Source organism: Xenopus tropicalis, chromosome 2, assembly GCF_000004195.4.
Source record: "Xenopus tropicalis strain Nigerian chromosome 2, UCB_Xtro_10.0, whole genome shotgun sequence".
Lineage (NCBI taxonomy): Eukaryota > Metazoa > Chordata > Amphibia > Anura > Pipidae > Xenopus > Xenopus tropicalis.
This window is the reverse complement of record NC_030678.2, coordinates 102223881-102295969: the sequence shown is the minus strand read 5'-3', so window position 1 is coordinate 102295969 and position 72089 is coordinate 102223881. Positions and strand designations below refer to the sequence as shown.

Sequence of the window (72089 nt, the reverse complement as noted above, 5' to 3'; positions counted from 1 at the left end):
TCTTGGAAGGGGGGGTCGGGCCGTACCATTTACTTGGAGGGGGGGTCGGACCATACCATTTTCTTGGAGGGGGGGGGTCAGGCCATACCATTTTCTTGAGGGGGGGTCGGGCTGTACCATTCTTTTTGGAAGTCGGGGTCGGGCCGTACCATTTTCTTGGAAGGGGGTGTCGGGCACTACCATTTACTTGGAGGGGGGGTCGGACCGTACCATTTTCTTGGAGGGGGGTGTCGGGCCATACCATTTTCTTGGAGGAGGGGGGTCGGGCCATACCATTTTCTTGAGGGGGGGTCAGGCTGTACCATTTTCTTCAGTGGGGGTGGGGTCGGGCCTTACCATTTTCTTGGAGGGGGGTGTCGGGCCATACCATTTTCTTGGAGGGGGGGTCAGGCCATACCATTTTCTTGAGGGGGGGTCAGGCCGTACCATTTTTTTTGGTTGTGGGGGTCGGGCCGTACCATTCTTTTTGGAAGTGGGGGTCGGGCCGTAACATTTTCTTGGAAGGGGGGGGTCGGGCCGTACCATTTACTTGGAGGGGGGGTCGGGCCATACCATTTTCTTGGAGGGGGGGGGTCAGGCCATACCATTTTCTTGGAGGGGGGTGTCGGGCCATACCATTTTCTTGGAGGGGGGGTCAGGCCATACCATTTTCTTGAGGGGGGGTCAGGCCGTACCAATTTTTTTGGTTGTGGGGGTCGGGCCGTACCATTCTTTTTGGAAGTGGGGGTCGGGCCGTACCATTTTCTTGGAAGGGGGGGTCGGGCCGTACCATTTACTTGGAGGGGGGGGTCGGGCCGTACCATTTTCTTGGAGAGGGGTGTCGGGCCGTACCATTTACTTGGAGGGGGGGTCAGGCCATACCATTTTCTTGAGGGGGGGTCAGGCCGTACCATTTTCTTCAGTGGGGGTGGGGTCGGGCCGTACCATTTTTTTGCAGGGGGGTGTCGGGCCATACAATTTTCTTGGAGGGGGGGTCAGGCCATACCATTTTCTTGAGGGGGGGTCAGGCCGTACCATTTTCTTGGGGGGAGGTCGGGCCGTACCATTTTCTTGGGGGGGGTCGGGCCGTACCATTTTTTTGGTTGTGGGGGTCGGGCCGTACCATTCTTTTTGGAAGTGGGGGTCGGCCGTACCATTTTCTTGGAAGGGGGGGTCGGGCCATAGCATTTACTTGGAGGGGGGGTCGGGCCGTACCATTTACTTGAAGGGGGGGGTCGGGCCGTACCATTTTCTTGGAGGAGGGTGTCGGGCCATACCATTTTCTTGGAGGGGGGGTCGGGCCATACCATTTTCTTGAGGGGGGGGTCAGGCCGTACCAATTTTTTTGGTTGTGGGGGTCGGGCCGTACCATTCTTTTTGGAAGTGGGTTTTGGGCTGTACCATTTTCTTGGAAGGGGGGGTCGGGCCGTACCATTCTTTTTGGAAGTGGGGGTCGGGCTGTACCATTTTCTTGGAAGGGGGGTCGGGCCGTACCATTTACTTGGAGGGGGAGTCGGGCCGTACCATTTACTTGGAGGGGGGTGTCGGGCCATACCATTTTCTTGGAGGGGGGGTCGGGTTATACCATTTTCTTGAGGGGGGGTCAGGCCGTACCATTTTCTTCAGTGGGGGTGGGGTCGGGCCGTACCATTTTCTTGGAGGGGGTGTCGGGCCGTACCATTTTCTTGGAGGGGGGGTCAGGCCATACCATTTTCTTGGGGGGGGTCGGGCCGTACCATTTTTTTGGTTGTGGGGGTCGGGCCGTACCATTCTTTTTGGAAGTGGGGGTCGGGCCGTACCATTTTCTTCGAGGGGGGGTCGGGCCGTACCATTTACTTGGAGGGGGGGGTCGGGCCGTACCATTTACTTGGAGGGGGTGTCGGGCCATACCATTTTCTTGGAGGGGGGGTCGGGCCATACCATTTTCTTGAGGGGGGGGTCAGGCCGTACCATTTTCTTCAGTGGGGGTGGGGTCGGGCCGTACCATTTTCTTGGAGGGGGGTGTCGGGCCATACCATTTTCTTGGAGGGGGGTCAGGCCATACCATTTTCTTGAGGGGGGGTCAGGCCGTACCATTTTTTTTGGTTGTGGGGGTCGGGCCGTACCATTCTTTTTGGAAGTGGGGGTCGGGATGTACCATTTTCTTGGAGGGGGGTGTCGGGCCATACCATTTTCTTGGAGGGGGGGGACAGGCCATACCATTTTCTTGGAGGGGGGGGACAGGCCATACCATTTTCTTGAGGGGGGGTCGGGCCGTACCATTCTTTTTGGAAGTGGGGATCGGGCCGTTCCATTTTCTTGGAAGGGGGTGTCGGGCACTACCATTTACTTGGAGGGGGGGGGTCGGGCCGTACCATTTTCTTGGAGGGGGGTGTCGGGCCATACCATTTTCTTGGAGGGGGGGGACAGGCCATACCATTTTCTTGGAGGGGGGGGACAGGCCATACCATTTTCTTGAGGGGGGGTCGGGCCGTACCATTTTCTTGGAGGGGGGTGTCGGGCCATACCATTTTCTTGGAGGGGGGGGTCGGGCCATACCATTTTCTTGAGGGGGGGTCAGGCCGTACCATTTTCTTCAGTGGGGGTGGGGTCGGGCCGTACCATTTTCTTGGAGGGGGGTGTCGGGCCATACCATTTTCTTGGAGGGGGGGTCAGGCCATACCATTTTTTTGAGGGGGGGTCAGGCCGTTCCATTTTTTTGGTTGTGGGGGTCGGGCCGTACCATTCTTTTTGGAAGTGGGGGTCGGGCCGTACCATTTTCTTGGAAGGGGGGGTCGGGCCGTACCATTTACTTGGAGGGGGGGTCGGGCTGTACCATTTTCTTGGAGGGGGGTGTCGGGCCATACCATTTTCTTGGAGGGGGGGGGTCGGGCCATACCATTTTCTTGAGGGGGGGTCAGGCCGTACCATTTTCTTGGAGGGGGATCGGGCCGTACCATTTTCTTGGAAGGGGGTGTCAGGCCATACCATTTTCTTGGAGGGGGGGTCGGGCCATACCATTTTCTTGAGGGGGGTCAGGCCATACCATTTTCTTCAGGGGGTTGGGGTCGGGCCGAACCATTTTCTTGGGGGGCTCAGGCCATACCATCTTCTTGGGGGGGTCGGGCCATACCAATTTCTTGGGGGGGTTGAGCCGTACCATTTTCTTGGCGGGGGTGTTGGGCCATACCATTTTCTTGGAGGGGGGTGTCGGGCCATACTATTTTCTTGGAGGGGGGGGTCAGGCCATACCATTTTCTTGAGGGGGGGTCAGGCCGTACCATTGTTTTGGAAGGGGTGGTCGGGCCGTACCATTTTTTGGAGGGGGGAGTCAGGCCGTACCATTTTCTTGGAGGGGGGTCGGGCTGTACCATTTTGTTGGAGAGGGGGTCGGGCTGTACCATTTTCTTTGGAAGGGGGGTCAGGCCATACCATTGTTTTGGAAGGGGGTGGTCGGGCCGTACCATTTTTTGGAGGGGGGAGTCAGGCCGTACCATTTTCTTGGAGGGGGGTTTGGCCGTACCATTTTCTTGGGGGAGGAGGGATTCGGGCCATACCATTTTCTTGGAGGGTGAGTCAGACCGTACCATTTTCTTGGAGGGGGTGTTCAGACCGTAACATTTTCTTGGAGGGGGGGTCGGGCTGTACCATTTTATTGGATGGGGGGTCAGACCATACCACTTTAAGGGGACAGGGGTAATAATGATATAGTTTCATGACCCCCTGTAACTAAAGATCGGTGAAATATGATTTGCTCTGTCCACTTTTCAAAACTAAATCTGCAGTCCCCTATTGACCTACTGTGAAAAGTTTGGGGACCCTGGTGTTAATACTGTGAGAATAGCAGCAGGTTGAATTCCCCCATTGAAAGTCAATAGGTAAAATCTGATTGGCTGTTGGTGGCTCCACCCACTTTTTCTAAGCTTGAACTGCAGTTACCTGGTGCCTAACCCTGCAAAGTTTGGGGACCCCGGTGTTATTATTGTGAGAATGGCAGCAGGTTGAATTTCCGCCAAGTCAGTAGGTAAAATCTGATTGGCTGTTCACAGCTCTGCCCACTTTTGGACATCCAACAATCATCATATTTTAATTCAGTCTGACCCCATGACTTTGTGATTCAAGTTTGGGGAATGTAGCCTCAAAACTGTAAGATTGGCAGAAGTTTCAATTTCCCCATAAAATTAAATGGGTGAAATTTGATTGGCTGTTGGACATTTGTCCAACAAATGTTGCTGTTGTACTCCTAAAACTGTAGGAGGAGTAGTGTTTAGAATATGGGGGCGCTAAGAATAATAAGAAGAACTAGAAAGGGAAAGGGTTGAAAAACGTGAAGTCACTGAATGAAATCTGATCTGTTGTTGGCTCCACCCATTTTTTCTAACATTGGACCACAGTTATATAGTAAAACCACTGTGCAAAGTTTGGAGACCCTGGTTTTAATAGTGTCTGCAGCAATTTAAATTTCCCCACTGAAAGTCTAGTGACATCTGATTGGTGGCTCTACCCACTTTTTCTAACCTGGAACTGCAGTTACCCAGTGACTCTGCAAAGTTTAGGGACCCTAGGATTAATATTTACAGAACGGCAGCAGTTAAAATTTAAACCAATAAAAGTCAATAGGTAAATTGTGATTGGTGGTTGGTGGGTGTGCCCACTTTTTTTAACCTTGAGTCGAAGTCATCCAGTGACAAAAAGTGGGCACCCTGGCATAAATAGTGTGAGAATTACAGCATTCTAAATTTAAAACAATAAAATTCAATGGCTGTTAGTGGCCCAACCCACTTTTCCTATTTTTGAAGTGCAGTCCCCCAGTGACCAACTGTGCAAAGTTTGCGGACTTAGGCATAAAAATTGTGAGACTGACAGCATTTTACACTTCACCATTGAAATTGAATAGGTGAAATGTTATTGGCTGTTGGTGTGTCCCCCCACTTTTTTCAAACTTTGAATGGCAAATACCCAGTGACTAACTCTGGAAAGTTTAACAACTCTGGAAAGTTTAAGTATCTGGAATTAATAATTAAATAATGGCATCAATTAAATATAAACCAATGAAATTTAATGGGTGGAAATGGGTTGGCTGTTGGTTGTTCTAACCCTGAATATGTAGTCAGCCAGTGACTGACTGTGCAAAGTTTGGGAACCCTGACATAAATAGTGTGAGAAAGGCAGCATTTTAAATTTAAACCAAAAAAATTCAATAGGTGAAGTCTGATTGGCTGTTGGTGGCTCCACCCACTTTTAAAACCTAAAAATGCAGTCCCCTAGTGGCCCTGGTGTTAATACTGTGAGAATGGCATCAGGTTGAGTTTCCCCATTGAAAACCAATAAAATCTGATTGGCTGCTAGTGGCTTCACCAACTATTTCAAACTCTGAACCGCAGTTACCTGGTGACTAGCTCTGCAACGTTTGGGGACCTTAGTATTAATATTTAAAGGATGGCAGCAGTTTAGGTGAAGGTATAGGTGAAATCTGATTGGCTGTTGTTGGCCCCGCTCACTTTTCTAAACTTTGAACATAGTCACCCAGTGACAAACTGTGCAAAGTTTGGGGACCCTGACATTAAACATGTGAGAATGTCAGCAGTTAAAATTTCCCCACTGAAAACAATGAAAGAAATGTGATTGGCTTTTGGCGTCCCCGCCCACTTTTTCTAACCTTGAGTACAAAGTCACCCAGTGACTGAATGTGCAAAGTTTGGGAACCCTGACACCTAACCAATAAAATTCCATAGGTGAAATCTGATTGGCTGTTGGTGTCTCCGCCCAATTTTTAAAACCTAAAACTGCAGTCCCCTAGTGACCAACTGTGAAAAGTTTGGGAGCCCTGGTGTTAATTCTGTGAGAATAGCAGCAGGTTGAATTTCCCCATTAAAAGTCAATAGGTAAACTCTGATTGACTGTTGGTGGCTCTGCCCACTTTTTTTTACCTGGTGCCTAACCCTGCAAAGTTTGGGGACCCCGGCGTTATTAATGTGAGGGTGGCAGCAGGTTGGATTTCCACCAAATCATTAGGTAAAATCTGATTGGCTGTTCACAGCTCCACCCACTTTTGGGCATCCAACAATCATCATATTTTCATTCAGGCTGACCCCATGACTGTGTGATTCAAGTTTGGGGAGTGTAGCCTTAAAGCTGTAAGTTTGGCAGCAGTTTCAATTTCCCCATTAAAGTCAAGGGGTAAAATTTGATTGGCTGTTGTTGGCCCCTCCCACTTTGGGGTCATCCAACAAATGTCGCTGTTTCATTCGGGGTGACCCTGTTATTATGTTATTCAAGTTTTGGGGCTGTAGCTTCAAAGCTGTAAGTGTGGCAGTAGTTTGAATATCTTCCCTGTCAAAGTCAATGGGAAAATTGGGGGGTTCGGAGCGGCGCCACAAAAAGACGGGGGGCGGGATCACTTAGAAAAGCACAAGCAACCTGCTCCACTATAGGGCGAAGAAGTGTGGAGAGTTTGGGTGTTGTACCCCTAAAACTGTGGGAGGAGTAGCGTTTAGAAAATGGGGGGCGCTAAGAATAAGAAGAAGAAGCAGAAGAAGCGGAAGAATAAGCCAAAGTCAAAGAACAGTATGTTGGGGTTTTCAACCCAACATAATAATTTTAAAAAACTACATAGTTTCTCTTTTTGCGTTAACTCTCTTTAGCAGCATTTTGAATAGTATATGAAAGGACCACCCAAATATTTTGGGACAGTGATCAGGATTATGGCAGCCATGCCCAGAGGAGTGATAGAGAATCAGGAATAGGTTTCAGCCAAGAAAATCTGAAAGCACACTAGAAGCAGGTTGGATGAGTAATGCTTCTTGCTTGTCAATACAAGCATTATAAAAGGCGTTACAGTTTAAAGCCATACAGTTTATGTAAGTAGGTGTCACTCCAAATGCACAGTTATTGGTAGGGCCTCTCCCAAAACCTTTAAAGGCTATTAGCACATGCAAGCAGAGGTATTCTAGTAGAGTTTAACTAATCTTATTAAAAGTCATGACAGAAATGCCTGGACAATTCATTAGAGATTGTTAAGAGAAGGAAGGTGCTAGGTTTGTCTACAATGCACTGTTTTCCATGCATCGATTTTCAATTGTTTTTCAACTTAAATATTAGCCGTGTGAATAGACATCCATTCTGTAAAATACTGATAGTGATGAGGGAATCTGTTCCTTTTCGCTTTGCCAAAATAATTGTGAGGGTGTGACTTTTTTGCCATTTTTGTTCTGTGAGAATTTTTCCATGTCTGGCAAAACTAAAAAACACTAAACACTGGATTTCTCCTGGAAGTTATTTGTTTACAGAGTTGATATAGGTAATGTCAGGGCTTGCATTGGGGTGAAAAAAATTCCAGCAATTCCAGCAATGGGTACTTGCTTTTCTGCTTTAACAAGGCAAAAATTGCCTGTCATTTGTTTGTGTGTCTACAGAATGTACTTGGAACGATCAGTCCCAATGCCAGTTCAATAGTTACAGAGAAGCAGGGAATTCAATATTTTAGATGTAGTATTTATTAATACATACTTTACAATATATTTAACCCAACACATTTTGACCCCTCTCAAAAATGTGAATACCTGCATTTGTCTGCCCCCATAACAAAGACTTTTTTTTAGAAGTTCAACACCAATTTTCTTATATGCAATACCTTTTAAAGTCTGGTGAATGGCCTTGGTATGGACAAAAAAATGTCTGTGTGTTAGAATAAAAACAGATATAAAGTAGCTTATATGAGCTCTTAGAAGCATGGAAATGGTCAAATTATGCAGACTATCCAAACAGGAAACTGCAGCTTTGAAACATAGCACAGCAAAATGAGAGTATGAGGGTATTGTGACCTGGCATAAAATCTGGAAAGTAAATGCCATGCTGATTAGGTATACTTTAAAGGGATTGGGACAAATTACATTTTAGATACTTTTAATGGTATTAAATGAAAAGCAGGCCTTTATCATAAGACACCTTCTTGCAATCATGTAAAAGTTGCATAGTAATTACTTAGCAGTTGTTTACATTGTTGTATTATATAAAATCTAAAACTAGGAATTCAAATTTAAATACCAATCTGTTATTAATTCATCATATTATAAAGATATTTTTAAATATACAAGTATAATATAGGTATTATGCACTGGCATTCCAATCAGATTGCAGCTGCCAATACTACTTAAATCTACAGTATAATCATTCCATCAGAACCCACTCCACTGGTCTCTTAACCATACCCCCCAACTGTCCCGCTTTCCGTGGGACTGTCCCGGTTTTAGTAGCACATCCCGCTGTCCTGGATAGTTCAATGAATGTCCCGCATTTACGGAAATGCGGGACATTCATTCAATTGTCCAGGACAGCGGGATGCGCTGTCTGGAGCCAGACGCTCCCGCTCCTTCTTCTTCTGCGGCTCCTTCTTCAGTGACGACAGTCCCTTTTATAAGGTTGCACCCCGTGCGTATTGACGTCACACGTACGCACGGGGCGCAACCTTATAGAAAGGGCCTGTTGCCGCCGCACAAGGAGCCGCAGAAGAAGAAGGAGCCAGAGAAGAAGGAGGCACTGTGTATGGGGGGCACTTTCTATGGGGGCATTGTGTATGGGGGGTACTTTCTATGGGGGCACTGTGTATGGGGGCTACTGTCTATGGGGTCAATTGGGGGCTACCGTCTATGGGGTCAATTGGGGGCACTTTCTATGGGGGGTACTGTCTATGGGGGCAATTGGGGGCACTGTGTATGGGGAGTACTGTCTATTTGGCCAATGGGGGCACTGTGTATGGGGGGGCAAAACTGGTACATAGTATAGTATAACTCACTTATAACTGACTGCCTTCTCTCTATATTTGTTTTTTATATGTAGGAGTTGCTATATTGTTTTCCTTAGGTAGTACAGTATAAGCGTATAGCACATTTTGCATCTGATCCCACCATTTCAACTATAGAAAAGGAGTATTTTTTGAAAAAAAAATGGGGTGTGGTAATTGGGGCGTGGTCACAAAAGTGGGCATGGTCAAAACATTTGCCTTTCAAATGTTGGGAGGTATGCTTAACATTTTTAAATAATCTTGATATATGATGTAGTAGCTGATGCACTGTTAGAGCTGCAGGGTGTAACCCTTTTATGCCCAACTCAAGCTTGTGTCTGCCCCCAGGCACAACACTGTTATACGTATGATCCTCTCTTAGCTGGGCCCATTTATAACATAAAGTTCTGCCCCTCCAATGTTTCTACTTAAATTGTCTCGCTCTGTGGTCTAGTATCTTTAGTGAGCTATTGCATTATTACATGTAGAGCTACAGTAGGTTAATGTAGGTTGGGATGTGTAACCCTTTTATGGCTTAATTCTTGTTTGTAGTTGAGCTTAGGCAGAACATATTTGTTACCCTCTCTCTTATCTGGGCCCTTGTGGTGATGATTTGAGGAAGGGGTGGAAAGAAATAAAGATGCCAGTGGTTCTTTACCATAAAATGATCCGTTCCTGCAGTAAAGGTATTTCAATGCTTTAAGTGTTATTACTGGTAAGGGGAAGTAGCTAGAACTGCGTTTTTCCATATGGTAAATGTTTTGTTATAGGTAATAAGTGTGTGGTTGGGGGCCTATTTTGTTTGAATATCCATAACTATTGATCTAGGTTGCCATCCTGGGCCATGTTGGCTTCATGGTCAACAAATTTTTGTTAACTGATGATGAATGCATACCAGGCTATATAATAAGTTTTTACATTTGGCATTCCCAGTTACCCCAAAGTCTGAGACAAAATTTTATTGCATGCCACTTTGTTGTTGCAGTCCACACTGCGGCCCAGTTAAAGTTTCAGGTGCTACAACAGGTTCCCAAACCCAGCAGATGTGGTGATAACATAAAAAAGCTATTAAAATGAAAAGCAGGTTAGATAAGAAGATTGGGTACTTCAATGCCTAAGGGATTGAATAAGGAATATGAATTAGGCCAGTTTATATAAGCATGGCTCTCATTGCTTTTATATAATGTTATTCTGTGCTTTTATCTTTATTCTCTGGTGGTCACTACAGAACTTATGAATGTATGTGGAGCAATAGAATCAAGTAGGCTCTTTTCATTATAAACTATTCATGTTGATGTATACTTAAAGGGATGTGCTATGATCATTGGTTGTACTATGTGATATGATTTTTCTATAAACATACAGTATGTACCAATAGAGGGCAATGTTACATACAGATATAAAAGGGAGTTGCGGGTGGTTCAAATTATACTTTGCCAGCTTGAGAAAGGACCTATATGGTCAGTTGCTGTAAATATTGTTGTAACTGTATGTGTAATAAAGGTGGTTTTCCTACTATGGAATGGGAGTCCTGCAATCCTTGTGACATTGAAGTGGAAGCTATGGTGAACATATCACGCTGTGTGCACCCCTTTGAAAATGTTTCAAGTAAACAGTGACTGCCAAGCCAAATGTAACATTCTCAACAGGATCAGAGCAAAAACATTTTAAAGTGTGTTACTAGCAACCATATGTGAGGGAACATATGCAGAGCAATAACTAAAATTGCTTTTGGCAGCAGAATCCCCTATGGTGCCTGTTTGAGAAATCAGAACAGCAGTTGTCTTTCTGGGGACACTTTACTGTCTTCCACTTATATTTTAGGACTTCTAATACACTTCTTCTAACTGTCCCGATTTTCGTGGGACAGTCCCAATTTTGACAGCTCAGCCTGCAGTCGCAGATTCTTTCTGAAAAGTTCCTCATTTGCCTTTGATCTCCTGCACTGGACCTGCACTGACTGCTAAAAAAGATACAAAGTTTCTCAAACTTAATTAAATAAGTAACTTTTGGCAGAGAGCCCAGAAAAGTTAACAAGCTACACCTGCACTTAGATACAATTGTAACTAATAAGCTAAACAGGTCTCTTGTGGGAACTGAGACTTGGAGCTTAAAGGAAAATTTTACCTTTTTAGCAAAACTGTAATAACACATAAAACAAGACCCCAAAACCCCCAGAAAATGTGTTCGAACTTTAAATTTCTTTAAATTTCTTTTTGTTCCTCTTTACATTTTTTGTTGGGAGGTATGCTAATATGATTATGGGTGGTGATGCACCAAATCCAGAATTTGGCCAAATATAATAACTTAGTCCGGGTTTGAAATCAGGCAAATCCTTGGTGTCTTGTGGGGCTGCATCCAAACCCATATAACTCAAGGCTTTGTTTATTGATTTATTTTATAATTTATTTTTAATTTTGCTTTAAACACACAATTTAGGATTTACATTTTGGTAATTTTCTGTATTTTGGCTATTTGTTTTTTCAAATCTTTAAATTGCTTTTGTGCATCCATAATGGGTCTTAAACTGATACTGACACAAAAAAACTAGTTTTCAAACTATTAATGTACATAAAAAGTTACCTATAGCTCATGTTGATCATTTTTCGCTGATAGCGCTGCTTTTGTAACTTATTGTTACTTGAAGTTCCTAAACCCGAGTGTTTTGCCAACCTGATTGTCGCTTCTCCTGTCAGTTAGAATTTCTAACACTAACGGACCCTTGCAGCACAAATATGGCAGCCTATGGCAACCCTCATAGGGGAAGTAAGGGGATCTGATAGGTAATATAAAAGCATCAAGAAGTACTTTAATGGCAATCATATAAAGTGCATTACTCATATAAAGCTCATCACTCAAGACTGGAGTTATGTAATTCCAGCAAGCAACCACGCCATTTTGAAATCTGATGCTAATTACATCTTTAACACAAAAGAAAGCCCTGGCCTGCCTCTCATCCACCAAATGAAGCAATACAGCTTAGTACTGACTGATCCAGCATCCATGATCCATAAGTATTTCTTTCTCTTTTTGAATTTTTATATGCAACTGATGCTGAAATGTATTTGGGCTTGATGGGGAAGACATACACTGTGCTTATATAGAGATAGTCTGTTTATAAAAATCTTTATCTTTTGCCCTTAATTGTTGTAACATATAGGATTTGTTTACTTGCAGGTACATTTACTTTTCTAATCCATACACCCTAGGAAGAACCAAGGATAATGAAGTGGGGAGGGCTATATAAATTAATGTTGGCGAGGAGGAGCCGACAGGTATGTAACACAGAATATTCTAAACTTACAAAAAGAAGCTGAAACGCGGTACCCATAATGCATAAATAAAAGATTTATATGCAGTTGATTTAATCTTTATTTTCTATTTAGAAACAAAATCAACATATCCACATACAAAGATAATTATATAATAAAACATGGATCAAAGCAAGAAAAAGCATTTTTTTTACTGTGAAAACTATAGCTTAAATATAAAACTGAGCTGCTGTTCCTGCAAAATGCAAACCCTGCTAGTCAGATCACAGGTTGATTCCACTTTAGAAGTGTTTTGTATGGACTCTGCATGCAACACATTCTTAATCCTATTTGCCTCATTTTTAATTAGTAGTATTATAATTCAGTTTTACTTTCCCCTGATTTAATGACTGCTAATTGGGCTTTTTCAAGTATATGTAAGTAAAATGGAAAGTATGGGTATGAAATATACTCAGTGATCAATATCCTACTCATGCCTAAAAGGAGTGATTAGGAGTTGCCTTACCAGATTCAGTCACTTGCAATTGGGCGTGTACCTATATATATAATTAAGACTACAGCTATGTCAGAAATGTATCGTTTGCCAAAGCGTCTGTGAAAATTTGCCCCGAAAAAAATTGTCACGCATCAAAAAAGTCATGTCAAATTGGGTGTGGTCACGTTAAAAAAAGACACGTCAAAAAAAGACTTGTGCAACAAAAGAAGATGTGCGTGAAAAAAAAATAAATGTGACAAAAAAGTTGCGCGATTTCGCCGTTTCGCAAATTTTCTGCCTAGAACTTTGTTTAAAGAGGTTTGCATGAGCAAAGAGAAATGTGTAATTACTTTCAACAATTCAAAGTATAAATAAACTGTCTGCAAATTTTGTAAACCAACCTGTACAGAATAGTCAATTTAGAGTAGTATATATTTTGTAGAGTTTTACATATCCTTTATTAAATGTGAGATCAAGTTAATAAGAATTACTTCTTTTAGATTTTTAAACTTAGTAAGATTCTTAGAAAAGCAGGTGGATTCTTAGAAAAGCATTTGCCAATACAGCTGCCCTGCAGAAGAATTTATATATATATATCAATCAATAGACAATTATCCTAGTGTAACCTGTTCTTTTCTTGGTAATTAATTTTTGCCAGTCTTCTGTGCAAAAGGTATGCAATCCCTCCTATCAATATGCAGAGAAATGCCAGGAATCCTACTGTAATACCCAAGCCAACATTAGTGTCCACAACTTCCTGGGGATTTATTTTGGAAGGGGCTGAAAAAATGAAAAAACATTTAAACATTCATCCCAGACATTAAGTAGTACATTATATTACAAAGTCTGGTAAAGGGTGCTATGTGCTATGTTACCTTTGTTCTGTCATGAGTTAATAAAAGACTTTAATAAAGAAGTGTGGTATCATATTTTATATCAAAAGAGCATAACCAAATTAAGCCAAATAACATACCATTGCCAGGGGTTCCAGTATTTGCTGCAGAGGTAAAGAAAAAAAATCAATTAATACAGATTTATTGTATATTGAAACACAGGTGCTAAATTGTACAAATGCAGTTGCTCATAGCAAACAGTCAGCAAGTCAGTCTTCTACAAGTGAGAGAATGGAAGCAAGGAGCTCATTGACTGTCATTGGCAACTGCACTGGTACAATTTAGCACCTAATGTAGTAAATCAATCCTCATGTATTTCATTGGTATTTGAAAATACACACCGATGGTGATTTATTTATTTATTTAGCCAGCTGCATGAAGAACAGGTATAATAAACAATTATGTAATAGGTTGGCATATGTTATAGCCCAGGTGCAAATTTGCCCAGTGTTGATAAATAAGCCCCATAATGTCTATATAACATATAAAACTTGATTCTTGTCAACTTAACAATATAAATAATGCCTTTTTTAAGAGTCATTTCAGTGTCCTCTCTAGATGAGGCTAGAGGCCATACCATTTCTCACAGTTCCTTTAACCCAACTGAGCATGTTCTTATCTTCCATTTTTATTTTAAAACTGCTACAATGGCATTGATTTATCTATTGTATGTACTAAGAAAAAGGCATATTTAGGAACATTTTCTGTAACCAAAATATTGATTGATAGAGATTTAGAGATGTTTGTTGATACAGGTCACTATTTTCCAGGCATTTAATTCAATTCAATTGCCCATTGTGTGTTTTATGTGTTGTTAAGATGATTGGATTTTTAATATCACTACAAAGTAGTAGTATTAGGATTTAAATTAATAATCACTATAATTATTGGCACCTAAGAGTTTAAAGCTAAATACTGTAGTATTAATGTTAGTACCCAATTCAAGACCTTGAAGTATACATACCAGAGTCAATGTTGGTATTAATTGCAGGTGAAGTAATAGTTGCTGGATCAGACACAGTTGTGGAAGAAGAACTCTCGGCTGCTCTTGCTTCTCTCCTTTTTCTTGAACAAATCTATGGGAGAAATCTTTAATCAGCATATATTGCACTTTACACACATAGGATCAGATTCAATTTGATGAGAAAAGCTTGTCTCCTCTAAGGCTGATGCTACACAAGGCTGATCTCGGCCTGCAGACAAACGGAGGTTGAGAATCAGCCCCTACTCTAGCACCAGCTTTCTTCTTTCTCTGCACCCGTAACCATTGTTACCAACGTAACCAACGCCATAATTAGAGTTTATTTAACTTTGTATTTTGTTTTTATTTTAATTTATGATTCTTACTGGCTTAATCCTTGGACAGTCTGCCACTGCACACAGTCGCACGATACAGTGCAAATACCATGTTGATATGGCCTGACCATTTTGTTCTAAGAATCTGAAAGTACGAAATGAAAACCGTGCGTATTGGGCAGCTCCATTTATAAATATTATTGTATAAGGGTCCTTTTTACATCTGTAAAAAAAAAGAACAAAAAACATCAATTATTGGCTGCATCCAAAAACAAATATAGTAATTAGAATAAGTAGTTCAAAGAATTTCTACATTGCAAATACTCTAAAATCTAAGGATGAAATATATTTAATTGTTTTTCACATACTCTTATCTGGTTAGCTGTTCATTATAAGAAATGGTTTGCTAATGTTTCTAAAAGGCCAATAAATGAAATATATCATGTCAGTCATTAAAACACAACAGATTGTTCTACAGGTCTTATGAGTCTGCTTGTAAGAGCCTGCATGGGACACTTTACTTAGCAGCTGGGAAAACCATTGTAAATCAGAATGCTTACCTCCCCTAGAATTATATTTATCTTCCTGTGTGGGAATTAAAATCAACTGTATTTTAGAGAGCTTATCTGTTATGTAAACATGTGGCTTTTTTGCCCTATTCTGTTTGGCTACCCCATGGCTACACAGTGGATAATTTAAATAGTAGTGTTTCTGAAGCAAATACTGTATGACATTTTTACCAGTGCAGAGTAACTGCACATTACATTTAAATGTATATTAAACATTTAATCCTTTAGGCTGCAAAGCTATTGCCAACACTATTCAATAGATAGATAGGTAGGAAGATATATACTGTATACTGTATATATATAATATATATATACACCAATTGAGAAAAAGTTTAACAGCACTTTTATTTTTAGTCAGTGGTGGCTTTTAAAAAAACTAAAAAGTAAACTCTTTACCAGGGTTTTCAAATGTTATATTTTTACTCTACCCATGTAAACTGCACTGGTGGTTTGCAGTCACTGGTTTATATGTGACTATTTCTGGTTGCACCATTAAACGGCTCACTTTTTTTATTTTCAATTGTTATGACTCTTGCTCATGTGTTAAATGTTAATCCTTCTCCCACCTTTCTAACTGTGCCACAAACGTGCTGAAGTAAGCATTTCATTAGAGATATGAGGGCATCTGTGGGTGAACTGGCTAGCTAGAAATGTGGCACTGATCACTGACCAGAGAAAGGGGAATGTGATGTTAGCCTAGCCATTCTGGATCCAAGTATTCAGGAAAGGATTTAGAGCTTCAGCCAGCATTAAGGAAGAAGGTATGAATGTGTGTTATGTTAGGAAACAAATAACTACTACATGGGTGATGGTTCACCTTATGTGTCATTTATAAATATGTATTGAATGTAGATGAAAATGTTTTACCTAATTTCAAATACTTTACAACTCACCCAATGAAAAGGTCATAATAGGTAGAATTTGATGGGTATGGAAATGTTGAAGCATAACATCGATCCAGCACTGTATAGAATCTGTGCAGAGAAAAGTTGATTTTTTTTATCAAAATGTTGAGCTTTGTTTACTAACAGCTGGTAAATTACAAGGTTTAAAAATTACCACAAATTTGGATTCATAAAAATGTCAAATAGTTAAGATCTGCCAAGTGCTGCATAGCTATTCACAACAATGAGCAGCGCATATGGGCATTTCCTTGCACACCCCTAGCTTTAGATTCATTTAGAATATGCAGCCAGAAGCAGCAGAGTCTCAAGGCTTTAGGTAGCCCTTCTTTTAAGTACAGGGCTACCCTTTCCCTGTCAGCTGCAACCTGCATCTTTTATCACTTCACATTACACATTAGCACTGTTCCTAAAATGGCCAACAGCTTTTCCTTATCATTTAACTCACAGTTCACAATATGTCTCTACCAGTGCTCCCTTACAACTCTCACTGCTGCCCTTTCCATAATGTATGCATTTCCAGTTACATATCTCTAATATCCACTTATACCTTTTTCTTGGTTACTTACTTTTCTGCCAACCCTCCCCTCTGCAGCACAGTACTATGCTGGCAAAAGTACATGGCCATCATGTCTTTGCAAATTTCATCTGTACATTCCCAGTTGCTCGATATCTTACCAGTAATAACTGCAACATGGATCACAGGCACTGACTCTTATACTGTGATCTCTCCGTTACGTATATCGCTAGTCCTGGTGACAGGCAACGAGAAGGCTGGGGATCATCCTAGGAGACAGTTCTTTTCCGCATGGACACTGCCTTCACCTAGTATTTACTGTATCTGCATTTTCAATATTTCTAACTTCAAAATCTCACCTTTTCCTCTATCTGATACCACCTTTTGTCTCCCCCAGATCATCCACACAAAGAGCCACTTGAGCTAAAAACATTTCATTGTTAAATTCACTGATCTCTAAAACGGCATCTGTCACAGTTTCAAAGCTACCATTCCTTATCACCCTCCTATACCCTATTAATTTATAATTCCTTAGTAATAAGCCAGATGGAGGTCTAACCTACCAATGTGGTCTAATATAATTGTGGGTGTACTCAGCTAATTAGACTGTTAAAATAATTCTCCATAGCAGAGACAACTACTTAGGGTGTCCCGTAGCTTATACTGATCAATAAAATATTTCATCATCGGTTTCTTTGTACTGTGCACAATTTTGCAGTAAAGTGTAGAGTAAAGTAGTAATTTAATGTGGTTAGCACACACAGCAGTATTCTAAATCTCATTTAGCAATGACTATTATTTTCAATTTCCTTCTGACTTAGGGCCTTTGCATATTTGTGAGTTAGTTCTACGTGAAATATGCCTGTCTAGAGCATACAGAAACAATACATAAGCAGTAATAAAACTAAATAATATACAGTATATATGCGGGGACTACAGAAATTATCTGAATATCTGCAAACAGCATTTCCACACCTTGTTGTGAATCCCTGAGCCAATGTTTCCCTTTATTCTTCATTTTCAAGCAATTAACACTTTTATGACCTTTTAGAGTGAATATTAGATAGTAGATAAATAATGTTCAATTATGTATTCTTACTTTGTTGTCAGGTTATTTGCTCTCACGTCCACATATACTGAACTATTCAATGGTAATCCAGTGCTTGGAACAACAAGTTCTGTTGTATAGGTTGCATCCTGTTATAGAAAATACAAGACATTAAAAACATAAAACATAACATTGTTTTGCATAATTTTAATGCATAGTGGTTAATATGTCATAGGCAAGGTGGGAAAGTAGTTTCTGTTTTTGCTACCAACACTTTCTGTTAATTACTATGGGATTTTCAAAAGCATATTTATCAAACATTAAACTCTATTTTACCCATTGTTAAATACACTTCTAAAAATCCAAAAGGAATGCATAGAAGGTGGAGAATATTTCCATGGTGAGCTCTAATCTCACATTTTGATAAATCTGCTGCAGTTTCTGCAGAAACTTTAACAATTACAGTATTGTTTAGGAAATGTAATTATTTTCTTTTGTAGAGTCCAAGTCATGAATATGTACAACTAAAACAAACCTGTAGCATCACATAGCTCAGTAGGTGTTCTGATAAATAACACACTATAATAAATAATAATTAATAAAAATAATTGTTATATTTAGTACTAAGGGCCCCCGGGATCATCACATCAGCCAAGTAATGAACAGAGTTCTGCCTTCTACTCCCACACTTCTTCCTGTTACAGTTAAAGCTGCATTATTTCCTGTCAGGTGATCTCTGAGGGAGCACACAGCCCATCACAAAATAGTGGCTCAAGGGAAAAAGGCAATATTTACTGATAATATGTATATATATATATATATATCAGAGTGGTTACATTCTTTAATAGGTAACTTAATGTGGTATAAAGTATCTGTTGGTTAAGTATTCATTCTGGGGTATAGTTTTTCTTTAAGAGATGAAGTATACACTTTTTTACACTACAAATGCATGTGATTCAGCTAGAGAGCGCTGAAATAACTCATGAAAGCGCTGAGGGACTGTGGAGCCAGCCGGGGCTCAATTCCCTCTAGCACATGGGGCGTTAACCTGCTTACCTATTGGGCGGCAAAAAAAAGAAAGACTCCTTACTCACCCCCTCCCCTTTTGCCTGTCAGCTCTCTTCACAGCAGCGTCTCACCCTGCAACATGGAGCGGCATCTCCCTCCCCCCCTCCCTGCTTAAGCGCATTTAGCTAGCGAACTATAGGCCTGTAATTTCGCTCAGTTTACATGTTTTATGTTTTTATTTCCAGGCTCTGTTTATTAAAAAAAAAAATCTAAAAGATTTATATATTCGTATATATATTTGGTCTGTCACAGCAAATGGCGGGTAGTCCTTGGCCATTTAATTTCTGGTGTTGTTTGATGGTTTCCACATGCCCACTGCGTGTGTTTGCAGTGGCCGGCATTCGTTATAAAACAGCTAAAAAAGTTTGTTGTGATGTTTGGTAAAGTTTGAAATACATGGCAAGGACTATTTCTGATTTTGGACTCTTTAATAAAGCTGTGGCCGAACTCCACCCACAAAACGTGTCAGTGTGTTTTTCTTGTGTTATATGGTTACATTGGGGGATAAGGTTGGAAGGGAGGGAATAAGTCTTCGCAGTCTGAGGCAAAATGAATAGGGGTGATTATGTATAGGGAGCCTTGTGTTTACCTCATAGTCAAGGTAGGCTGCTTTGTGCTGTAGCATTATTGGCAGGTGAACCTCCATATTAGATCATGGCACTAGTATTGAGAATTATATATGACACTTTGAGAAAAATTCTGCATCCATATTAGCACCTATAGTTTATTGTTTATTATGACCTATAGTCATAATTGTTTTCTTTTGTGTAGTAAAATGGGTCACTTCCCCACATGTTCCCCAGTAATATAAACATAATTGCTTACTGTATACAGCTTGAGAGAGAGTGTGCTCAAGAAACTACCATTATTTGCGTTGATTGCTATTGAATTTCCAATCCTGCAATTTGAAATAAATATAGTTAATAATGCCACTCCACTGTAACCATAAATATTTTATTCCATGGTTTACAAGAGATTAAATATCTTTTACTTGAATTTTATATAAATTGTCTCCCTTATAAAACATTTAGGTTTTCATTATGCTATATAAACACCTCAGTTAGGCGTATGTAGAGGTGTAGATTACATATACTTTGTAATGAACAGAATTTTGCATAATGTGGAAGTACTTACACATCAAGCCTGGTATTGTTCAGAAGATACTCCAGGGGATACTGGCAAGAGTATAAATACTTTAAAGCTGAGCTATAAGTGACAATGCCTGTAGTTGGATCTTTTGACTTAATTATGCCACTGATATTAACACTCTGTATGTTGGAGAAGTCCTGAAAAATCCCTTGCCCTTGACTACTGCTGATCTGTATGATGACAAAAGACACATGTTAGCACTCTGTACTATCTTTCATTATGTTTTTTACAGTTCTTATATCAAACCAATGTATTGTCTAAGAGAGTGGTCCCCAACCAGTGGCTCGGGAGCAACATGTTGCTCCCCAACCCTTAGGCTGTTGCTCCTAGTGGCCTCAAAGCAGGTGCTTATTTTTGAATTCCTGGCTTAGAGGCAAGCTTTGGTTGCATAAAACCCAGTGTAAAGCCAAACAAAGCCTTCTATAGGCTGCCAGTCCACATGGGAGCCAATCACAGCCCTTATCTGGCACTCTCTATGTGATATTTTCATGCTTGTGTTGCTCTAACTCTTTTTACATTTGAATGTGGCTCATGGGTAAAAAAGGTTGGGGATCCCTGGTCTAAGATATGCCTTTCCATATTTTTTAAGTTTATAATATAACTGCATATATCATTGAAACATTTTGTGCATATTTCTTTTTAAGAAATGGCTGTGTTTTATGTTTGCACAATTTGACATAATAATTTTAACCTATTAATTATAGCACTCTGAACCCAGACTTACCACAAATGAACTTCCACAAGTTGCACTGTCATTGACTGAGAAGAAGAATTTTAGAACTGGGACTCTGCCTGATGTGTCAATTATTCCCTGACATTGCAGGTTATTAAAGATATCGTTCATATATATTTGAGATTCATTAAAACCATCATAATATATTGGGCAGAGATAAATGTCCAGTTCAATGTTTTGTGGTCCACATGTTACAAAAATATCTGCAATGTCTGCAATAAAAAAAAGTAAAGTTTATTGTTAAGAGGTTTTGTAGATTGCACTAAAATTGACATCTCAGTAATGTTAAATCACAAAAACACACTGTTATGTGTGTACTGTAGGTCACTTGTTATGCTTGTTAAGCAACATACCAACATGATCTCATCTCACCCTATGTTTTGTTCATTGTTGTCCAGTGGATTTGTCCAAGTTACACTTTAGACGATAAGAGGATAATTACACAAGCAATTTAGGGGATTTTCTATGTGATGTAATAATAAATAATAAATCTGCCAAAGGTATTTTTCAAGTAAACAGAGGTGACTGAAAACATTACGTTCAAAATGAATACTTAACCAACCAGTAACTTGTATCAAGATACCTTACAGGTTGTAACCTAGCATATATATGTGCCTTTTATTGATTATCTTAAGTAACAATACTTACGCCCAGTCTTAAAGCATGCAATCAGATGTGTTCCTTAAAGTAGGTGCCCAGTAAATGCTACCTGCTGATTGCTTGTTTTGGTTATTAGAACTGATGCAAATATTGCAACTGTATGTCATTTTTGATGTATCATAGCACAAGCCTACAAATACCCTTATGTATTAATAGTTACATAGTTAGTTACATAGTTACATAGTTACATAGTTACATAGGGTTGAAAAAAGACCTGTGTCCATCAAGTTCAACCCATCCAAGTAAACCCAGCACACACAAACCCACACCTACCAATCTATACACTCACATACATAAACTATAAATACAACCACTAGTACTAACTGTAGATAATAAGACTTGCTTTACATTTATTACTCTGCTAATGCATTCTCTGCTCCTTAATGAGTGACAGTCAGCAGATAATGTTGTTTTTGTACCTTCTTTATTATGGTAGCTCCAGTATATATAAACAAAAAAAAAAAGTATACAATACAATACAAAACCGCCTGTTTTCCATTTAACTGTGCTCCATTTGGGAGATCTCTTACCTGGTTTTCTCCAAGTGTCATTGCACATTGATATATCAAGGCAGAGATGTCCATGAATAAATGTAAAGATCAAAGTATACAAGAAGTACTCCTTTATCCTTGACTCTGATCGAAAGGCCTTGAGTAAAGAAGGATAATCCCATTATTATTTTATTGTGTCCTACTTTTAGGTGTTAAAATGCTTCCTAAATAAAAATAACTATTGCAATACATGTATGAAATATCTATTCATTGTCTCAAAGAAGCAATCATGTTGAGCATGAAAGGTTTCAGATGATGTCAGTACCTGTCTTTTGCTTTTTTGTACTAAATAAAATGATATTTTGTATATGGCAGTCCTGGTATTTTGTACAAATAGGCCCCAAGTAGATCTTCATATAATTTTCTGCTGATTTAAAGCACATTCTCTGGGCTATGGTCATTTGCCTAAGCTTAGGGATCAACTCTATATAATATATTGTATAGGTATGTTATAGGAGTCACTATACAAGCTAATACATTCAGAAATACATTTTATTACATTTAAGGTGCAAGAAAAAATTTGTAAAAATACATTTTACATGTTTTTGCCTTTTTAAGGTCTTCTTCATGCAAGATAAAAACTGTAGACAATTCATATATTGTTTTGCTACAAATTTTGTTATATACAACTAACTGTCTGTTATAATTTTGCCTTCTGTATGATTTCAGATTAAGCACATGTTTTTTTCATTTGCTGGCTGCATAGAGGGTTGCGTAATCTCTGCTTTGGGTGGCAAAAGTGTCTGCAGACAAATGTACATTTATAAGTGTAGAAATACATGAAAGTTTTCAAGTGCTATATCTTGTCCTATCCAGAATTATTGATGCTTCTAGTTCTGCTAAAATAAAGATATACAAAGGGAACATAAATAATAGCTACGATTCGGTTCAGGATCTGGCCAAGATTTGATCCTTTTCAGCAGGATTCAGTCAAATCCACTTTCCTGGCCAAACCGAATCAAAATACTTAAAATCATGTGACTTTGTCATATTAACACAGAACACATACCTTCACATATATATATATATGCAAATTATTATTGAGATTGGTATTCCTTCAAATCTATGACGAAGGATTCAGAGTTTGGCCAGATCCCAAAATAGTGGATTAGGTGCACCCTAATAATAGCCCTAAAGGGAATTTTTCAAGGAAAATATTTTTTTTAACAATTTTAGTACATTGATTTTTGGTTTTAGTACTTATATGAACTGACTACATGACTGCACTACATGAAGTTTCTGTTGTGTGTATGACAAGCTATGAATTGTGATCACAATTTTAATAATTATTGTGTATGCCTTATGAATTTAGATAGGCCAGCCAGTTTTCAATAATCAAGGTTGGAAAATGGCAATCCTCAAAATAAATTGTTTTTGAAATTCTTTGCCAACTATCACAAGGTTGTAATTTGCTAAAATAGTAAAGGCCCCCACTCAATGGTGTTGGGACTGGTATTAGGAAAATCTTTAAAAAGACTATAGAAATGTCCAAGGGCTGTATAAAGAGAGTATCCGGCTGCTGTGAAATTGAATATAATAATTTGCTCAGAGAGATAAATATGCAGGTTAATGTCACAGATCCTGTGACACTTCAGTGACTGTGTTAGTGATACAGTATCCTCTGCCTCCAGGCCTCTGACTGTTTTAATCTTTCTTTTCATATGTGAATTACTTCAATTATAAGCAGCTTCTGGCTATCATTCTGGGTAAGGCTTCTGCCTTGCTCAGTGAATCAGCTTTCTGGGAGGGGTTCTATGTAAGTATTGCCCCTAATGCTTTGGCTGGAAAGAGATAAATACCTTGCTTGGCAAACTAAAAATATAGGAGTCAGTATCTATATTGGGGGATAACACTTCTAGGGGTGTTTATGGTAGGTTGCTTAACTAATTATCATTATAGCTAGCTTGGCATGTGCCTGGCCAAACCTGGGTGGACAAATTGCCTAATAATAACAGTAAAGTATTATTGTTGTTTTATAGGTAGCTAACTATTCTTCTTTGTCTTCTTTATCAAAAGGCTTGATAATAACATGATCCTGTTATCTCAGGATTTTGTTTGCAATGCTTCCAATGTGAACTGTAAGCATATATTGAGGTTCCACTTAAGATAAAATTACTACTTCCCCAGATTTAAGTGACCACTATCTTGCCTGGAAATCTCCGCAGAAGATTAAGACCATGTCATGATCATGAAAAAAAATTTTGGAATGATAAGTCGCGGCAACTAATCCGCGGGATGAAATTGTGCACTATTTGTTGCAGTGACATAATTGTGGTCTATGGGCGATAAGTCGCCGCAATTAGTAATTGTTTTTAAGTTATTTGCATATATTATTGTTATTAAAAGCAGTGTTTGTCTGTCTCTTTCTATTCTCTGGCTTAGTGGCTCTGGCATTTGAAACAATGTTAAAAAAGCCAGCATACTGACAGACCTGTCTTGCTGGAGGAGACTGGCTTTTGTAACATTATTTTAAAAGTCAGAACCAGGAGTTCAGCAAATGCTGCTTTCAATAGCAATTGCATTTACAAGTAACTTTTAAAGCACTAAAAATGTTTAATAAATTCATATTGAAAAGTTGCTTGGAATTATGTTTTTTTTTTGTATTAGGCAAAAAATATTTTTGGTGTATCTTAGTCATTTAATTTACTATAAAAATAAAAGTTAAATGGGCTAATTTAATTATTTCTGATTGTAAAAATATTTGTGTATTTATTTATGTTTCGTTAATGTATTGTTTTAATGCACAGCGTTGTTTTCATAGATAAACAAAGATATACTTCAAACATACATTTATTAACTACGCTGCTAAACCGCACCAGTTCAGTTTCCCATGACAATTTATCTGCAATAACAATTTCATTTTGTAACTTGTACCAGAGTGATTGGTTGCTATTGGTTACTATGCTTTTATAATTTAGAACAATTTTTTTGTCTTTTGAGGAGAATATGCAGTAGAAATTCAGTATTTCTCTTAGTGGCTTCTGGTGCCTTTTTTATTTAGTGTTTGCATCCACTATGGGTAATAAATTATCCTGGCTTTTGCATTGAAAACCCAGTGGGTAAGCATTAGTCTATAGGATAAACCCATGTAAATGGGACTTTTCTAAGAGCCTAAAGGAATTTGTTCCCAGAATCCTGTTATGACTTATTAAAAAAGTACTTATATTAAGTACAACTGCTTCTGTCTCCAGTGGTTCTTGGCCACTGGCCCTTTAGTAATTGATTGCAATATGGAGAGAGGAGAGTTTACATTAAAAACTTGAATATCTTGAAAACAGTCTGCACATTTACATTTAACAAAAAAGGTGGGGTATAATTAACCACTTTTACCACTCATGATACATATGTTGGCTAAGTAACCAGCAGGACCTGCACTAGAAATATATGAAACTACAGTAATATAAGCAATACATTTTGCTAAAGTGCTATCATTTTAACTTTCTAACATAAAAAAATGCCTCAATAAAAGATAACAGATACCAATCTATAGCTTCATTTAAATATCTATGTGCAGGGTAGTTACATGAACTTGTGAGTAAACCCACTCCATTTTAAGCAAATAATTCCACTATTTAACAATTAGATTATTTCTGTAATAATAAAACAGATGATAATTAAGTAACATAAATTCATATTGGTGGCAAAACAATCCTAGTGGATTTATTTTATGTATAACTGATTTTTGTAGATTTAAGGTATGGAAATATAAAAAAAAAACACAGGTCCCAAGCATACAACTTAATGAATACCAGAATTGTACTTTAATTAGTAATTAGTTCTCCCGGACCTCTCCCACCCAGTATTTAGCAAGAATGTCTAAGCTCAGCCATAATAGACTTACCATATCTGCTAGAAGGTTGATGTTGGATGTGCAAGTTCTTGTTCCAAAAGTAGCCAAATCATATTCTCAGTCTGATTATTTATATGTTTATGAATACATCAGGTGATGCGTAAGAACAAGGCATGATGGGATAGTCATCATTATTATTTGAAACCTGGTAACAAATGCCTATTGTAATGACCAGGTTCCCACCTAATGCAAATCATATTTTTGACATAAACAGAAATCTGAGAATTGCCTGCAAGGTTCAAAAAAATAGAAATTGACAAAAAGATGTTGTTTGAATGACGGTACATGAGGTTCTTAGTAACCTGAGAAACAGGGAGTTCCCTGAAGAATGAATACAATGCACAATTTATCTTATTAAAGCATAAAACAAACAGGATGACACAGATTTCATGTTTTCAGAAGGTTCAGAAAGTTCCATTATGAATCTAAGGTAATAACAACACAAACATGAAATTGTTTCAGAAAGAGCACACCGATTTCCTTTTTCTCTCATTCTTTCCTTTCTGTTTTTTAAATAATCATGTTACATAGAGGTCAATTTTAGTAAAGGCAATGTATATGGCACAAAGAGGCAAAAGTGTGATGATAATATCTGTGTCTAACCTACTTTTTTCTGTGTGGATTCAATAGAGGTTATGACTAACAAAAAAGGTGGGGTCCAGATAATATCTTACTGTGGTATTCAAATCATGTATAAAACAAGAAACTCACACTTACATCACAGCGCACAATGTTTTTAGGTGCACATTTTAAGGATGTACACGCTCCCCAATCCAGCAAGTAAAGACAGCACTCCATTAGATCGCTTTAAAATGTGTTTGTTTGTTATATTTTCAGGGGAGCATATCAGCTCATTGGCACAACTCATTAAATGCCTGTCTGTACCCCCCCCCCAACCGGGTTAATATGTTGTATACATCCTGGCTAGGAGAGAAGCTAAAGCAATTCAGGACCCTGGACCTTTTTTAACAAATGTAATTATTGGCAATAAATACGTTATTGGAGGGCCACAGTCTCCCTGGATCACCCAGTTTCATACCCAGTGATACATAAACTTTTGCAAAAAACACTTTTGCAAGATTAAAGGGAAAGTAAACCCTTTTTTCCTTTGCCAATCTGTTTTGTTCCTCCAATGGATCACCAACTCAAGACAAAATACAGATCAGTGCCACAGGCTATGGAAAAAAAATTAACACACTTTAGGGCTTTCTATGGTTCTGGACACACACAGAATTATGTTGTAAGACCCTGGTATTTGTACTGAGTGTTAACATTATTGTACTAGGTTCTGTTATTTGTTTTTTTTCCAAAATCATCCCTTAGATCTGATATTACCTTTACTCCTAAGTATTGTATACAGGCTTTGTCCAGGAAAACACAATGTATTTCTTTGACAATTCCGGCCCCCCTTTGGAATATTTCCTACAGACACCCATGATCTTAAGATATTTATCAGGGATTGAACTTTACAAGTACACACAGTTTCAATTTATGTCAATAAAATACAGTTGACTGTAACTCACCCTGACAGCATCCAATGTCCAAAGAGAACTAGAAAGCAAAGTGGCCATAATAACTGTACTTTTTTTTATAATACATTCATAATCAATTTAATCATAATGTAAATGTATACATTTTATACTCAAATTACATTTCTTAGAAAGCAATGATGTGTTCTTCGCACACAATAAGATCAGATATCATACTTCATTATTCTCAGGTGCCAAATCTCAGGTGCCAGTAGTAAATTACTTTATGTAGAAATCCCATAGGCACCCCACTGAAGATATGATACTAGAATTTGACCAAAAGCCTTTTATCAGAAGAGAAAAGATCATTTTGGGCTTCCATAATTTCATTAAGTACTTAATTTGTATTTAAAGTAATACTTTACATGTTGCTTTTAGTAGTAAGTACAATATTACTAAAAAAAACACTGAGATATCTCCACTTATGACACTCTAAGATAGTTATGTAATTAATGGTGCAAAGTTTGCATCAGGTCAAATCACCTATACAAACAAATCAGCAGGTAGCCCTTACTTTTTTTAAGCAAGCATGTTTAGCTATGGGTTACTGCTAATGATCCAGACATGGATCAAAATTCTGCATTTCGCCATTGGTGAATTTTTTCGAGAAACTGCTGCAAAAATTTGGTGAGTGAGGGAAAAAACGTGGTCAAAAAAAGTTGTGGACACGTCAAATAAGTCGCAGTTGCGTCAAAAAAGCTGCGCAGGTCAGCAAAGTTGCGCAGTTTCCACATTTCGTGAATAATTTGCCATTTCATAAATTTTTCAGCAGTTTCGCAAATTTTTTGGCGAAGCGAAACAGGACAGATTTGCTCTTCACTAGTTACTGCACCTGGGCAAACTTAGTGCCTTCTATAACATACTGAGGTAACAGCCTTCAAGTGAATTTTCTGGACCTTCTGGTCATCGGTCACACTTGTTGATGAAATGGTCTAATACACCATTGGACTAGATTATTACATAACTCCACAGTCCCATATGACTGATAGGTTTCAGTAGATTATTGTAAGAAATTTGAAGTCTCACAGGTTCCAAATTAAATGGATCAATTCAACAGTTTCTTCTATTTGTATTTCAAACACACTTAAAACGTGCTACTTCTAGTCTTATTAAAGAACAAACAAAAAACTAAGCATAAGTGCTTGATTTCAAGGTTAATGACAATATACATGTTGCTGTACTCCCTGTCATCCACAATTACATTTTATTCTGAATTTGAATGAACAGAGCTTATGCACACACATGCAAGCATTTAATTGGCTCCTGATAAAAATGTACCCTACTGTGTGTGAATGTGATAGGAAATATAATGTGTAAATAGCTGTGTAAATGTTATGGTACTGTAGAATAACAGATAATATATCTATTTATGTTGTCTTTTCCAAGTCATAAAACTGAAAAGTCATACCTGAAACTTGCAATACAAATGATACCTTTTTATTTTTCCATTCTAATAATGATAAATGTATAAAGCAGAGGCCAACAGCCTGTGCCACAGCATACATTTTTTTAACAGTTTATGCTGAGAATAAGGGACGGTGTAATTCTGTGCCATCTGCAACACAATATTCTTTTATACCTGTAGAGAGACAACCCCAAGTTTGACTCAACAGCTAGAAAAGGGACATAACTCTTGTAAAATATACTATAATGCCTGCTTTGGCCTCCTCCAGCTAATTAAATGTTACACGCTCAAAGGTGCAATTTGAAATAGATATTTAATACTACAACAACCGTGTTTCTGAAATAATGGCATTACTTAGCACTTACAATGAAAGGGCCTGAAGCAACAACAAATTAGAATGTGATATCAAGTAAACATTTCGGATTATCGATCAATATCATTTTACACAGACTAGACAAATGCAATCTTTAGCAAGTTGGAACATAATAAAAAACATTTTAATCTTAATTTAACTATTCTTAGCAATGCAAAAGTACTCTTTAAATTTGCATACTTGTTAGAAACACAGTATTTAACACATAACATTCAGTGTAGCATTTTATTTTCATATTTCAGTTTTCATATTTGCAGGATATTCATCGAACCAATTCAGTGCTCATGCAAAAAGAGGGAACCCAAAAAGATTGCTTGCCACGGCAGCCCAGTATTAAATTGTCCATGTTAGTACATTTACAAAACCTTTTTTAAAAAATTGACCCAAAAAAGTGCAAATCAAACCAATTAGTTGAAAACTGGGTTGCGGATGCCACATAAAACCAAACTGTTTTGCTTCTTTCTGTTCAGGAGAGTAAGGGCAATTATGAAGAAAGAAAAACTAGTTGCACCAAGGATTACTACTCCTGAGATGAGGGCGCTGGTGACAGAGTTGATCTGGAACTGCTGATTTCCTGGCTGAGCTGCAATAAAATACATATTTACTGTAAATATATGTCAAATTGTGACAGTATAGACACATTTTAATGTACTGAACTATCACAGAGCTTTACAAATTATGATCAAAAAATGTTTTCTTTGCCACATATCTGTGGCTGTAACTGATAGGGCACCTATCATAATCAAATTACTTATCAAAGTAACAATACCATTTGGGACAGAAAATCTTCCTAGCAAGTGCTATGCTGCCTTTCCAGGAGGAAGCACCCAGTCACTTGTTCATAATGAGCAAGACTTCTGGCTCGCTCATTATTGGCATTATTGGCATTACATGCATGTGCATACTCCCTGATAATTTGCATGCTTGGATGCCCAAACTGGGAGCTCCCTCCTGGTGGAAGCAGCATAGTGCTCAATAGAAGTATTTTCTGCCCCAAATAGTAATGTTTTCTTATTTTACTATTATAAATGCTCCTAAACAAAAACCTCCTTTATGGGAATCTAAGCCCAAAAATAAAATTAAGTTGTGCATGAAACATACTAAATCTCATACCAGCTTTATAAATACAACCTATTATGTATTATTTATGTGCCTGAGAATGGTGCAGTCAAAACTGTCATAATTAGTGATGGGCAAAATATTTCGGCAGGCATGGATTCGCTGCGAATTTGCGCGTTTCGCCATTGGCGGATTGTTTTGCGAAACAAATGAAAAAATTTGCCGCGGAAAAATTCATCGCGCGTCCAAAAATTGTCGCCAACGTCAAAAAAGAATAGTCGCGGGCGTCAAAAGAATAGCCGCGCGACGAAATAATAGCCGCGGGCGACAAAAGAATAGCCGTGCGACAAAATAATAGCCGCAGGCGACAAAATAATAGCCGCACGACAAAATAATAGCCGCGGGCGACGAAATAATAGCCGCGCAACAAAATAATAGCCACGGGCGACGAAACAATAGCCACGCGCGATGAAACAATAGCCGTGCGACAAAATAATAGCCGCGGGTGACGAAACAATAGCCGCGGGCGACGAAACAATAGCCGTGCGACAAAATAATAGCCGCGGCCGACAAAACAATAGCCGCACGACAAAATAATAGCCGCGGGCGACTAAACAATTGCCACGCGGCAAAATAATAGCCACGGGCGACAAATTTTTTTTGTCACACGACATTTTCGGCATTTCGCGGATCTTTTGAAAGATTCGCGAATTTTTCGGCAAAGCGAAACGGAACAGATTCGCTCATCACTAGTCATAATGATCTTCAAATGGAAAACATGTTTTTTACAAAACACATCAGTTAATAGCGCTTCTTCGGCAGAATCCTGCATTGAATCCAATTTTCAAAAGAGCAAACAGATTTTTTTATTTAATTTTAAAATATCACATATCCTTACTTTCCCAGATGCCCTCAGTTATGTGATTTGTTCTCTGATAAACTTCAGTCGCTCTTTACTGCTACATTGCTAATTGGAGGAATTTCACCCCCCTCCCTTTGCCCCCCCCCAGCAGCCAATCACCAGAACAATGGGAAGGTAGCAAGATAACAGCTCCCTGACACCTGTATGGCTAAAAAGGCTTCCATCTCAATGCTACCCTATATAGTGGTACATGTGAGAATAACACTCAATAGTAAAAATCCAAGTCTGGTTTAGCCAAGTCCCGACTCCTTCAGTTACAAAGAGTTGGAGAAATAGTTGCTTATCTCAAAGCAATTCTATTATGTAGTGCTGGCTTTTTCAGAAAGCTCAGACTCAGGCACAATGCACTGAGATGGCTGCCTACACACCAATATTATTGCAGGAAAAAAAATGCATTTACTGGTAGATAATGGTAGATCACCTATTTGCAATGTGAACAGTGTAATATAGTAATAAAACTATACCATAAAAATCATGACAGAATCCCTTTATGTTTTCCTTAAAACTGGCTACAGCTTGGTTCCAAACTACTTGTAAGTGTGAGCCATAGTCTTAAATACAGAATGAAAAAATACATAATTTAAGGATTTGCTTTTTCTTAATAAAATTATAAATGGCCCTATACAATACTGATCTTAAATGCATTCTATTTTCTCATATTTTCTCCTTTTTTAAATAATTCTATTTTCTTTTCAATGCCTAGGGTGCAGCAACATATTTTCATTGCATACAATTATGAAACAGAATTTATTAAAATTAGTTGTCAATCCACACAGGACAATGTCTTTATCTTTTTATGTTATGGATTCAGTCTTTGAAATAATTGCAAATATTAATGCAAACCTCACCTCCTTTTTAAAACTGACAAATGCATAGTATTTTCTGATGAGGCCAACAGTCTCATGGGCAACATTACAAATAGCATTATCAGAACCAAATATGTGTAATGCAAACAATTCTTCCTCTGCACAGTTAATATATTTTTGAAATATATAGTGACTCAACCACCAACAGAAAAAATATTGTAGGGCTCATTTATGTTCACAAGCGTAGTGGGCAATTTACACTTTGAGTCGGCAAAGAACAATTGAGCCAAAAGAATCACTTGCATGCTGAACACCAAAAATGACGCTAGCAAACATTGGAAATCACTCCAGACAGGCTTCAAAAATATCTGACAAAACAGCAGGCAACTAGCAGTTAAGCACACATGCAGTTGCATACATTTTGGCAAATTAGACACAATTTGGGTTGGCGCAGCGTGATTCTGTTAAGAAAATCGCCAGTTTGCGTTTGCAATGATGTTGGGGTGAAAATGGTACATTGCATGATTGTGCTCAAAACTGCACTTTGCTTACTTATTGCTAAAGTACATGCAAATCTAAAGGATTGCAAGTCAGACACATTTTGGAACCCATCCCCCAGTACTCTGAAATAAGTTAAATTGTAATTTTCTAATGTGGTATTATTGCTTTTCAATGCTAAACCACAGGCATATTTTGCTCATATTAACCATGTTGAAAATATTAAAATCTAAGGAACAATAAGTTCTGTCGTTTAAAGCAGAGCAGCTCCACACAATTTAATTAAAGTAAGCAGATTACTGCAAATGGAATTATCGTACAGCTACTGTACAATAATATATTAATAAAGACACAAAGAGGAAAAAACAAGAGAACATTAAGTAATGAGCCTAATGGTGAGGGGAATACTCTATGTTTATCTGCTGTATAAAGGCTGTTACCAACACACTCTATATCTCATGTCTTTACGTTTTTATATATATTCAACATAAATATTCAATGTTTTTAACCCTTTCATTTCTGTTTATCTTCAGTATATTATCTCAGCTGAAAAGGGGCCTTACAGCGTGGCTACAAAGGGGCCCTCCAAAGCAGAGACCATCAACAACGGATACATTTTTTCAAAATTAAACAAATAATTCACAAATTAATTATTTATTTCAGCATTACAAACCCTGTGGTTTAATGGAGAACCCCATATTCTAATGTTTCCGCAGGAGGCTTTGGCTTCTTGATCTTTGCTAAATGATGTTTTTTTTTTATTTTTAAAGATATACCATTTTTTTAATGGTAGCACCATTGCAGGGTACAATAAACATTCTATACTAAGGGACACATTCATTAAAGTACAAATCCGAATCATTAAATCCGATAATTTCTGATGATTGCAAGTCATGAAAATTCTGTTTGTTTGAATATGAAGATTTCGTACTTATGATCCGAAATTTTCGCATTGAAACGATCGTTTAGGATTGGAGGTCCGAAAGTCATCCGAAATTATCGTATCCAAACGATCATAAACGGCGGGAAAACCTTTCTGACTTTGAACCTTCACCTCTGCAGCTCCAACCTGGCCCAAAGAAAGTCACCATAACGAAGCTTGAATGAATCCGAAACTTTGTACTCGCTGCAACAAATACAATTTTGTGGTACAAATTGTCGCAAAGTACAAAAAATTTACGAAAATATCGTAAAAAATTAGCAAAAAGTGTAAACTTTAGAAAAAACACAATTTTTTTTGTAATCGGGCCTGCCATATTTTAATGTGCCCCTAAATGTTTTTTTAATTACAAAGTAATGCTCTGTGGCCTGTTACCTTAGAAAGTGTGAGTAGCATAACCCCAACTGCAATCATTTAGATATACACTTAGATGCTAGTGATGAATTTTTTCGCCAGGCATGGATTCACATCAAATTTTTGCATTTCGCCATTGGTGAATTGTTTGGCGAAACTTCTGTGAAAATTTGCTGCAGAGAAATCCCTCGCACATCAAAAAAATCTCAGTCGCGTCAAAATAGGCGCGGTCATGTCAAAATTTGGTGCCAAAATAGGCACACCCGACAACAAAATTGAGCTACAGATGCGTTTCACAAATTTTTCGCCGTTTCGCAAATTATCTTTTCACTTTGCGAATTTTATGGCGAGACAGGACAGATTTGGTCATCACTATTAGTTGCCAATCCTGAAAGGCTGTATAAATTATAAAAAATACTTTAGGATTAAAGCTTTTAGTTCATTCCTACAACAAAAATGGATTCCTTGTTATATAGATAGGCTTATCCTCACCATTGTGTATGTGTTCCCCATCAGTAAAGAACTAGTTAGCTGTCATAGTGTCATGGTAGTTGAGGTTGAAAGAAAACAAATATACATGTGATCACTAAGGACAGTGTGTACCGTGCAAATGGAGTTCTTTCCCAGCAATAGAGTTTTGCTTCTTTAGACACAAGCTGTGCCAATCGAAACAACAAAAAGACAGACCAACAATGCACTTCCAAGCTACCAACAATGCACTTCCAAGCTATACTATTGTAGCGGCAGTCAAGAAATATTCCTTTGTGAGCCTTTCACAAACCTTGGGGGTTGTTAGGACTAAAAGGCCTTTCAGAAAACAGGTGGAGTTTTCTACAGTAGGAAGGAAGCAGTAGAAGAATTAGAGAGTCCAAGATCAGCATCAGAAAGGACACTGTAGTCAGGATCAGGCCAAAGGGCCACCAAAGGTCATCTTTCACATGTCACTGATATCACAGTACGTGTATCATGTTGTAACATAATGACATAAACACTTCATTGTTGCATTGCAGTGACCGAACACACAAAAGTGCTTATTATGTCCTCTCAGTCATATAGTATGGAAAGGGGTTGTGATGTGAGTGATAAATATAAAGGATAAAGGCTATTGTGTTAGCCGAAACACCATTACACCAATCCGCTCCTTTTTTCTCTGTTTTAATGTCATCATTTATTAATATAATAAGAGCAAGTTACAAAGTGTATTGCAATAATTTTCTAATAAACAGTGTTCTACAAATTAGAAAGCATTATGAGAGTTCCAGCCAGAGGTTGGTTGGTGCAGTATGTGTAACAGCACCCTCTGGTATTTGGGAAAGTGAAATGAAGTGAGAGAGAGTTTCCACCATGTAAAAGAATCCACACTCACATTAGTGTGTTCCATAATAAAAAAACACTTTTGCTGTACTATAAGTCCTGTTAGCATGGAATCCTTTACATCCTGGGAACTATCTTGATCAATTCTTCTAAAATACACCAATTAAAACCATTACAGGATGTAATTTACACGATATTCATAGCTCCTGTGTATTTTATATATACAGTATAAACCTTTCAATATTCAAACATGTGCAATCTCAAATACATATTCACAGTTAAAGTGACACTAAGAGGCAGATTCATCAAAGTACTGTATGAGTTCTAATCCCGAAATGGGTAAAATTCGGATTAGATACAATAATTTCTGATGATTGAAAATGTCACAAATATGCTTACGGAAAAATCATAATAGTCACGATAATATCATATTCGCGAAGTCATGAAATTTTCGTATCCGAATGATTGTAAACGGTGGGAAAACCTTTCTGACTTTGATCCTTCAGTGCATGATTTTGGAAGCCTCCCATAGGACCCAATGGCACTCTGCAGCTCCAACCTGGCCCAAGGAAAGTCACGATAACAAAGCTTGAATGAATCCGAAACTTTCATACTTGCTGTGACAAATACGATTTTGTCGCACAAATTGTTGCGCAAATTGTCACAAAGTACAAAAAATTTGGTAAATTAATGAAAAAGACGCAAAAATACGCACAGTACGAAAAAATAAGATTTTTTTATATTCGGAAACAATCGTACTTTGATAAATGTGCCCCTTAATGTCCCTGTAAGCTCCCGTGGTCTGATTATCTGTGGGAGGGGGGCTGTCACATGCCTTTTTAAAAGCAAGACCAAAGGACTTTGTCAATATAATAACTTTAACTGTCCACTTTGCAGCCATTTACATATTAACACACATTTAGATGCACCTTACAGCAGCATAAACTTAACCTCCTTAAGCTCCTAATTAACGCTGTCTTAATAAACTGTAATTGAAGCTTTAGTTTATCTATTAACATTAAGCCCATCCTTCATGAAAAATCCCTTTTACCTTACTGCTTGGCAATAAATACTGTAGCTTGCTAAATAATAATAATATAATATCTCAGTATTATAGTGCATCATGCCATTAAGTGGTTAGCCTTCATGTACTACATTTATTAGTGTAAATGACAGTTTACAAATTTCAAATTGTAGATTACAACTAAAATATAATAATTTTCATATCCTTTATATACATGGATGCCATTTGCTTTAGGTTGTCCGTGTGTTTCTGAAGTTTTAAGACTTTTCTGTATAATTCTGGTGAAAATAACAAATAGCTATTATTTTGAGTGTATATACATATATATTTATATCATGGAAACTGCATTACTTTTTGATTTAAAGTGTTAAAGGATTGCTTTGAGACTGAATCAAATAACAAGACAAATGCGCTGAATACCTACAAATCTCAAGTCATATTCTTCTGTTGTAAATACAGCATAAGCAGTATTATATAATGACATATCTCTTGAGCAAAGCAAATTACATTAGATACAGAATTGTGAACGCATTTTTATCTATCTCTCTTACACTTTTTAGAAAATAGCTTTACATAGAAAAGTAATTGAATAAATTGCAGCAACATAAAATATCAAAAATATAAAATGTACAATAGTGTACAAAGTAAATTTGATATCTGTCTGACATAATTTTCTTAGGGAGTAGTAACTCCAAATGCATATGCCTGACTTAATGTATCTGAATGTAGGGAGGTGATAGACACAGAAAGGACAATTTATCAATTCATATAACACAAATCTGGGGATTTCTGCGCAGTCCACTCTGCATCTTGCACTGAAAAGGTACAAGTCCCAGTCCTTCCCTAATGAATATGGTTAATTAATCCAACGCAGGCAGTGCTGTATTCATGGAAGAAGAATAGGTTTGTGCTCCATTCCACATTTAAAGGACCTGTGCCTATACTAAATACAGGACAGAGTGGAAAGTGCAAAATATGATGGCTTTTTTTCACTTGCACCCTGCCCTGCACTTTATTAATGAGACCTAGAGAGTACTTGCCTCCCTACAATAAACTGAGAGGTTTTTTTTTATTTTATACCTTCTGTAATCTTTAGCATTCAAAAGGCAAGATCCTAGTAGGTCTCTACCACTTTCCCTGTTGGATGCAGAGGTTCCTTAAGTCACAGTGCTGGGGAGTGACTTGACTCTGAGCCACTGGAGTAATTAAAATGGGCAGATTATCCCACTATTAAGCACTGCTCTGACAGCAAGATGTGTCAATGCATGCTAATGCTTTTGTGCCATTGCAACTTTAGGGGGTACACTGAGAGTACATACTATGGCTGATAGGTCTGGATAAAAGGATACATTACATTTTAATACTCAATATTACAGGTATAGAAACTGTCAAGCAATTAGATGCCTTGAAAAGTGGAGACCCCTAACACACAGTTCATAGATTTTCCTAATCTCTAGCATGTAATTTCCGACATTAAAGAGAAACTATTCTCCCCCCCAGGGTCAGACTGGGGGGTGAAGGGCCCACCGGGGCTCCCGTCCTAGGGGCCCTACAGGTTCCCCCAGCCGAGCGCGTCCCCTAACCCCCCCAGGGGCCCCCCTAACCCCCCTCGCAGGTCCCCCCACCCGACGTCCTCCCCCGAGCGCGCAAATTTGACGCATCAGGGGAGGAGCGGTCGGGAGGGGGAGTGCTGGTAAGGGTCGTGTCTGGGCCCAGTCCAACCCTGCTCCCCCCCAACAATCTAGTTCTCAAGAAAAAAAAATTACATAAAACAGCTCATATGTAAAAAAAAGGGGGGGGGGGGAGTTGCATGACAAGGGATCCGAATGACCAGCATCCAGATTACACTGGTTTATTTTTCAAGATTGACAGAATCAGATGTAGCTGTGATTGGGTGAAAGAAATGAATTAAGGCAGGAGAACGCTAGGTAGAAATATCCTACCCCCCCCCCCTTTTTTTGCATATTTTGCAAAAATGTCAGGAGTTTTCTTCTTATTGGTCTCATATTATCTATTAATAACTGAATGTAGTTGTATTCCTGAATGTACTGTTATATTGTGGTTTCTGTATCGTTATACAGTATAAACCTGAGAGTCAGCATTGTATTAATTCATGTTAATTCCAAATGCTTGATCCAGGAAATGTTCTGATCACCATTGGGGTCAAGAAGGAATTTTTTCCCTCTTGAGGCATGATTGGCACAGGCTTCTGGTTGAATTTTTTGTCTTCCTCTGGAGCAAAATAATGGATATATAATAATGTATTTTAAGTTGTATTTGTCACAGCAGCTGTAGGACCTTGCCAGAGTACTGCACAGGTAATTGTAGCAGAGGGAGAAAGGAGGTTCTCTCCTGTGACTGCACTGTGGATTAATTGATACAGACACTACTAATGCTTGTGCTAGGTGACAGCCTGCTTGGATTTTTACTGAGACCAAGTATGGTGCTGGAATTACTTTTAAACCTGGGGGAGAGCTCACCATAAACTGAATACAAATTAGTAACATGGACCACACACACACAAAATAGATGATGTCCCTTGCCTCAGCCCCAGTGGTGCTGCAACTATGGGGCAAATTAAGAAACATTGCAACATTAAGAACCAAATTCCAATTTTTAAATTGGAATTTTGGCTCTTCTAGTGCAGAGAGCCCAATTGCACTTTCTGCAGTAGTGATGTGGCTCCCCTCAACCTGGTCTGGCACTAAGAATGTGAGCGCAAGGGAGCAAGGCATGTTCTAGGCTGCCACCAGGTGCAAGATTGACTCTGCTCAGTCCATCACAGCTTTCTTTAAATTTACATTGGGTAAATGGTCTTTGTTATTTACACAACAATTTTAAAAAAAACAAACAGTGCTATATAAGTCCTTACAAGGGAATCAAATGCTTTGGCAAAATCCAAATAGATTATATCTACTGCATCCCCACTGTCCAGCTTCTTACTTACCTCATCATAAAAAGCAATTAAATTGGTCTGACATGACCTGTCCTTCATAACTCCAGGGAGTGCTGGATGAAAGGAGGAAGTAAGTGCAATTAACTAACTGCTGTGTGACTTGTAAGGGCTACCTGGCTGATTGAGCACATACTAATTAAGGGGGTGGAGTAAATCTGGTAAATTCTCAGCAGACTTTTGGCTGTTTGGTTTGAACCTCAATAAGTTTCTGACTGCACAGCGAGTTTGGGAGCTGCTAGCGAGTGTTGCATTTAATCTAAAGTGTTGCATGTAGATTAAGTGTATAGTAGGCGTTAAAAACAAAAAAGGCGTTTGAAACTTAAAAGGCACTATACAAGGGATTGCACTCGGGAGACTGTAAGTACCCAGTGGCAATATGAGTTGCAGTATGATTGCTGGTGTTACTTGCCGCATGTATGTGGTCCTGGAGCAGCAGTTCCATGCAGCATTTACTTGTGAGAGATGCAGGTGGGTTTTCCTCTTGGAATCTGACGTGCAGAATCTAAGGGGGGAACTGGCAGCACTGAGGGCAGCTGCAAGCATGGGGGAGAACAGGATGCTCACTGAGCAACCACTGGCAGGGGCCGGTGTAGTGGGGGGTGGAGAAGGGACAGTGGAGGTTAATGAGGGAGACAAATTTGTAACAGTTAAGAGGGGCAGTAGGGGACACAAGGGTAGGGGGGCTGGTTCACAGCTTGTGCAAACCAACAGATTTGCCGCTTTAGGTGAAGATGCTGGGGAAGACAGCTCTGAACTAGCATGTATGGAGCGGGCTGACTCTCAGAGCACCCAGGGAGCCGGCACCTCTAATACAGGTGGGGGGAATAGTGCTAGGAAGGGTAGGCAGGCTATAGTTGTAGGGGATTCAATTATTAGAAAGGTGGATAGGGTAATTTGTCGCAAAGACCCTACATGCCAAACTGTGTGTTGCTTGCCTGGTGCTAGGGTTCGGCATGTGGTGGAACGAGTGGACAGATTGTTGGGAGGGGCTGGGGAAGACCCGGCGGTCTTGGTACACATAGGTACCAATGACAAAGTTAGAGGAGGGGGGGAAGTCCTCAAGAACGATTTTAAAAATCTAGGTGCGAAGTTGAGGGCGAGGACTTCCAAGGTAATTTTCTCAGAGATATTACCTTTGCCACGAGCAACATTAAGAAGGCAGCGGGAGCTTAGGGAGATTAATGCGTGGCTGAGAGATTGGTGCAGGGAGGAGGGCTTTGGGTTTCTCCAGAACTGGGCTGATTTCTCAATCGGCTACAAGCTCTTTGCCAGGGATGGGCTGCACCTCAATGATGATGGGGCAGCTGCTTTGGGGGAAAAGATGGCTAGCGGGTTGGAGGAGATTTTAAACTAGGAGTGGGGGGGGAGGGTGCAGTGGGAAATTCTGTGGTAGACAGGATAGATGAGGTAGTGGGCATAGTAAGGGAAAATGGGGGAGGAGACTTGCTTCGGGATACTGATAATGGCAGGGAGGCCCATAAGTTGTTTACACGTCATTCTCACGCCGGAACCAGTATTAAATGTATGTTTACCAATGCAAGGAGTCTGACTGGTAAAATGGGAGAGCTGGAGGTACTGGCGTTGGAGCGGAAATATGATGTGATTGGAGTTGCTGAAACTTGGTTGAATGAGTCTCACGACTGGGCTGTTAATATTGGGGGGTATACATTGTTTCGGAGGGACAGGGGCAATAGAAAAGGAGGAGGAGTATGTCTGTTCATTAAGCAGGAATTAAAAGCAAATATTAAGGAGGAAGTGATGGGGTTAACAGAGGGAGCTGAATCCTTATGGGTTGAGCTTCTCACAGATAGTAAGGAATCTACCAAACTAATTGTAGGGGTATGCTATAGACCCCCTAATGTAAGCGAAGAGGAGGAGGCCCAGCTCCTGTTGCAAATAGAAAAGGCTGCTAGTTTGGGGCAAGTGATAATAAAGGGGGATTTTAATTACCCTGATATTGACTGGGGCAATAGTACTGCCAGGACAGTAAATAGGAACAAGTTTATAAACTTGCTGCATGACAACTTTATGTCACAGGTTGTTGAGGAGCCAACCAGGAACCATGCTATACTAGATCTAGTGATCTCTAATGACCCAGAACGTATAGCAAATGTGCAAGTGGTTGAACCCCTGGGTAATAGTGACCATAATGTTATTTCATTTGATGTTTGGTGCAGGAAACAAATTTACACGGGGGCAACAAAGACAATGAATTTTAGGAAGGCAAATTTTAGCTCCTTAAGGGCTGCGCTTCAGGGCATAGATTGGGGCATTATGTTTTCTGATAAAAACACAGAGCAGAAATGGTTGTCATTTAAAATGATATTAAATCATTACTGTTCTCAATTCATTCCATTAATAAGAAAAAGTAGAAGTGTTAAGAATCACCCTATGTGGCTTAACTCTGAGGTAAAGAAGTTAATAGGGAAAAAAAGGAAAGCTTTTAAGAAATATAAGTCAGAGAGGACAGTAGCTGCGTTTAATGAATATAAACACTATAACAAGTGTTGTAAAACAGCAATCCGGAAGGCAAAGATAGAAAATGAGGAGCGCATCGCGGCCGAGGCCAAGACTAACCCCAAAAAGTTTTTTAAGTATATTAATAGTAAAAAGATGCAGGTTGAGGGTGTGGCCCCATTGAGTTATAGTAACAATATGGTTACAGCGGATACAGAAAAGGCAGATGTGCTTAACCAGTTCTTTTCTTCTGTGTATACAGTAGAGGAGCCAGTGGGCCAAGTCCCACCCAATAGCTGCACTGTTGCCTCAGCTCCAACTACACAGTGGTTGCCACAGGATATGGTGCTTAAAGGGTTACACACGATAAATGTAAACAAGGCACCTGGGCCAGATGGAATACACCCTCGGGTACTGAGAGAGCTAGGGGCAGAATTGCAGTGGCCCTTGTTTCTGATATTCTCAGACTCTCTTTCATCAGGTATGGTACCTAGGGATTGGAAGAAGGTGAATGTCATTCCCATATTTAAAAAGGGAGTAAGATCTCAGCCTGGCAATTATAGGCCTGTAAGTTTGACATCCGTGGTGGGCAAGTTATTTGAAGGCTTGTTAAGGGATCACATTCAAAATTATGTAGTGGAGAATGCCATTATGAGCAGTAATCAGCATGGCTTTATGAAGGACAGGTCATGTCAGACCAATTTAATTGCTTTTTATGATGAGGTAAGTAAGAAGCTGGACAGTGGGGATGCAGTAGATATAATCTATTTGGATTTTGCCAAAGCATTTGATACCGTTCCCCACAAACGACTGCTTTCTAAGCTAAGGTCTATTGGTCTTAGTGAAGTCGTTTGCACATGGATAGAAAACTGGCTACAGTATCGGGTACAGAGGGTGGTTGTTAATGGTACATTCTCTACTTGGAATAAGGTTCTCAGTGGGGTCCCTCAGGGTTCTGTACTGGGTCCACTTTTGTTTAATTTGTTCATAAATGACTTAGGGGAGGGTATTATGAGTAATATATCAGTGTTTGCAGATGACACAAAACTCTGCAGACCAGTCAATTCTATCCAGGATGTGACATCCCTGCAGCAGGATCTTGACCAACTGGCAATCTGGGCAGCTAAGTGGCAGATGAGATTTAATGTGGATAAATGTAAGGTCATGCACCTGGGATGTAAAAATATGCAAGCCCCGTATACCCTTAATGGGACTGCACTAGGCAAATCCCTAATGGAGAAGGACCTTGGAGTCCTTGTAGATAATAAACTTGGCTGTAGCAAGCAATGCAAGGCAGCAGCTGCAAGGGCAAACAAGGTTTTGAGCTGTATTAACAGGGGTATAGATTCACGGGAGGAGGGGGTTATTCTTCCCCTTTACAGAGCGCTGGTAAGGCCCCATCTAGAATATGCTGTTCAGTTTTGGTCTCCAGTGCTCAAACAGGACATTATTGAGTTAGAGAGGGTCCAGAGAAGGGCAACTAAGCTGGTAAAGGGTATGGAAAGTCTCAGTTATGAAGAAAGACTGGCCAAGTTGGGTCTGTTTACACTGGAGAAGAGACGCTTAAGAGGTGACATGATAACTATGTATAAATATATAAAGGGATCATATAATAACCTTTCTAATGTTTTATTTACCAGTAGGTCCTTCCAACGGACACGAGGGCACCCACTTCGTTTAGAAGAAAGGAGGTTCCATTTAAACATTCGGAAAGGATTTTTTACAGTGAGAGCTGTTAAGTTCTGGAATTCCCTCCCCGAATCAGTCGTGCTGGCTGATACATTATATAACTTTAAGAAGGGGCTGGATGGATTCTTAGCAAGTGAGGGAATACAGGGTTATGGGAGAGAGCTCTTAGTACTAGTTGATCCAGGGACTGGTCCGATTGCCATCTTGGAGTCAGGAAGGAATTTTTTCCCCTCTGCGGCAAATTAGAGAGGCTTCAGATGGGGTTTTTTGCCTTCCTCTGGATCAACTAGTAGTAAGGCAGGTTATATATAGGCATTATGGTTGAACTTGATGGACGTATGTCTTTTTTCAACCCAACTTACTATGTTACTATGTACTATGTTACTATGTAAATCTGCAAGATTAAGCAATATTAGGGGCAGACCTATAACAGTCTCTTTTTAATGATTGCCTTTTTAAAAAAAAAATCCTGGCAGGTTGTAGGTAGCAAAGATTAAGATGTTTTTTGGAAAATGCATATTTTTTTTTTTAAAACATACTCCCACCACCTAAAACCTGCCAAGATGTCTCTGCAAAAAAGTGATTGTCCCTATGCAGGACTGTCTGTTTTACAACATGACTACATTTACATCCAACAACTTTTGATATTATAACTTATTGATATTATAAGTAATAAAACAATTGATGAAAGAGTGAGGAATAGATGGACTTACCAAGCTGTGAATTGTTTGTTGGTGTTTCATCTGTAATAAAATAAAAAAGGAAAATGTTATCTATTTTCAGTAATATAAGTCTTTATGAAGATGGTTTACTATATCCTTTACTATATCTTCTGTGTACTAAATATAGGGAAACTACTGACTGCTATTAATGTTCCTTAGACTTATGGCTAGCTTACTCTAAGGACTTTAGTCCATTTAGTCAAATCCACTTGAGTTAATTAAATGCATGTACTTGAAACCCACGACTTCCACTACATTCAAATTATTGCCTCGAGTGTGTGATCCAGCATGCTTGCCAGATAAAACACTTGGGACTTTTAACCATTTCAACACAGGTCAATGGCTACTCTTGCAAACACTATCAGTTTTAATTATAAGCAGTCTGGCTCTAAGCAGGCTAAAATCTATAGTGCAAATGGGCCCTAAAGAGGCCTCTTTCCATAGATATTTGCAAATTGCAAAAGTAAGGTTCTCTTTAATTATCTACAAGTGTGTTTGTAAGCTAACCTCAGAAAGTAAAGATGAGTGAAATTTTTAGCCAGGATTTGCTGCAAATTTGTGTGTTTTGCCATTGATGGATTCGTTCATGACACAGACGACAAAATTCAGTGCAGAAAAATTTGCCGCGCATAAAAAAAAATTAAATTTTCCACGATTCGCAATTTTTTTGTCATTTCACTCATCAGTATACATTCTCGATTATTCAATAGTTGTACCTGGTAGGAGATATGTTTTGTTTTCTACATAAACATGCATCCATTTTGTGTTTCTGTTCATGTGCAAATTTCTTTTTCATATTAATCAAGCCCCTGGCTTCAAAACAGGAACAATATTACTGTTCCTATAACTGCTGTCCAAATGGGTCTATGGTTTTTGTAGAATCATTTAGCCTCCGTGAAGCAACATTAATTGCACAGTATATTGCATTTATCTGCCAGCAGCGATCAGACACACATTTCTGGCATCATTTATTTATGCTGTTACACAGAATTACCAAATAAGAAAAGAAATACCGAGGCAAAGCAGGCAGAAAGCACTGCTGTTTTGAACATCAAAAAGCAAGTGTAGGCTTTAATTATAAGGAACTTTAAGTGATGGCACTGGAGTTGGCATTTCTATCACTAGAAAACCAGAATAAGTCAGGAATTTATCTGTTAGAGAAATGATAAGGACACTTCATTCCATAAGAACATGTTGGCTGAGTTATTGATTTGGGGATTATACTACTATTGACTGGAGGATAGTGATGGATCAGAAGGCTTCAATCCAAAGCACACTAGGCAATTCCTGGAAACGATAAGCTGTTTTGTCCTATTACTCCGTATAGTTCCTAACAGCAAGTAAGCCTAGTTAAACTTACTGCTTTTCTGTACAAAATCATAACCAAACTTAAATATGTTATTAATGTGCATAGATTCAGGGTGGCATTAATAAATGGGCAAAAGGAGTATTTGCCCAGGGCCCATGGATTTTAGGGGGCCCACTGTGGTTGCAGTTGCACATTGTTTATATTGTTGTTTGGTTGAGGGTGCACATTTTTTGCTGAAGAGTTAAAATCTGACCTTAGAGTCAGCTCCTGACAGTTGTGCATCAGCCAGTGACAGCCCACCCATGCCCTTTTCCTTTTTCCCCCTGAAAAAACTCATTGTGCTTTTATATATTTGTTGCTGTTGTTTTTTGCACTAACTATTTTTTTTTTACTTTTGTCATTGTTTTGTTCATTTCTAGTTAATTACAGTGGAGCCAATGTTGTATATCAGTGGTAGTGTTATAGTGCCAGGGCCTGGATATCTGCCATAAGTACCCACTGCTTCTCACTGCATATAATGTGATGATTTTGTAAATAAAGACTGCATCTCACTGTATATAATGTGACTGGGGTGTCAGTACCCACTGCCTCTCTCTCAATAAAACCAACTTAAACAAATTTAAAGGTGGTTCACTTTTAAGTTAACTTTTAGTATGTTATAGAATGGCCTATTCCTTGCAACTTTGCCATTGGTCTTCCTAATTATTTTTTTTTATAGTTCTTGAATAATTTGCCTTTCTCTTCTGCCTCTTTCCAGGTTTCAAATGGGGGTTACTGACCCCAGCAGCCAAAAGTATTTCTCTGTGAGGCTACAATTTTATTTCTGTAATTTTTTATTACTTATTTTTCCATGCAGGCCCCTTAACTATTCATATTCCCATCTCCTGTTTAAACCATTACCTGGTTGCTAGGGTAATAAAGACCCTAGCAATCAGATAGCTGCTGAAATACCAAATGGAGAGCTGCTGAACAAAAAGCTAAATAACTGAAAAACCATTAAAAATAAAAGAGGACAAATTGCAAATTGTCTCAGAATATCAATGTCTATGTCATATTGAAATTTAATTTAAAGGCAAACTACCCCTTTAAGCTAACTGATCACAAACACAAATGTATGGAGAACCCCTCACACAAGTGCATGTATGAATACTTTTACATCCTAAATATTTTTGGGCAAAAAAAAAAGCACCCCCACCCACACTTTTGCGCAGTATCCCTGGAAATCAGTGGGAACCGCAAGAGGTAGTTGGGAGGTTAATTTTTTACACCAACAGTGAATCCACTAAGTCTCACATTAGCTTTACGTCAGTCTGTGCATGGCTAAGCTTTAGCTTTCCCAAACAAAAAAGTCACTCTCCGCCTATGAATTTGATCCTTGTCCAGGGCCCTCCAAGTCCTTGAAGCAGCCCTGCATTGATCTTAGCCTAGGATCTAGCATCTGATGAATCCTACTGCACAAGTTTCATTGCCCAGTGTAAAGCATCATTTTAAAAATGTTGCTGGATACAGCATAGTAAAGCAGTACATTTTCCTTTAATAAAGTTCACTTGTTAGATGAGAATATACCATAAAAATTAAATTTAGATAAAAGTATACAACATATAGCACAAAGAAAAATGTCCTTATTGTTTATATTTTAAGAGCAAATAAACATGTGTTCTGCTGTCTCAGTATTCAGTAAATCCTTGTTTGTATGCATTAAAGATTCTGTTCTAAGATCAGCTTCCAACACTCCAATTCAGCAGAGCTGCTGCACTGTTGCCAGCTTCAGAAGCGGAACATATTCCTCATGTTCATGTTATATCCTTTGGTACTTGTCTATTTTTCAGATTCAATCATTTGAAGATAGATGTTCATTTTGCTATACTGTGGCTACTTACCATCTGTTATCTTACAACGCTGAATCATGTGAAAAATATCTGTATAATCCTTAGGTCACAACATTAATTTGTGACTTGTACCATTTAAGCAGGGTAATTTACATAAATATGACATTATCTAAAGCTGCACATGACCAAAAGGACTATTTGACATCAAATATGTCAGATTTAAAAAATTAAACGAGCTATAGTTGACACATTGGATTTGTTTGAATTATCAACGTGATCCAAATAAACACATGATACACAAGAACAAATACGTACAAGTTCAATGAAGGTCTAGTGCAGCTTAAGTAAAGAAAGTTTGTCCATCACCAAAAGAATGGCTTCTTTACTTTTTAAGTTTGTTTATTGCCATGTTATTATTTGTTGGGCTTACTGGCATACATTTTTTTGAAGGGCTGACTTTAATAAACATTTGGTTAATGTAATTGTACAGTCTATACAGTTTCTCACACTTTTGGCTTCTAGCTGAAGACCCTATACCCCTCTGCAATTTATGAAATTACATGTAGAATCAATAACATAATCTCCAGATACTACTGAAAGTTGAAGTTTAGCAATATCTATAAGGCCAGTTATTGTCTATGCTTGTTGTATATTATATTTCACAAAATTTGGATTCCGTTTCTGTAGCTGAAAATTTTTGCTAAATAATTACAATTTGTGTGTGTTTTCTTTAAAGAAAAAGCAATGTGGCTGCATACTATAATTATAGCACACTTTATATATTACTGTTGTTATTATAATTACTATAATTAATACGATTTATCTATATAGAGTCAACACATCATTTACATCAACCCTTGTCCCAGTGAAGCTTACAATCTACTGTCCACAGTCACACACAATATAGTAAGTTTTGCTCTTTAATTAAAATGAAAAGACACACAGGGACATTACTGACCACTTCTTGTAATAATAGGTCCTGCAGACACAACAGCATTGCCAGACAAACTGTAAGGAGTTAATGTTGTTCTTATTACAGCATCTCTTCTTTCTCTGTTGTGACATGTCTGGGGATTAATGAAAGTCACTGTGTTACTTTGCAGCAAAGAGTAAAACTAGTTTACACAGTACCAAAGTAAGGATCATAGAAGATTAAGTAGGGAAACACCATTATACACTGTGGGCTTATTTTATGTACATACTGCTCAGTTTTACAAAGTTTAATTAAAATGATACACTCAATAATCAGTTCAAGATTAAAGGTAAACAGCTGTGTTATTCTTCATAATGTAGTATTTTTTATAGTTGAACTTATTAAAGAACGTTACCGCTGTTTAGCTGTTATTCTGATAATATCCTCCTTTGAGGCTGTAATCTGTATTCAGTACATAACCATCAATAATTAAAAGTTCCAGTGTGGACATACAACTGCTCTTGGGGCTAAAATGATAGAGGATGCCTCAAGAGAAGTTTTTGAGGAAAGGATTGCTAGTATTAGTAGTTGGGCATACGCAGCCACAGAAGTGTTCAAGTATAAGGTCCCTGGTTATTCTATTTGTTTCTCTTCCCTGACTGCACAAAGGGTAGGGAAAGGAGAAACAAAGACCCATGGTAGCAGCAGTCTGAAGCACCAGCACTCTTAGGTTGGCTGCATTTGAACATGTTTATTTTAATTAAATTTAACTATGATATATTTAACATGCTGGTGAACATTAAACATCAAAAATAATACGCTGCCGATACTAGACTTTGGTCAATGGCCAGTAAAATCCAAATGGAGCATTCTATATATTTGACTGATCTCAGCATACAGTACACTTGACTCTATATAGGCGTGTAACTTTCTGCCTGTGGTGCACTGTCTGACGATGTGTTTGCCAGGCTGTTAGGTGGACAGCAAATATTGGGGGGATGTGTTCCTAGTATTGCTGATACATAGCTGCAGAGGAAATCCATTTTAACACTGGAATGGCAAAAACCTTAAATCCTTAAACCCACATCCTAAAGCATAAACTACTCAAATGTACTCAAATACAGTATAGGTGTACATGGCAAGATTGCCATAACAATAAAATTATAACTTTAAATATCCAATAGCACTTAAACCCAATTATGAATAATATGATTCTCATTACTTACTGGTGTTAGGTAATGACAGTCATCTGATCGGCAAAGCTTTGTTATGCAGTGCAAAAACACTGTAGACATTTTCTGGTTCTTGTGCTTGACGAATCGAAACACTTCAAAGGAAAATCTTCCCATTTGACTCTTGCCATTCTCAAATATTGTTGTCTGTGGGTCTTTGTCACAGCTTTAAAATATTATATTATATCAGATATAGAAAATGTTTGTTGTGGTTAGAAAATTATTACCTAAATAGAACATAAATATTACGTTAATCCCTGAAATCTTCTTTATTACTGTACATCCCCAGCATGCAATATGCTGAGACTTTTCTTTAAATCTCATTGGTTTTTTTGCAACAGCATTTAGAAATTACTGATCTAAGTCACTAAGGGACACTCACTAAAGTTAGGTGCTGAAAACTTTCTTTAGAAAAAAGGCACAAACGTTTTCAGTCGCCTACACCTGGTCCAGGTCCTTAACCCCCTCCACCTGCATGTCTTTGCTAAACCAACTTCCCCTTAGGCAACACATGTGTGTATGCTTGTTCATGCATGCAGGTAAAGGGCAGGTGGCCGTGCAGGTTGCCTAGGGCTGGACACAAGTTAGGACCAGCTAAGGAAACAAATGATTGCAAATACTGCCTCTATCTCTCATCTATGTGTAAGGAATTAGGAGGGCGAATGATGAAGCTATAAAAATGCTTTCTGCAATAGTACAAACAACCTGTAACAAAGTTTTTCTCTTATTTCTTCCCTGGGTTTGGAATTGGGGTATCGAAGAAAAACACATTTATCCTGTCTACTTTTAATCCTTATCAATCGTTATTTTATCATGTTTTAAAACTACCTGTTTTTGGTACTTCTGATGCTGCCGGCATCTTTTCTATACATTCATTCAAATATTTGGATATGAAAGAACAGTTTGGAAGCAATATTCTTAAAACCTTTGTCACTGCAGATTTTCTTTGAGGGGAACTGTTATTACGACAAAAAATATCTATGGGGAATGTTTAATATTTATTGTATTCCTTATTATTATAAGGATAATAAGGAATAAGGAATTATAATAAAATTATTATTTTTTTAGAAGTTGAATAATTTTTTGATACATCTTAAAGGGATAGTGACACATCTCAGGTTTTTGCAGAACTGTATTCTTCATGAAAATGTGCCTATATATCCTTTAGACCATTTTCCTGAATTTGACCTCTTTCTATGTAAATTGGACATTGGTTGCTTCTTCTTTAATAGTCTGTCAGGTCCCTTAGGGCTTGTCAATCAGGGCTTGTAAGGCGGAACTTAAATGCTTGACAGACAGGAAGAACTTGGCAGTGCCAGAGAGCACAGCTTTCCTACCACAGGCTGCTGCTTCCTTTTAAGTTCAGGTATCTGTTTATCGAATAACTATCCATGCACTACAAACTCCCCTACTTTGATCATTTTTTTTTCTTTTCTTTTTTCACATGGTTCTTTTAACTAATTTCCCCTTACTTGATTATTTATGCATTGCCCTTGTATATCTGCCTGCTTGCTTTTCCTATAATAACTTAATGATCTGTGCTAGGACTTCTTGATTAACCTTCTAAAAGATTAACCTTCTAGCCCCCAGTGCTGAAGTAAATCATCGGTGCAGGAAAGGCAAACAGGTAGGCATAGATCCTGGGGGAATGCATTAAAAGCACCCTTAGAGAGGAGATTTGTTTTTTGTTTTCTTTTGCAAGAGGGTGTGTGAGAACCTTGCCTCAGGCAGCGTTCAGTGGGCCAGTTACCAGGAGCGGCAAAAAGCCACCTCTTAAGAGCTTTTTTTTTTTCATTTTTTAAAATGGAAATTCAGCTCTGCTAGTGCATAGAGCACAACAGTGCCCTCTGAACTCATGATGTGGCCCCCCCGGACTCACTCCTATGCTAAAGAGGTAAGAGCGGAGCGGGTGAGGGGGAGCAACATCATGGTGCTACCTCAACAGCAACAGCAGCCCCAGAAATGCCACTGGATAAGAGAGGCTGAAAGGAAAAATGGCAGCAAAAATAAAACAGTAGTACTTGCCCCCTACTTGAAGTAGTATACTTCTCCATATGAAGAAGTGGGGTTCATTTTTAAAGCAATATATTTTATTAACCTGGTGGGTTTATGTCAGTGATTTTGGGATTATTATTGCTCTCAAAGAAAAGATTTAATCACAAAACTAAATATGTCGCTATCACATTAACATTTCCTGTGGTAGAGAAGTCATGATGTGAGTCACTAAGTGCTTTCCTTGGTCAAACAAGCTCATTCCAAGCAAATGATCTGGAATACCAGAAAGTATGGTTAAGTTGTTAGCAGCAGATAAAAATATCTGGTTGAACAAGAGCACTGATCTGATATGTATGCCAGACATATACTGTAAGAAGAAAAACTAAAACATATTTGTGGATAAAAGATTTATTGTACATGTACAGTAATATGGACATACCTGTATAGATAGTTTCCTTTTAAGGATATCATACTAGTAGCCACTAAATAATGTCAGCATTACAAATATTGATATTTTCATATTAACACCTACTTTAAATTGACTACAGGTACAAAAGCTTAAACTTAATTTGCCTGTTCTATATAAGAGAAAATGTTATGACTTCTATTTCATACCTGAGGAAGAGATCATATCTGATATCATCATTTGGATTGCCAGAAGGAGTGGTATAACAGTAGTCCATTAAAACATTCCACCTATTTTATTATAAAAATACATTTAAAATAGGTATTAACCATTTTTTAAAATAATATACTGCACTTTATTTGTGATAAAGAACTCAAAGGGCATATCACATTATTTGCAAGTGCAAGTAAGGTAGACATGACCTCAGTGTGATCAGTCAATAAATATGATTAAGGAGCCATTATTCAACTGTACTAAAATTGCTTTGTTGATACAGTGGCTTTTTGGCTATATGAAATGACTTACATAATCATCACTGCAGAACTTGCAAAAAAGAAACCACCATGCTTCCTGCTTAAATTTAAACAAGATTACTCTCCTGACAGATATCAAATAAGGTCATTTTGTTCTATAGATAGAAGACAGATGGCCTAAACAGCTAATGAGTAACTACAATAGATATTCTTATCCTATTTCCACGAAAAATTTGTTTAAATACATACTAAATACCTACTATATTTTTATGTAAGGGGAATGGAGCTACCTGGACCCAAAGGGCTTAAAAAGGGGAGCCTTGACAAGGCTAGGAAGGCATGGGAGCAGAAGAGTTCAGACCAGGATCATAGAGAAAATGGAGGGGGGACGAGTACCTGTACGTTGCCAGGAGACAGCAGGAATCGGTTCAGTGCACATGTGGCAGAATAAAGAGAGGCATGCCACCCACCCGCACTAAAATGGTTTGGCGAGAGGAGGGTGATGCGTTGGAGTTCTGGCTTTTTTAAGTTATGTCACACCTGGGAGGTTGGAGGGGGGATGCTTTCCAGAGTGGGAAGGGGCTAGTAGCTCTGGTGTAATTGTGTTTGGTTCAACTTTCTTGGGTGATAGTCCCGGAAGGCAGAGGTTCAGAGTGAGGACTACTTATGCCTTTACTTGCCCACCTTAGCGCAATGCAGCTGGGTGGCCGGCATAGCAGGAGACCTATTCACTGCAGGGGAGTCAGCATTTCTGGGTAGTCCTGATCATTTAGATTATTATTGTATTGTTTGATTACTGTGTTAGCTGTGGCCTGTTTACATCCATCCTGGAGTGTCATGTGTTCTGTCTTGGGACAAACAGGGAAATGGTAAGTGGCAGCTGTTCAGTCAGGGGCTCTAATGACCATGTCCCTTGACACTACCCTGGTCAAGAAAAGATGTAAATGCAAGGATAAAGATCCTGCCGAACCATGTCTCTACCAAATCTAGACCATAAACCAAAAGCCGAAAGAAGAATGAGAGGTACTAAGGTTAAATTAAGGGCCGTGGAAAGTTAACTGCCCTTAATCCTCAGATAATTTTCTGCCCGGACCCCCCCTCCCTCCCCTCTTCTTTTCCCTAGTTAAAAAACAAAACTCAATCCAGCAACCAAATACCCTGACAACGGACAGACCTTTTAGTTTATCTTTTTTAATAGAATTGTATAATGCCATGTTGATATGGGAACATTGTGATTACAATCTGTAATATGATATGACATGTTTTTCTATTTCTGTAAACTTTGCCTTGATTTCATATTGATACAAATGTTGGATTGTTAAAAAAAAAAAAAAAAAAAGAAAAGATGTACAAAATCTTAGGGGTCCTCTACAACAACTTTGGGCAAATGTGCAAAAGCACTAAGGGGAGCAAGAGTATACCCCATTAGTGCTCATGCAGAGAGCATTTCTGGGGTCTGGATGGGTTCTGCATGGTGTGCCACGTTTTTTATCCGGTGCGAGGTGCAAAGCACAAATAGACCTCAGAGGTGGGGTGTGAAACAGAGCATCAGTAGGCACAGATTATTGTCCAAACGTGAGTAAGCTTATTTAAACTACTAAACCGTAGTTGTATGACTAGCAAAGTGGCTAACAAGTTGCAAGTTCATTTGGTACAATTAGATCGTTTAACATGTTTGTTGAATTTGATTCATGTACTCTCTCTCTTATTTCTTTTCCATCTCCTGTCCTACAGTTTTAATTGCAAGCCTGCTGTGTATTGACCAAAAATGCTATATAGAATTTTTCAGAGATTTCCACCAACCACCAATTGTTAATTATGTTTTATAACAAATCTATTTGAATGAATCTACAAAATCCTTGAGAAACTGTTTGAAAGTATGTTCAAGCATAAGGACCTATTAATAAATTCAATTTGTAGTGTATCTTTTTTGACAATGTCATATCAAGAAACAAACAAGAACAACTGAATTTACATTACCGTCCGTCAAGGTTGGTTGCTCTCACTGCTGCATAGATTTTTGTCTTCAGTGGCAGTCCAGCACTTGGAATTAGCAGTTGCTGACTGTAGGTTGAATCCTAGAGTGGTACGGATTATTGATATGAATTACTGTCCATAACAGTTTTAAACATTTACAGCAGAAAAAGCCAGAAAGATTTTTTTAGAGAAGTGAAACATGAAATATGTTCTTAGGAGATGGAATTGAAATATGTATTATGTTTTAACACTGTTGTTAAACCTTTTAATGTAGGGGTCCCTAACCTTTCTTACTCGTGAGCCACAGTCAAATGTAAAAAGACTTGGAGAGCAGCAATAGCATCATAAAAGTTCATAGAGGTACCAAATAAAGGCTAAGATTGGCTATTAGGTAGCCTCTATGCACACTATCAGCTTACAGGAAGCTTTATTTGGTAGTAAATCTTATTTTAATTTAAACAAAACTTGCCACCAAGTCAGGAATTCAAAAATAACTACCTAGTTGGGGGGCACTGAGAGCAAAATCCAAAAGGTTGATGAGCAAGATGTGACCCCTGAGCCACTGGTTGGGGATCACTGCTTTAAGGATTACTTGAATGTGGTGGTGACACAAGTAATGTGACTGAAAAGTTACATTTCTGTTTTGACAGGGTTAGTTTTATTTAGTACATAACATATTGGCATTATTTATAATAAGATTGATATCTGTAGGGTTATTGCTTGAGCCATACATTTTGGTCCATACAAGAATATTGAAATAGGACAAAATGGTCTCATGTAGAGAGTTGTGGTGTACTTATTACAGAAAATGTATTTCCCCCACCAGTGGTGTAAGCTAAACAGAGCTTGAACTCTGAATGGGGAACTACAGTATTTTTCAAAGAATTGACAAAATACTAAATACTAAGGGGCTGATTTACTTACCCACGAACGGGTCGAATGGAGTCCGATTGCGTTTTTTTCGTAATGATCGGTATTTTGCGATTTTTTCGTATGTTTTGCGATTTTTTCAGATTCTTTACGAATTTTTCGTTACCAATACGATTTTTGCGTAAAAACGCGAGTTTTCGTATCCATTACAAAAGTTGCGTAAAAAGTTGCGCATTTTTCGTAGCGTTAAAACTTACGCGAAAAGTTGCGCATTTTTCGTAGCGTTAAGCTTTAACGCTACGAAAAATGCGCAACTCGCGTTTTTACGCAAAAATCGTATTGGTAACGAAAAATTCGTAAAGAATCCGAAAAAGTCGCAAAATGTTCGTTTTCAAGTCGGAACTTTTCCAATTCGGGTCGGATTCGTGGGTTAGTAAATCAGCCCCTAATACTAGTATACTAATGCTAACCGAGTCCTGTGCCCCCTGCACTGAGAGGGTGCTGCCAGTGCGGATAGCCATGCTAGGACCCATGCACATAATAAGTGAAATTTTAGAAATGTGCGTGTTACATTATAATCGTCCATGTATACAGCAGTAGTATTGGGAGAACTGTGATGGGGGGGAAAGAGGGCAGATTTTCAAAGCACTGTCTGCCAGTTCAAAGAAGAATTTCAAGTGCATATTAGTACCGTAAATTTATTATAAGCATATTTATTGAGTGTGTGAATTCTCTAGTTTCTTAATAGGAAAAACTGACCAAACTCAAACATGCTTTTTTAATAAAAACTTACATCAGAAACTCAATTAGTGCTTGGTAGCATGCATCTACCTGGTATAAAAATTGCATGCTTACTTAGACTTTGTCTACTATTTGTCTACTTACTATTTGTCTGAGCCCACTGAGATCTTATAAACCTATAGGTTTCAGGGTACCAGACAGCCTAGGGTACTACAGTTTACAGTAACTGTGTAAGCAAAGTTAGAACAAAACCCTGAAACACAGGATAAATTGTAGGTATATAGATATAGGATCTATCCAAAATGCTCAGGACCTGGGGTTTTCTGGACATGAAATCTTTGCCCCAATCCTTATGGAGAACATGGTTTCTTTTCTTTGGCTTTTTCTGGGTGGGTACATTAACATATAAATAGGGCCTGAGGGGTGAGTGGGGCAAAGAAGAAGAACCTGCTTGCTTGCAGCTGAAAGCCATAACAGAGCAAGAGGTAGTAAGCCTGCATAGAGCCTGCAGTATCTATGCCTACATCCCCCTTTAGAAGAACTGATCAGAACAAGCACAAAACAGAGAAAGATTTGAATGGAATGGAAACAAATAATAAAACAACTAAAATATGTGTATTCATCTTATAAAATTACCATTAATCATTTGCTTTGTGTTTGTACGCTTCAGTATTTTGCTTTTATGCTTATGTTGTAACAAAGTGCAACATGCCTTGCTACAAATCAAAGCTTTTTTTACTTACATTGTAGAGGAGCAAATTCAGTGTGCTGATAAATGTACCATTGCCATCTCGTACAGAAATAGCAGCTGAAGATCTACAATGATAAATTAGTAATGATGTTATTTTACAATAAAAAGCCTTTGAAACAGACATATATAAGAATGTGTATTTGTATCTGGTGGCCTATTGATATAAAACTATAAACATTTCAGTGTTTTAGTTCATTTTAGGGTAAAAACATTTCTGTTACAGCAAATTGAACCATTTGTACTGATCATTGACCTTGTTAATAGGAAAATAAGTTATGTACTTTATGGTGTAGGAAGTAGACAGTTTGCAGTTCAGGTATAGGACCTGTTATCTAAAATTCTTGGGACCTGGGGTATTCTGGATAAGTGATCTTTCCGTGCTTTGGGGGCGATTCACTAAAGGACGATAAAACGAATGCTATTTATAGCATGCAGTAAAAATGTTATTGTTTCTTATTTGCGACTTAACGCACTATTCACTAAAAGGACAGGCATCATAATTAAGACGCAATGTTCTTTGCGTTATTTAACTCGCAATTAGCTTTTTTCTTGCGTTAATTCCTGTCGCGTGCGTTATTTCCCGCTGCATGCAATATATTTCGCTGCACAATTTTACGCATGTAACCATTACTTTCGGAAAACTACTGCTCTGAAAATTACCATTTTGCTGAAAACTGGAGGCTGCATCACTCTAGGGCCAACACATACTTGAAAAAATCCCACTGCAAACTCCATGTTGTGTTGCCAAAAGCTCACGAAGCACAATTTTCTTTAAGTATCGCCTATCCCAAGTAGGTGTTAATATTCGCACACTAATGCGATATTTAGTGTGTTTAATGCTTCATATGTGTTTGTGAATAATGCGTTAGTATTATTTCTATGCAAGATATAACGCAATGTGAGGTAAATAACGCATTGCGATTGCGTTTTTTTGCGCATGCGATATGCGTCTTAACGCATGCAAAATAACTTTGATGAATCGGGACTTAATTATTGCATGCTTTTTAACGCAAAAAAGCATGCGATAAGGGTTATCGACCTTTAGTGAATTGGCCCCTTTATGTCTATACTAAAAATAATTTAATTATTAAATTAACCCAGTAGGATTGTTTTGCCTCCAATAAAGGTAAATTGTAGCTTTCTAAACGCTTGAGAAAGATCTTACAGCTAGAAGCACATGTTAAATAAAGAAGAAAGCAGCACAGTTTTTGCATGAGTGTTTCCCTATGTTTATTAATTGGAATCTATTTAGTGTCACTTGCCCTGCTGTGACACTTGGAAATGTAAGCGCCCAGTGCAAGGGAGGAGGAATCCAAAAGGCCACCTCAGGGTGACAAGAGCCCCTGGAACACCCCTGGGGGCACAGAATGACAGAGCTTTATTTTCTTTCTTTTCACAGATCTACGTGAATTTTGTAAGGCTGTATCAAATTTTTGGATTTAACCAGATCTTCCACAAAAGTTGCACCTGAAATCCAAATCAGGCTGATTGGTAGAGATGTAGCGAACTGTTCGCCGGAGAACTAATTCGCACGAAAATCGGGTGTTCGCAAGTTCACAAGTTCGCGAACTTTTAGCGATGTTCGCAATTTGGGTTCGCCTTAGCTGGAGCCAAATTTTGACCTCTCACCCCAGAGCCAGCAGATACATGGCAGCCAATCAGGCAGCTCTCCCTCCTGGACCACCCCCGGACCACTCCCTTCCATATATAAACCGAAGCCCAGCAGCCATTTTACATTCTGCCTGTGTGTGCTTGATGAGTTAGCATAGGGAGAGAGCTGTGCAGGGGTTTGAGGGACAGTTTAGGTAGCTTTGCTGACTAGTGATCTACTTTCTACTGCTCTGTATGTAGCTGCTGCGGGCAGCTGTCCTGCTGATCTCATCTGCTGTAACCCAATAGTCCTTGTAAGGACTGCTTTTATTTTCTGATTACTGTTACTCTTCTTTTCATTGTGTTCTGCAGCTCCGTCTGTGTGTGTTGGAGACAGGTGTGCTGCTCATAGTAGTGCACCAGCACCAACCACACATTCACATCATTTTTTTTTATTTGTGTTTTTTTACTTTGCTACTGTAATTTATAGAGCCCAGTGCTATTAGTCTAGCTGTGGGGGACTGGTGTGCTGCTCCTAGTAGTTCACCCCCAGCACCAACCAGAGATCACTTTTTTTTTATTATTAATTTTTTTTTATTTAACTTACTGTTCTTTAATGTGTCCAGTGCTGTTTGCTGTTATTCATAGTAGTGCACCAAACACGTTACACATAGTAGTGACATTGCATTGCAATAAAATCACCTGAGCGATGTTTTTCCACCAGCAATAATATATTCCGTATGTAGTGTGATTTCTGCCCTTTACAGCACAAAACGCAATGCTGTGTCAACAACGTATTTTTCAGAGAAGTTTTTGCCCTTGATCCCCCTCCTGCATGCCACTGTCCAGGTCGTGGCACCCTTTAAACAACTTTAAAATCAGTTTTCTGGCCAGAAATGGCTTTTCTAGGTTTTAAAGTTCGCCTTCCCATTGAAGTCTATGGGGCTCGCAAAGTTCGCAAAAGTTCGCACTTTTTGCAGGAAGTTCGCGAACGGGTTCGCGAACTTTTTTTGTGAGGTTCGCTACATCTCTACTGATTGGTGAGTGGTGAGCCCACATAACACTTTGATAAATCTGCCCCTTGAGATTTAATGTAATTTGAACAAAAAAGTCCTTGGCTCATCCAAACTCCAAACAGAATTCTGGATTCCCTTTCTTGGAATACAGAGAATGCTAAAATTTGCAATTAATACAAACAACAAAATCATTTGGGGCTTTTGGTGCTAATTGATTTTATGACAAACCTCAGTGGAGCAGACAAATCCCCCAACTTCATTAAAAAGCATATATTTGTTTTTGCATAAAAATCATTCTTGAATGAAATTGAATGTAATTAGCACTGATTTACTTTAATTAGGAGAAAGTTTACTGCTGTCACATATCCAATTTTTCATACTTACGAAGCAAGCTGAGTGTTGTTTACTAAGTATTCTAGAGGATAACTGCAACTAAATTTATACAGAAGTCCAGGAAGATAGCTTATAATTGTTGGAGGGTCAGGTGTATCTATATAACCAGATATGTTTCCAATTTGTACCACTGATGCAATCCCATAGGCATTAACTCCAGGAACAGTAGATACCTATTAATATAATACAACACATTACTGCAACAGAAATGGAAGCCAATAATTACAATGATATATATGTTAATCATTAGGATATAAGGCCTTGTTTACTATTTGTGGGGCAGTGTTGCATATATTCCCTTCATTTGCCAGCACCATCACATTCTCCTAAAAAAAATAGCAGCTTTTACCTGGTGGCCATTTTCCCTTTCACGTGTCTTCAGTGACATTTACATCTGCATTCAACACATGTTATGCCTCCAGCATTGTTTTATGTATGTATGTATGTATAACTTTATTTATAAAGCGCTACTTATGTACGCAGCGCTGTACAGTAGAAATTATTGTTTCATTGCACCACCTAGTGGTTTCTTAATGTATAAGTTGTGATTGCTTTAAAAAATGTCCTTTTCAGCTTACCATACTTTACCATGTGACCATGGGTAATACAGGAAAAGGTTAATTATAGTTGCCATCTTAGCAGTGTTAACAGCTTAATAGTCATCTTGCATAAATCATAAGCCATCCATCCCTGTGGAAGCATCGTTGGTAGTTATTATCGATCCCTAACCCCTAGGTTAGGGGTGGCCAATTCTTCGATCGCAGTCCACCAATCGATCCCCCGTGGAGTCCTGGTGGACCGCGATCAATTCAGGGATGCAGAAGTGCTGCGTTAATGTGTACATACACTGCGTCGCTTACGTACGCATTCACGCCGCACTTCCACATTCCCTGGTCATCTGTCGATCGTGACAGGAAAAAGTCTTCCCTAGGTTATTAATTAAAGCAGATATATTTCTTGTTTATGCCTTAATTTGGGTTTATACTTTGTTATGCTATGTTTGTACTTTGTTATGCTATATAGTATATGCTGCCATATTTTCTGTTTTCCCAGTTAGACACCTTCCCCTTTATTAATAAACTGAAGCCTACTAATCTAATAGTGCACAGAGTGCACATCATAGTTAGTTGGTTACATAGTTACACTGGGTTGAAAAAGAGTCCGTCAAGTTCAACCCTTCCAAGTAAGCCCAGCACACACAAACCTATACTGACCTATCTATACACTCACATACATAAACCATATATACCAACATCAATCAAGAATGCAGGCTTGATAAAAGTCCTGCTTGGATTGTTCCATGTAATGGTTACACTGAGCTCAGGAGAGAAGGTTAGGAGAAAAAACATGTTTCTCCTGCAGAGTGCATTACTAGAACAGAGTTTCTATGGAAACCAGCAGTGCCACCTCTTTATTGGCTGTCAGACTGAAGGGTATGTTTGGTATCCTGAGTTGAAAAGAACTGTGCTTGCTCAGTTAGCCAAGAGCCAAAGTCAATTCCTAAAGGAGGGGGCTGAGTAGATTAGAGGAGGAGAAGGAATCCTAAGTGATTAAGGGGGTGCAGAAGTCAATTAACCTTTGAACAACAGCAGTTATAGATTCTTAAAGATTTCAAAGAGGCTGTTTACTGATGACATTTTTTATGGGGGGTTTACATGTCCTTTAAACAGGGCTCAGCCATGTCCCAACCTCGTTTAGTGCACAGTCATACTGTGAATCTACTTGCTCATCATTCACTGATCACTGGAGCTCCTGCATATTCTATTAGAAAATGTTAAACTAGCTAATGGTGGGGGCTGCTTTGATGGACTTAACGTTGTTGCATATTAAATGAGGGACATGGTAATAAATAACTGTAATAAATAACTAAAAACTAGGATTGTAGAGGACAAATGTATTTTCATTTCTGCATTTTCAAAATACAGCAACAAAAATTATCAAAACATATTCTTCAACCAGGACCAAAAATGTATTTCATTTCTTACCACTAAACTGTTTCCACATGATTCCAACGTGCTAAGGTTGATGGTAAATATAACTACTGCGGGAAATGTATTGTTGTTTATGAAGCCTCTGCAGTGCGCATCTCCATGTTTTCCATTCAGTGACAGATCTGTTTCTGAATATCCAGAGAACAGAACCGTGCAAAAGTTTATCTTCATTGTTATTGTCTGTACTCCACAGTAGACGGTGATGTCTCTTTCCGCTGAAAACCACATATACTAGTCAACTATTGAATTCACATTTGGGGAAGGGTTTATGATTTCATGTTATTAGAGGTAATTTACAACATGGAAGGTAGGGTGCAAAGTGCAAAAGATGACACAATACACCATGTTTTTAAACTTTGCACCCTGTATTCCACACTAAATGAATTTCTGAACCACATGACCAATCTGCACAGTAATTTTTTTATTTTGTAATATATACATTAAATCATAAATAACATTTTTTTATGTAATTTAGACATTCTATTTATGTTTTGAAAATGTTTCTAGTGTACATATGAAAGTATAAAAAAAAAAGTATTTTGACTGGAATAACTGATTTTACCAACTTCTGTCAAAATTGTATTTTTATGTATTTCAAAATGGCTGAAATACTAACATAGCAAAACTGAACACTTGTAAATGAAACATTTTCGGGGAAATTGCTTTTTTCATATAAATTGCTGAAATAGACATAGCAAGAACATTTGATCTAGAAACTGTGAAGTATTTTATTCGCTATTTAGTTACACCTTTATAAAATGTATAAAATATATTGAATATGAACAATACACATTCTAGCCATTTACAATTACATTGTAATATCTCTTACCAGGAAATCTGCTGTGCTGATTGGCATCACAGTTGTATCCATTAAACTGTGCAGAAACTGAATATGTAAAAAAAGCCAACAGCAGTAACAACCATATCTGTTCCATGGCCAAGCCTATCAAAATATATACAGGAGAAAAAAAATGATAAATAACCATATAATTTGATACTCAAATACTTACATTTAATGAGAACAGAGAAATAATGTTATATATTAGTATGTGTAAAAAAAATTTAAAATGTCTGCATAAACAAGGCAAGTTACATTGGTGCACATCTAACTTCGGTGGTTAAATGATGTGGTATGATGATTTTGTTCTTGCAATTGATAATCATTTTTTACTCACCTTTTCAACATCTATTACATTTTGATAACAAAAAATTGTAACTTTAGGCCAATGGGCAGATGGCAATGAGGAGGTTGGATTCTTTTCTTCCTTTTTTCTAACTCATCTCTGCCTTAAGTAATCTAGCTTGTTTAGTGAAAGTTTCATGGATGAAAAAGTAATGCTGTTTTTTTTTAACCTTAGATCTTTTTCAAAATATTGCCTTTTGATCATTCACCTATGAGCTGGCAAAGCTTGATTGATTTTGTGACTCAAAAAAACATGGTCATTTACAACCGCAAGCACATTTTCACTTTTGCATTTTACCCTGCAATGAATTGTGCATTAAACCCCATTCATTAAATTCTTGCACCAAAATGTGCTATTTTTACTTCTGTATAGCTGCTCTCAGTGTCGCTCTGTCCTACCCACCTTCCATTCTGAATCAAGTACTGCTGTGCCTATTGACACTGGGGAACCCTGGAGCTACTGTCACCTTCTGACCAGGCAGTAACTCCAGGGTGCTCCTCATCCCTAATAGGCGCAGGGAATTGATGGGAGTGAATAAACAATAGCCTGGGAAGAAACCAGTCCAATAAAGAATTGGCATTTAGAAGGAGGGTATTTTTAGCAGCTTAATGTGCAGAATGTCTTAATGTAATTTATATATTGAGACTGAGTAAGAGCAGAGGAACAGCCACAGCCTCATTGTGCCCCTCCACGCACCTAATGGTTTTAGTAATGAGCACAATTTTAAATCCACAGTATGTCTAAGGGGCTGATTTACTAAGACACGAATTCGAATTCCGATTGGAAAAAAAAATTTGGGACTTTTTCGTATTTTTTGCGATTTTTTCGGCGCCTTTACGACTTTTCAGAAATTGTCGCGACTTTTTCGTTACCAATACGATTTTCGCGAAAAAACGCGAGTTTTTCGTAGCCATTACGATTCACTCGTATCTTGTCGCCACTTTTTCGTATTGAGCGCTCGTAAGCGGCGGCTGAAACTTTCACACTTAGCATGATTTTGGAAGCCTCCCATAGGACTCAATGGCACCCTGCAGCTCCGAAAAAAATCGCAACATTTTGCGCAACATTCGGATGGCAATGAAAAAGTCGCGATAATTTTCTGAAAAAAATCACCAAATACCGATCATTACGAAAAAAACGCAATCGGACGCATTCGGCCGGTTCGTGAGTAAGTAAATGGGCCCCTTAATGTCCCTTGTATGTTAATAATGGGTGAGTGCAGAGGATTTCTTGTGTTTGTTTTTCAGAATTTTGTAGTAACAGCCTCACTGCACCCCACCTAATAGTCTGAGCAGTGGCCAGCCCAAGGCTGTAGCACCCATCATTCCCAGCTACAATCAGGTGATCTAACTGGTGGGCAATAAAAAGAGCAACCACTTGAGAGTGTTACATTTTAAAAAGAAAGCAAGCTGTAGGTAAAATGTAGTACCTGTATAATTAAGAACTAATATTCTTACTAAATTAAGTCAGTGTAGGACTGGCCAGACCAGGGATATACAGTATTTACCACAGATGACCAGCTTGAATTTATTGCAATATATGTATGTATATCTTTATTTATAAAGCACTACTTATGTACGCAGCGCTGTACAGTAGAATAGATTAATACAACAGAGGGTTATTAAAATAATAAATACAAGGTACAGTTGCAATAAGTTAAGAGTCAAAGACACAAGAGGATGGCGGTCCCTGCCCCATAGAGCTTACAATCTAGATGGGAGGGTAACTTACAGACAACAATAGGAGAATATAAGTGCTGTAGGTCACAGTGGGTGACACTACAATATAAGTGCTGATTCCCAGATCAGGTGCTGGGCGAGTTCTCTAAAAGGTAGTCTTTAAGTTTAGTTATAAAAAGACTGAGGGAGAATTCTCTCTGGGGAAAATCAGGGAGGGCATTCCAAATGTAAGGGGCAGCAAGGCAGAAAGGTTTATGGTGGGAAATGGCAGTAGTAGTGGGGGGCGCAACCAAACGGTTGTTTTTTGAGGAACGGAGGACTTGGCCAGGAACAAACAGAGACACAAGAGAAGAGAGTAAGGGGCAGAGGACTAGAGGGCTTTGAAGGTTAAGAGAATATACAGTATGCACTAACAATCCCAGTTATGGGAGGGCATTTTGAGTAGCTTACTGCACAAAATGTCTTAATGCCCTGTATATATAGATAATGGGTGAGTGCAGATGACCACTTGTCTCAGTCTGTATAAACGTTGTGGTTACAGCCTCATTGCATCCCCAGCTAATGGTTTAAAATTTAGTGGTGAGCACAACTTTAACTTATTTGCTAAGAAAGGATTGACCAGGTTAGATCTTGATCTGAAGATGATGTTCTTAAAATGCATAACATTAGCCTGGAGCAATGTTCCCTCTAATTTCTTCTTGGCTTTGTGCACAAAAAAGTTTTAGTTTGCGCAGTACAAAATGATGTGCTTTTCACAAAATTCTTTGCATGCACCACAACTTATTGTGTGTGCTGGTCTCAAAATTTAGAGGGGACAGTGGCCAGGAGAAATAAATAAGTAGCTCCTTCTTAGAGGGGTTTCCCTCGGGTATGAGGAAAGTGCGGAGAAAAGTACATCAACTGTTGCAAAGCAAGTATATGAGAATTTCATAAATTCCATTAAAATAAGAGTAATATCTTGTTTTACTGTTATGTCATTTAATTGGTGAGTGTATTGCCTATTTCTCATATGCCTGAGTCCGTTTCTTTCTTGTGTAGATTTGATCTGACATGCAATGATAGTTTAGAAATACATAAAAATCCTGAACAGGAATGATGTTTGTGGGCACCCCTGTAGAAGTGAAAGCTGAAGAAAAGCAGGAAGTCAAATGCTTAGTTATATTGATATAAAAGTGGACTTTAAATGCTTTTAAACTTGCAGTCTCAGATTATAAAACTGAACAAAGTGTCATTCTAGTAGCATTACATTGTGCTATATTGTCTTCTTAATTAGGAAGCACACAGCACCAGCACAAGTGGTGCACTCAGAGCAGTTTTCTTTTCTTATTGCTATTTGTAATGCCAAGAGTAGCTTGCTGTAATCATATTATTTGTGCAATATCTATGATACTGTAATAAGATCATCAGAAAACCTAAAGAAATGAAAGAAATGCTAGAATTTATCTTTTTTTTGCAGTTGAACAGAAAAGGTTACAGAAACACAATTAGAAAGAACATAAGAGAAATTAGAATGGCGACATAGATAAAGAAAAACATCTTAAAGAGAAAGATATAAATGTGCTCCTTTATAGAGTAGGACATATGGTTTCATGACTGCACTACAGTATGATGTTTCAGCATGTCTTAGTAAATGAAGTTTCCAATTAAGTTTTCATCGCCCAAGTGAGCAGGATTGCTTTATGTTATTGAACTTCGCAGCATGCGTGACTTCAGATCAATATTTTTCTATTAGAATGTTGTTCCAGAACTCAGTTTCATTAGTATAACTGTCTCTTTGGGACATGCAAGGAAAGATACACAGACACCCTAGAGATCCTGATACACATACTGTATTAGGCGTATTGATCTTTAATAGTCATCAAAATCAACATAAGGAAGGCCGTTTGCTAGCAAGCCACTTCAGCATTTTTCAAGTCTGCTTAGAGGTATTTTATGACTACACTTAAAGTTTCAGTACTACTACTACTGAAACTGTGAGAGAGGCATGTAATAAAATAAGAATATAACTTTTTTCTAATATTCATTACAGATATATTTCTTATCATCATTGACAGCTTTTAACATATTTCGTTCCCTGCAATACATCGACATTACATTACATTAAAACATTGAGATTCAAAATAACATAAATCAAAAGTGTAATTTCCCCAACCTCTCATAAAGGTAGGCTTATATATCTATATATAGATGCTAGCAAGGCAGAAGCCTTAACATTTACACAAGATCTTATTTACTCACACAGGAGACTTACTTTCGCAACTACCTTTACCCCTGACAAAAAACCCTTAATTGACTCAATGTTCTACCATTGGCCAGTTCTCGAGAAAGTCCGGACTATCCCCTCAATCTTTTACTTAGTAAACACTTATTGAACATGTATATATATAGGTTTGGTGGTGTTTACTGTCCACTGATAGTGATGAGCAAATTTTTTCGCCAGGCATGGAAAGGTAGCGAATTTCCACATTTCGCCATTGGCGAACTGTTTTGCAAAACTTCCACAAAAATTTGCAGAGGAAAAATTTGTTGCATGCAAAAAAAGTCGCAAAACGGTTGCGTCAAAATAGGCGTGGTCACATAAAAATGGGCGTGGTCATGTCAAAATGGGCGTGGTCACATCAAAAAAAGAAGCAGGTGACAAAAAAGTTGTGCAACATGCATTTCGCAGGTTTTTCATGTTGTACTTTTAATAAATTATATTTATTTTTTCATAAGTCCTGAGCAAAGCGGCCTGTTTGTGCATTTATCTACCTTCAAATTTTGGAGGACTATATATACACAATATAACATTTAACTATTTGGTGGCATAGAAACCAGCACATTCTACATCAGAATTAATAATTGGCAGTGTAGCATATACCTATATGATAGCTGTAACCACACTTTCTGCTAATGTTTTGATGACTACCAACAACACCCCCCTCATGCCCAGGGCACTCTGAGCATGTGAAGTGCCACTGTTACTCAAAAGATGGCCTAGCAAGATCCAAGATGGAACTGCTGTACACAAATTTGAATGAACAGATCATTACTGCTGATCTACAGGGATTGTGCAATGCATTAAGTATATAAAATACAGCATTTTGTAATTTAAAGTCATGATGTGCCAAATTGAAGTTGAATTAAAATGGGAAATCTATTCTTTATCTTTGCCACCTCGTTCCTTGAAAGTCACATGCTACATGTTCTATGTATGTACTTCATATGGCTTTTATTCACAACCAGACGCCAGGTACTGTACACCAAACCAATTTGAAGAAATTCAAATTTCTAGCTTTTCTGCATAACCAGAAAAAAAACCTCAATAAAATATTTAGAAAAGCCTTATACTTCTAGCCCTCTTGTTGTTATCTTTGTATAGTGGTATAGTTTGCGGAGCAACACTCCTAATGAACAAAAATAGGTTTGTAGATAAATAGAAGACTGCAAACATATTAACCTAATTAGCTCTATTAGTAAAAAGGTTGTGATATTATCACTGTTAAGATCATTATTAAGCACAACAAGTTAATGGTGCCAAAACATTTTTTTTAAATTTTGCTTTCTTGGACTTTCTTTCATAAACTGCTCGCCTAGTCTTTTTCATTCTTTAAATCTTATACTGATTTTGTTTATTCTCTTCTGAGCTTGTATTTTTATGGACTAAAGCCCAGAGCTGTATTATATTTTCCAAGACAAGTTGTACCTTACAAGAAGTCAAATAATATTTATTTCCAGTGCATCTATATTACTTTCTACTGCATAGAGTACTGTGTCTTGCTGGCTTTTTCACCGGCAGATATGTTGCCGTAATGAAGAGTCTGTAGGTTTAGTCAACTGCGTCTTATTTGCTGCTTTGTTCGCTCAAACAAATGCAAATATGTTTTCCACTTCCTCCTGGGAGAGCTGCAGGTTTTCTTTAAAACTGGCTTTTACAATATCCCTTCAGCTGTATACACTGAAAAAACATGGATTTAAATAATTTGGCCTTTTGCTTAGTCTAATTAATGACTTCTTTTATCTGTTATAATGTTCTTATTCAGCACTAGCAGTACTGACTGTAAAAAACATAAGCAAGTTTAGATACTATTTTGCAGATGTCATTGTTTCCTACATTTAAAAAAGATGCAGATGTCTATTTTTTAAATCTTATTATTAGCCCACAAGGTTTTACTTTGTTTCTCTTTCTTTTCCACCCATAAGTACATACTTATTATCATTACATAGAGAATTAGCTTTTTGATTAAAAATTGTATCCCTTAAAGTGAATGTAATTGTGAGTTAGCAGTCTCGTGCTTTTCATTTAGCAAACCATCTGATCCCACATTTTTAGAAGAACAAAGCAAGTAATATCTCATTGTGTAAACCATTTGCCATGGGCCACCTGCGTATACAATGTATTTATTTTCCATGTAATTTGTTTAATGTAACATTCTTGGAAGTTCATTTATAAACTCAGAAATAAGCCCATATTTTAGAGTGGAAAAAATATTGTTTACTGCTCTTTAGATTTATTTTGTATCTCCATTCAATGTTTTTGCACAAAAAGGATTTGAGATTAAGGTTGGGCACTAGTTCCTTGTTTTCGTGGTCCTATTCGGTGATATTTGTCTAGGAAGAGATTGTGCCCAGCAACATCTACCAGTTAAATGTTAAAATTGCCCATTTGTGTCTGTTAGTTACCCCTCGCATATAGATTGTAAGCTCTATGGGGCAGGGACTTCGTTCATCTTGTTTCTGACTCTTATTGCAACTGTACCTTGTATTTATTTGTATTTATTTTTGTTGTACTTTGTATTTATCCATTATCTTTAACCCCCTGTTTGTATTAATGTATTCTACTGTACAGCGCTGCGTACATAAGTAGCGCTTTATAAATAAAGATATACATACATACATACATACAAAATAATTGTTCCAGTGTCTGCCTTTGCGAATCCCTATCCATAGTTTCCAGGAGAACTATACCTCTGAGACTAAAAGCCCCCTTAACTATCACAACATTGACCCCCCCCCTCACCTCTCCCTTATCGCATGGTTCCTAAGTTTAAAAACTGTACCTAAAGCAAAAAAGTGCCTGCACACTCAAAAAGTACAAAAGAAAAAATATTTTATTAAATACAAAACATGAAAAATAAAGCCCAACGCGTTTTTTTTGCTTTCGTGATTATATTTGGAGTTGCTGAATGGGTTTTCTCCAGTGTACTGCACCTCGATCATTATTGATGTTCTGGTAAGGTGTGCACTCTGATATTTTGTATTATTAAGCACTGTCCCTATCGCTAACCCCTAACTAAAAATGCAGAGTAGCGCAGCAGCGTACCTGGCCAACATCTTCTTAGCAACTGAAGACACTTTGCTTTCTCCACCAAAACGAACCTGCTTGCACATGCGCAGTTGGAGGTAGCAGGAAATCAACTTAAACTGCACATACGTAAGCAGGGTGAGGGGTGGTCATGGCAGTGATAGTTAAGGGGGCTTTTAGTGCCTGGGTGTATAGTTCTCCTTTAATCCATTGATTAAAATCATTCCAACCAAGGAATAAAATACAGGTGGCATATATTGCCCACATATGTTCAAAGGTTAGTTGTATGAAGGATCTATGAAAAAAGCTGGAGGGCATCATGTTGAAGACAAGCTATCTGCTGGTATGACTGGCAGAAGAAAAGGCTAGCAGCCAGAGTTCCCTTTAGTCTTCCCTTTTCTAATATACTGTTAAAATCAGTGTACAAAAAAGATTCTTATGTGTGTGGGTGGCCTAGAATAAGTACTAAATTAAGGGGGCCATTTACTAACGGTCAGATTTTTTTAAATCAGTTTTATATAGCACAAAAAGTCACTAAAAAAAAGCTACAGCTTTTCCTAAATTTTCTATGCGACAATTCCTAATCAAAATATACGCCATCTAAGATCATGTAGAAGTCAATGGCAGATGTTCTTTCCCTTTCCTGGAAGAGCTTTCTTTGCTTCGAATCTTTAGAGATTTTCAGATCTTTTGCGCTGGGTTTTATGCGACAAGTTGAAAAAGTTGCAGTTTCCATGAGACAAATCAAAAAAGTTTTTTGGCAACTTTTTCTGCGCGTATTTTTTTGGTTCAGTCTTTTTCATAAATGACAGACATTTGTGGAAATTAGTTTATTCAAATTTTTTGGGGTTTTAGTAAATCTGCCCCTAAGTGTTTTCAAGCACAATTCCTTATGCACACCTCAATTTGTTGTGCGGCCTGGCCTTCAAAATATGTGTATATACCCACAAGTGCACAATTTCGAGGGAACATTGCTAGCACATTGCTTTCTCATTAATTTAAGGAGCAGGCAGGACATTGGCCATTTCTAAAAGTTGCCATGATTGATAGTTGTAGCTAATACGTTTTCCATATGTTTTGTAACTGGTGTCTGATGCCATAAAATTCCAAAAACAGGTAACTCATACTTGAACTTGAGTCGAGAAGCAGACTCTAATGATCCCTATTTATTGCCTCTCTGCCATGTGAACAACCAAGTCTTTAATATGCAGGAAGGAAGAAATACACTAAAAATCAGCTTAGCTAGTGGTGCAGGGTATTTTTCATACAGGTAAGCCTGCTAGAGGCCAGTAGCAGAGGTACACTGGCCTGAATTATACCTCAAATACCATGCTGTATAAGAAAGGCAGTACTGACAAAGTTCTGTGGGAAACGTAGCACTTGAAAATAATAATAAATGGATGGCGCTGACAGCTAGGTAGCAACAAACCAGCACAAATGGAAATCCAGGGGCCAGAGTATATGCCAATACCATAATTAAGTCTGCCCAGCAACCACCCGCAGTGGGGGATGGTGGGCCTTGGATGCCGGCCAATGAGCTGGGAGTGTTGTCAGTTACTAGGCAACCATTGAACCAATTGAATCATAACTTTTCTGTCAGTATCTTGTGCTCAGTCGGGACTAACTCCAAGTGGGGACACAGCCCTACAATAAAAATTGTTTATTTAGATGAAGTCGATTTTACAAATGAGCTAATTTATACAATATAATTTTATAGAGACCTACATTGTTTGATGGTATTTTATACTGATTTGATATCTCTGGGCCACTGTTTAAACTAAAATAATCACAGTCCAGCTTCCCTAACATGAGTGACTACAATGGAATGTCAGTATGGGTGCAAAGTGAAATAAATAGGCACAAACCCCATGTTTTTTGTGCCCTAATATGGACAAGTTGTTTCCATGAGATTACAGACACCACTTGCAAGTGCTCTTTGAATGAGCTTTTGAGCCTTAGATCTCTTGCACTTCTATCCAGGGTCTGGGTAAATTACCATTGGTGACTGTTGCCAGCTATTGGATGTTATTCGGGTCATGGGCACGCTGTATAAATTATTGGTGGCTAGTGATAAGCAAAATTTTTCACCAGACATGGAATTGTGGCGAATTTCCACTTTCACCATTGGTGGTTTTTTTAACAAAATGGGCACAAAAATGTGCCGCGAAAAAAAATTGTGCAACAAAAATAATATGCGCACTACAAGAAAATTGTTACGTATGTAAAAAATGATGAGCATCAAAAAAAATTCAAAAATATCAAATTCTAATATTTACCATAATGTCAATTTTTTGCACTAAATGGATTGAATTATGGTTTTCAAAACTCAAATGTTTGATATTTATTAAGCACAAAAAATGTAAACAACTTAAAGTCTTAAAGTCTACGGGAGCTGTACTAGGCAAAATGTAAATAGAATTTGTTCAATTACAGCTTTTCCACATTTTTTCAAACTTTTGAGGGTTTTATTAGACCCATTGAAAATGATGAGTAGAATACAAATATGATGCATTTGAGTTTTTTCATTGTTTTATATGATCAAAATTTTTAGATTAAAGTTCTTTAATAAACAAACAGTCGAGTTCCGTAAAATTTCAAGTTTAATTGAATTAGAAAAGACTCTAAAATCCCCAGATTAGAATTGTAATAAACAGGCTTAAGTGTGTGTAAACACCTGAATCAGCA

The 72089-nt window shown here is 38.3% G+C and overlaps 2 protein-coding genes across 2 annotated transcripts; both read right to left on the bottom strand.

Annotated features, from left to right (window-relative positions):
• Positions 1–12110: 12110 nt before the first annotated feature.
• LOC105946711 (zona pellucida-like domain-containing protein 1) lies at positions 12111–25903 on the bottom strand. Its single transcript, XM_018091832.2, has 11 exons — positions 25715–25903; positions 21853–21970; positions 20654–20874; positions 19915–20099; positions 19606–19678; positions 17764–17861; positions 16139–16219; positions 14728–14899; positions 14345–14456; positions 13461–13484; positions 12111–13267 (listed from the first exon to the last, which is right to left on the bottom strand). The coding sequence occupies exons 1-11, from the start codon at positions 25715–25717 to the stop codon at positions 13104–13106; spliced, it is 1251 nt and encodes a 416-aa protein (XP_017947321.2). The 5' UTR covers positions 25718–25903; the 3' UTR covers positions 12111–13103.
• Positions 25904–28271: 2368 nt separating this feature from the next.
• Positions 28272–62194, bottom strand: zpld1 (zona pellucida-like domain containing 1). Its single transcript, XM_031896364.1, has 10 exons — positions 62087–62194; positions 61252–61472; positions 59258–59439; positions 56260–56332; positions 53909–54006; positions 51665–51745; positions 49049–49220; positions 47868–47976; positions 43763–43792; positions 28272–29613 (listed from the first exon to the last, which is right to left on the bottom strand). The coding sequence occupies exons 1-10, from the start codon at positions 62190–62192 to the stop codon at positions 29438–29440; spliced, it is 1248 nt and encodes a 415-aa protein (XP_031752224.1). The 5' UTR covers positions 62193–62194; the 3' UTR covers positions 28272–29437.
• Between the last annotated feature and the right edge of the window lie 9895 nt (positions 62195–72089).

What these genes read in the sequence shown, in the direction of transcription:
- LOC105946711 (XM_018091832.2), bottom strand. An exon ending in TCTCTCTCAAGCTGTATACA is followed by an intron (nt 17,862 to 19,605) that starts GTAAGCAATTAT and finishes TTTCTATAACAG; the next exon opens with GATGCAACCTATACAACAGA. An exon ending in GCAAATAACCTGACAACAAA is followed by an intron (nt 16,220 to 17,763) that starts GTAAGAATACAT and finishes TTCTCTGCACAG; the next exon opens with ATTCTATACAGTGCTGGATC.
- zpld1 (XM_031896364.1), bottom strand. Translation starts at nt 62,192, where the DNA reads ATGGAACAGATATGGTTGTTACTGCTGTTGGCTTTTTTTACATATTCA. An exon ending in TCAGCACAGCAGATTTCCTG is followed by an intron (nt 61,473 to 62,086) that starts GTAAGAGATATT and finishes TGTGGTTTTCAG; the next exon opens with CGGAAAGAGACATCACCGTC. An exon ending in ACTGTCATTACCTAACACCA is followed by an intron (nt 47,977 to 49,048) that starts GTAAGTAATGAG and finishes ATTAATCCCCAG; the next exon opens with ACATGTCACAACAGAGAAAG.